Source organism: Equus przewalskii, chromosome 11 (genome assembly GCF_037783145.1).
Source record: "Equus przewalskii isolate Varuska chromosome 11, EquPr2, whole genome shotgun sequence".
In the NCBI taxonomy this organism is placed as follows: domain Eukaryota; kingdom Metazoa; phylum Chordata; class Mammalia; order Perissodactyla; family Equidae; genus Equus; species Equus przewalskii.
The window spans coordinates 22,211,072-22,281,647 of record NC_091841.1 but is presented as its reverse complement, the minus strand read 5'-3'; the positions used below and the strand labels follow the sequence as shown (position 1 = coordinate 22,281,647).

Genomic DNA, 70,576 nt, shown 5'->3' with positions numbered 1-70,576 from the left:
TCATTTTTCTGGACTCCTTCCAGGACCCCAGGAAATAGTAACTGGGTATCTGCAGGGCCCAGAGGAGGGGTGTACTTCTGGCCGAGCACTTGGACTTGAAATGCTCGCTATTTAATTTCCTCCAGAGATGACTTTTTCATCGTAGCTGGTGATTAAAAATCGAAGGCCCAAATGCGCAGAATGCCACTTCCATAAAGATTTTGGTGAAGCCGAAGGGAGCCGGGGGTGGGAAGTGGCCTTTTTAGGGGCTGGAACAAGGAATCTCGGTGATTCTCCTCTCCTGGCTGTGCCTAGGGCTTCGAGATGAGCAGCTAGTTCTCTTAAAAATAGAACATACTGTGGAGGGAATATAATGCAGCCATTAAAACCCACATAACAGTTTGTAACGAGTGGAAATAACTATGGATATTGTGTGAGGAGACGCCCTCAGGCTAGACGTGTAGATTTACCGTGTAATCACAACTGCATCATACATTTTTTTAATTAATTAATTAATTTATTTATTTATTTATTGAGGAAGATTAGCCCTGAGCTAACATCTGCCGCCAATCCTCCTCTTTTTGCTGAGGAAGACTGGCCCTGAGCTAACACCTGTGCCCATCTTCCTCTACTTTATACGTGGGATGCCTGCCACAGCATGGCTTGCCGAGTGGTGCCATGTCCGCACCCAGGATCCTAACCGGCAAACCCTGAGCCTCCGAGAAGTGGAACGTGAGAACTTAACCGCTGCACCACAAGGCCGGCCCCCTACGTCATATATTTTAAGGTGTAATTTATAACTTTGTATTTTAATTTTATAAAACACTAGATATATAATGATGGGGGCTCGGTGAGCCAAGGAGTCAGAAGAAAGATCTCTTGCACTCTCAAGGTCTGGCGATAGTGTTCTTTTATTCAGAGAATAGTGTGGAATAGCATGGGGACAGGACCCACGGGCAGTCAGAGCTGCAATGTGTTGAGGGTTAGGGCTAAATTTCTAAGGCATGGGTACGTGACTTATTTTTGCTAGACAAAGGAAAGGTGACATAAAAAGTTATTAAGTGGTTTTGGTGCAGATGGGGTCTGGTTATTATGTGGTCGTATAACTTTAGACATGTATCGGGTCATATAGAGCGGCATGTGGGCCAGGACGCTTTGGGCTTCTCAACTTGGAGCAGACTTGATCCACATCATATAATGTATAAATAAAATTTTAATTTTAAAAATGTTGGTTACTAATTCTTTACTAAAATGAGTGTTTGTGCTTAAATAGCTCCCCCTTAGTGGGCGCTTGCTGGGTTCTAGGTGAGAGGAACAGCCCTGGCTGTGTCTTATCTTATAGAGTCCTCCCCACAACCTGGTGAGGCGAATCCTCTTCTCTCCATTTCACAGATGAGGAATGAGGCCGAGGAGGGTTAAATGACATGTCTGTGGTCACGTGGCTTGAGGTGAAGTGGCCAGAACAGTACCCGGGTCTCTGAGAATCCGTCCCCCCTGCTCTTTATGCTGTTCTGTAGAATACTCACTTCCCTGTTCTATAGACACACACTTCGTATGTGGAATGCAGAAGGCCAGGTGGGAAGACTAGAAAAAACAATGCCTAAATGGGAGTATTGATTGTCTCAGGGGTGGAGAAGTTGCTTATGGGCAATTTAAAAAATTTTTTAGATGTTTGTGCATTTTCAGAAATGTTAACACATGACTGTGTAGGGGAGATAAAAACAACTTTTTCTTTACCCTCTTAGGTTCAGTGCCTGGGGCCTGCGAATCAAGCTGATAAAAGAGAGATTAAGAGGAGGAGGGGTTTATTTTGCATACATACAGGAACTTCACAGGAAAGAAGTGAAAACCCAAAGAAAGGGTTAGACCCGGGAGCTTATATACCATTTTAACAAAGGTGATAACTTGTGGAAAAGTACGTGGACAAAGGGGAGAGGGTTGGGCTTCTAGGGAAGGGAAATTGGGGGAAAGTAAATATACCGGGGAAGCTAATGGAAGAGAAGGGTTATTCAGCAAAGTTTGTTATGCAGCCTCAAGTTTGTGCCTTCTCCACTGGTACAGTGATTTCCAGGGATGGAGTCATCCGCCTCTTGCTGGTGTGAGAAAGGGAAGCATCTTTACAAGTGGGAATGTATGGTACCTCTATGAAGGGAACTGTCTGCCCTGCTTTTAGATAGAAAATAGGAGGGAAGAGAGTTAATTGTGTTTAGCTCAAAACGCTCCTTATGCCAAAGTGGCCTATTTTGGGTGGCACACTCCGATCTCTTTTAACTGTCTGTTACATTTATATCAGGAAAAATGTGATTTCTTTTCTTGTTTTAAAAGTACTCACTTTAAGGACACAGTTTAAAGGAGAAAGACCTGTGCGTTTACATGTCCACTGGGGACTTACCTATTGGATAGGAAACCATTGTCCCACCTAAGATGTGACAAGGGAAGGACCGAAAAGCCACTCAGATTAAGCAGCCATTAAAATCGACAGGCCAGGAGGTGGTAGAGAAGCCCAGGAAGGTCCTGGGATGTGACATAAGGCAGAACCCGGTGAGGCCACCTGGGGAAACAGAGTCACACGGAGCAGGAGCAGAGGGGGCCAGGCTCAGGGCACAGCCATCTGTGAGGGACACAGATGAGGCTGCGGGCGGCTTCGCTCTGCTTCGGCCTCCTGCAGCCGATGTCTCGCTCACGCCGTTATAACACCCGCAGGAGCCAAGGGCAAAAAGCAGTCAATTCATTTTAAGAAGAAAAACAAAGAAAATCAAACTAAACTAATGATTTTCCATCACAAAGCTCTGTTTCATTAGAAAATTTTTAAAAAGACTAGAAAAGAAAAGGATCCTCTTCCCACAGTGATGAAACTACAGCGGTTGGTTTTACAAAGAAAACAGAACCGAGTTGAACGTGCCGAGATGCTGTGTGAAAAATCGAAATCAAGGGCTTTGAGAACTTGGCGGTAGTAACAACCACAGGGCGTCAGCAGCTAGGACTGGGGAGCGCTTACTGTATGCCAACCACTGAGCCAGGAGTGTCCACGGCCGTCACCAGGCTGTCACGATAATTTGATGGGGACGATGGTGAGAATGGGGTCACCGTTGGTAGCTGGCATCTGGAGTGTGCAAGCTCCGGGCTAAGTGCTTTTCATGCCACAGCTCACTGAGAATCACAACCACCCAGGGAGACGAGGAAATTGAGACACAGAGAAGGGAAGTAAACAGCTTAGCGGGGCGAGGTGGGTGCTACGATTAGCTCCATTTCACCAAATAAGAAATTAGAAGCTAAGGCAGGCTAAGTAACTGACTCAGGGTCACAGGTTTCTGCGCAGTAAACGTCGGTGGAATGAGTCAATCAGTAGGTTGCTGGGTATACGTCGTATTTAGTAGCGTTTCTTTAGAGGCATTGCTTTGCAATGCTTGTCTGGGCATCAGGGTTGGTCTTAATTGGAACCCCTTCTAGACACTGCCGCGTGGTGAATTTACCACCGCTCTTTGCCAAGGCCGGGTCTTAATGGCAGCTTGGGCTGAAATTTACTTAAAAAGGAAAGGTGGCATGAGGGCAAGCAGATAGCTTTCGGTGACGTCGCTTGAAACCAGGCCAGCATTTCAAGAACAGGCAGCGCTGGGCTCCCATGGGGGGCCTGGCCTGGAGGTGGGGTCGGGGATTGGAAGCAATGGGCTTTGAAACTGTGCTGAGCTCGCAACAGGTGGAACAGGCTGGAGGAAACAGAGGACCCACAGGGCCTGGAGGCGGCAAGAAGTGTTCATGGGGAAGGAGCGGCTCCCTGGGGCCTTACCTGGTGGGTGGACCCAGGGAGGTCACAGCACGGGAGCTTAGTGACCAGAAGGAAGGCGGTGTTTCTGCAGTCTGGCGCGGGTGTGTCCCTGACATGAGTTTCTCACCTCTGCCTGTGCGGGAGTGTGGGAGCTATAGATGGGGAGGTTTTTTGTTTCTCTGTTTTGTTTTTTAGTTCAGACTTTCTCTCAGTCACCTTTGAACCTGGTAGACCACTCTTTTTGAGCTCTGGATCCACAGGCGACGGCCTTTCAAGGGCAATTTTAATTAACTGACTATGTCTCCTTTACCTGGTGGGCAAGAAGAGAACCGGTCTGTTTTTGATTTTTTGGTTTGTTTTTTTAGGTATGCTTTTATTTTGGTGAGGAAGATTGGCCCTGAGCTAACATCTGTTGCCAATCTTCCTCTTTTTTTGTTTCTCTCCAAAGCCCCAGTACATAGTTGTATATCCTGGTTGTAACTCATTGTAGTTTTTCTATGTGGGATGCTGCCACAGCACGGCTTGATGAGCGGTGTGCAGGTCCGTGCCCAGGATCCGAACTGGCGGACCCCAGGTGGCTGATGCAGAGCATGCAAACTTAACCACTCGGCCACGGGGCCTGGCCCCAGAACTGGTCTGTTTTGATGGTTAAAAACAAAACATGGAGTGGTCAAAGATGATGCTTTCTCGTTCCACTGAAGATATGAGGCAGCAGTGCCAAGAAGGGAACAGGATAAAAATTAATAAGAAAAATCTGGGTGACGGCACAATAAGGGTTGAAAATAAGATGAATTTGGGGGGAAGGTTGTCCACATGATGCATCCGACCAAAAGACCAAAAGGGCTGTCCTTCTGTTGGGTGGTGGGGCACCCGTTTGCTTTTGACCTTCTTGGTGGCCAAAGCAAAGAGGTCAACCCAGCGGCCTGAGGACCCACTCACTGTCTTGAAAGACACTCTCATTGTCAACGTGAGCAAGCCCCAGCAGGTTTCACGGAGGGTTCTTGTGAAATCCCTCAGTGCCGCAAGGTCGGCCCCAAAGCACAGTTCAGTGAAAGCAATTCTTCAGGGGCCAAAGCGAATTAATGCCTGCGAAAAAGGCATTCGTTATTGTCACAGCAAGGATTTATGTCACAGACACAACATTGGGCCTTTCTAAGCCTGGTTTCTAGAGTCAGAGACGCTGTCGAGAGCTGGGGCTCCTGCTGAGGGTTTTCCCTCAGTCCTTTCACAAATCCAGTCGTCAGAAAGGAAGCGGTGCGTGGAACGTGTTCAGAGCACCGCCTGGTGCCTAGTGGGCATCTCAGGTCGGTCTGTTGCTGCCGCTGTGGGGTTACAGAGAGCGTGCATGGCTGAAGCCCTCTCCCGAACTTGCTACACAACATCCAGAAAGCTCTTTGCTAAGAACGGGCCCGTTTTCAGAGCTTTGGAGGCGGGGATGGGGTTGCTAGCAGGTGGATTACTGAGAGATTTGCTGCAGGGCAGACATGGAACTCAAGGTGTCCTCAGGTGTGTGTGTTTGAGGTTCAAGGAAAGGGTGCGTCTCTGAAAGCAGCGTGTAGAAAAGGGAACTCGGTGACTAAGGGGCGGTGACCCTACAGCCCGACTTCTTCCGTGACGCTCGCCTGGCTGAGGGCAGAGCTGCGTTCCAACGTGTTTATAGCCCAAGGTGACATTGGCAGTCACCTTCCAGTCACCCTCCTGATGGGGAAATGGGTACCATTTAAGCCTGGCGGGTGTTTGAGGGCTGTCACAGTGTCTTTTGAGAGAAACACAGTTCTTAGCTGGGTCATTTGTTCTAAATGACGCCAAACACTTCATATTCTTGAAAATTTGGCTGCCACCTCAAGAAATCAGGAAATGCTATAGCAGGTGGCACCTCAGGGCTCACCTGATGTCCTCATCTTACAAAAGGGGAAACTGAGGCCCCAACGGGGATAGAGAATTACAGTAGATGTGACAACTAGCCTGGAGGCTGGCTGCCAGTCCAGCTCACTTACTGAGACATTAATCACTAAGTGAAATATTGCAAATAACCTCGATGTGCATTGATAGGGGATGGGTTAAATAAATAATGGTACGTCCATAAGACAAGATGTATGAGTGGAAATATTTGAAAGCAGACCATTAAAAAAAATGAGGTAAATGGACTTTTATCGATGTGGAAGGATGTCCATGACATATTGATGAGTGAAAGAAGCAGTTGGCAAACAGCATTTTTATGTGGCTATGTCTACGTGTGTGTGTGTGTGTATTTATAACATACATATATATCTGTTGTTGCACAATAAATGTTGGAGGAGATTCTCTCCAAGTGGTAGGATTTTAGATTAGTTTTATTTTCTTCTATAAGTTTTGTGCAGCGTTTAGCCTTTTTCTTTCAATGAATATGGATTGGTTATAATAAAAAGCTATGTTGGTTTTGAGAACTGTTATTTTCTCATTAAAAATAGTTTAAAGGGACCAGCCCAGTGGCATAGTGGGTAAGTTTACACGCTCCACTCTGGCAGCCCAGGGTTGGCATGTTCGTATCCTGAGTGTGGACCTGGACACCACTCACCAAGCCATGCTGTGGCAGCATCCCACATATAAAATAGAGGGAGACTGGCATAGATGTTAGCTCAGGGCCAATCTTCCTCAAGCAAAACGAGGAAGATTGGCAACAGAAGTTAGCTCAGGGCCAATCTTCTTCACAAAAAAAAAAAAAAAAGGTTTAAAAAATTATCAAAGAAACCCGTGTTCATGGTAGAAAACTTGGAAAACTATTTTTTAAAACTAGAAAGAAAAAAGAAAATCCCATCCAGTCCTACCATCTAGCATCTCACGGACAACTGTTTGGTTCCTTTGCTGTCCGTCCTCCTGGGATTTATAGAAAGAATCTCTTCTGAAAACTGCTCACCATTCTGTCTGATCTACATGCCAGAATTTACTAAATGATTTTCCCGGGTGTTGGACGGCTGGTTCTATGATGCATGTGGTAAAGGACGTCCTCGGGCCTTTGGTTCGTCAGCACTGTGCTCCTCGCCGTTCCAGCATGGGTCTCCTGATCAGAAGCACAGGCCTTGACGCAGCCTCGGTGCAGATCTCCCAGCTGCTTTAGGAAACTGTCTATCCATTTACATTCCAGTTCCAAGTATGGGAGAGTGCCTCTTTGACCCCAATCTCTTCGATGCGGCAATTGTCTTTTAAAAATGTTTACTAAATTAACTAATCATCTCTGAGCTGTTAGCGATATGTCAGGCTGAAAATCAGGAGGCCGGTGCAGAGAGCCAGGGTGCTGTGGGTGTCGTCTGAAGTCGGCTTCGCAATGTCTTGCGTCCCTTCCCGCTCAATCGAACAAACATCGAGGGGACGTGAAGGGAGGTTTGGCACAAAGACGTCCCCAAGTATTGGGTGAAAGACCAAGTATCCTAACTTAGAGGTACAGGCAATTGTCCCTAAGCCCAAATGGCGTTAGGGGGTGTGCGTGTGTGTGTCTGTGTCCATGCACGGTGGGGAGGGGAGTTTAACCGATTTTAAAGTTCACCTAACAAACTGATGAGAAATACCAAGAAATTTTTGAAAAGTAGGCGTGGTGAAAGAAAACCTGCTCTTCCAGATATTAAGTTCTGTATAAAACTGAAAGATAATATAGGCCAATGTTTGTCTGATTTAAGGTTGAAGGAAAGACTTGCTAAATACAAAATAATGAAGGAAGCCACAAAAGGAAAATAGAAGTAGATTTTAAAATTCTGTAAATAAAAAGCCCCATGAGCAAAAATTTAAGCTATTGGATACTCAGAGCACGTATTTGTAACCTATAGGAGAAAAGATGACTATCTCTAGTATTTATTCCTTAGTTTAACATTTATTGAGTGCTTACAATGGTTGAGGCACTGTTATAAATGCTGGGGATTCATAAATATATTAAATACCTTTATATTTCCATAAGTAAAAGATAAGACCCTGATGGAAAAGTAGGATAAAATATAAGCAATTGACACAAGAAAAGACAGAAATGGCCAATAAGCATATTAAAAAAAACCCCAATCTCTCTAATAATCTTGAGCGTGCAAGTTAATTCAACGATGAGAAATCATTTTTCTCTTTAAAATAGTTCAAACATTTTAGAACAGTTCAACTGAGTTTTGACCGATCGAAGGGTAAATTGGTTAAAACATTTTTGAAATAAGTTGCTAATAGTTTTTTTAATTATTAAAAATATGTGTAATTTGATCTAGAAATTCTAGCTCGAGGACTTTGTTGTAAGCAATGAAACAGAGGTGCAACTAAGCTTTACTGACACGGATGTGTATTACAGCTTCATTACACACACACACACACACACACGCAAATGGACTCAAGGTGCTCAACATTTGAGTAATAGCTTAATAATTAAGGTGTATTTATACATGGAATTTTTTTTTTATATGAAGCTTTGTTTTGCTTTTTTTTGGTGTGGAAGATTGGCTCTGAGCTAACCTCTGTTGCCAGTCTTCCTCTTTTTTCTCCTCCCCAAAGCCCCCGTACATAGTTGCGTATCCTAGTTGTAGGTCATTCTAGCTCTGCTATGTGGGATGGCACCTCAGCATGGCTTGACGAGCGGTGCAAGGTCCCCGCCCAGGATCCAAACCGGAGAACCCTTGGGCCACTGAAGCAGAGCATGTGAACTTAACCACTCAGCCATGGGGCCAGCCCCTATACATGGAATATTATGTAGACATTAAAAACTTTGTTGTTTAGGAATATTTAATGACATGTTACTAGGTGAGAAACAGTAGGACACAAAACTCTGTGAAATTTGAAATTATACGTGTTTAAAAGCATGCAGTGTTCCTGTATAGGTACATATTTAAAGGACTAGACAGAGCCAGCCCTGATGGCCTGGTGGTTAAACTTCAGCGCTCTCACCGCTTCAGCAACCTGGGTTTGTTTCCTGGTCGCGGAACCACACCACCCGTCTGTCAGTTGCCATGCTGTGTGGTGGCTCGCACGGAGAACTAGAAGGACTTACAACCAGGATACACAGCCATGCACTGGAGCTTTCGGGAGGAGAAGAAAAAAAAAGAGGAAGATTGGCAACAGATGTTTGCTCATGGCCAATCTTCCCTGCAAAAAATAAATAAATAAATAAAAAGCAAAGGACTGAACAGATGTGAAAAAATTTCAGAAAGATGTACAGCACGTTGTTGACTTTGGGGAGGAGCCTCATTTCTGTTTTGCAAGCAGTATTTTATTTTTTAATTTCTGCTATGGGGAAGCAATGCTTTTGTAAATAAGGAGATATTGTAGGAAGTTAACATAAGATAAAAAGTACAAAAAAATCTAATATGGGGCCAGCCTGGTGGTGCAGCGGTTAAGTGTGTGTGTTTCGCTTCGGCAGCCCAGGGTTTGTCAGTTTGGATCCCGGGTGCGGACATGGCACCACTTGGCAAGCCATGCTGTGGGAGGCATCCCACATATAAAGTAGAGGAAGATGGGCACAGATGTTAGCTCAGGGCCAGTCTTCCTCAGCAAAAAGAGAAGGATTGGCAGCAGATGTAAGCTAAGGGCTAATCTTCCTCAAAAACAGAAAAGTAACATCATTAAACACACACAACTGCCCAATAAAACACTAGTGTTATGATGATTAGGCTTTTGAACTCTATTTTTACTTTTGTCCATATTTTCTAGATTTTCTATAGCAAATAAGTGTAGCTTTTATAGCCAAGAAGTAAACCACAACCATTATTATAAAATGCCTAAAATGTCTAGGTGACCCTTCTAGGTCATTTTCGTGTGCCCAGGATGTCCAAAAACTCAGGAAACAGTTTAAACACATCTTAAACCATTGTTAGTTCCATTTCCAATCTTTCTTCAACTTCTAGGCACTTTTTCACATGAAATACCTCTAAATTTGAAGCAATGTGTCCAATCGTTAAGCTGAACAAAAGCGTAATAAATCATCTCTATTTCACACGTGTTTCCAGCCTTTTTGGACACCGTAATATATTTCGTGCACTGGAAGATGCAGAAAAACATCCCAAGCATGGTATGGGAAAATTGAACATGCTGTTCAAAATTCAGCTTAGCTGGTGGGAATATAAACACGGCACAACCATTTTGGAAAAGGGTTTAACAGTTTCTTACGCAGTTGAACGTGCACCTGCCATGCAACGTGATAATCCCCCTTCTAGGTATTCACCCAAGAGAAACGAGAGTGTGTGTCCACACACAGCTAGGCCACGAGTGTTCATAGCAGCGCTGCTCATTGTGGCCCCAAATGGGACATCACCCAAATAGCCATCAACGGAGAAACACACAAACTGTGGACAATCCATATTTTGCAGCAATAAAAAAGAACATGCAACTGATAACGTGACAACACGATGAAGCTCAGAACACGGCACTGAGGGAAGGAGGCAGAAACGAGGGTGCATGCTGTACAATTCCATTTTTGTAGAATTCTGGAAATGACAAAACTAAGCCACAGTGACCGAAGCCGCTCAGTGCTTGCCTGGGGCTGGCGTCGGGGGCATGACAGCACGGGCCACCAGGGAGCATTCTGGGGTGGTGGAGGTCTTCTGGGTCTTGCTTGTGGTGATGGTTACAAGGGTATAGGCATTGGTCAAAACTCATTCAACTGTGCACTTAAAATGGGTCTGTTTGGTTGTGTGTAAATTATACCTCAGCAAAGTTGATTTTTTTTAAGTGAGTTTATTTTATGCAGGACCAGCTATATAATTAAGAATTAAGCTGGCAGCGGAGCATTAAACCACGCTGAGGGCACTTTCGGGTGTGGGGCCCTGCACAGGTCCTACACCCATGAAGCTGGCCCCGATTCTATTTCCTGACTTTTCAGATACCTTCAGATACTGTGTGTGTGTGTGTGTTACACTACATGTGTGGGATCTCACCACTAACACTGTTCTTAAATTCACTTTTTAACTAATATTATGCTGAGATCATCTCTCCAAGCCAATAAATCTAGTCCAACATCCCAACATCACTCTTCACAGAGCATTCCACTGTGGGGTATGCCATAAATGATTGAGCAGTCTCCTTTTTTTTTTTTTTTTTTTTAGTGAGGAAGATTGGCCCTAACTAACACCTATTGCCAATCTTCCTCTTTTTGCTTGAGGAAGATGGTCCCTGAGCTAACATCCATGCCCATCTTCCTCTACTTTGTATGTGGGACACTGGCACAGTGTGGCTTGATGAGCGGTATGTAGGTCTGCACCCAAATTCCGAACCTGCGAACCCAAGGCCACCAAAGCCGAGCGCTCAAGCTTAACCACTATACCACCGGGCTGGCCCCAAGCAGTCTCCTTTTGACAGCGCTTTAGGATGTTTTCCATTTTTTCACAAGTATCAACACACAGCCCCCGCACGGTCTGGGACTCTGTACCACAGAAATTTCTAGGCCTTTTCCCAGCAGCCCGCCCTCCCCCAGGCACCAGCTCTGACTGTGCGTAAAGGTTGCTTGCCCTTCTCATTTTCCTTCCTGCCTGCTTTTCTTCTTGAGCACTAAACAGAGTGGGTCGGTCTCTATAATCTACTTTCTTTAGCTCAGAGGTTCCTGCCATCACTGCCCCTCCAGGGGCCCCAGGGACCTGGCCCCTTGCACCTGAGTCGTGCCTTGTTGCTCCAGAGGCCTTGAAGGAAGCCCACGGGCCAGAAGGGGAGGCTGCACCGGGGTTCCTCGGGGTCAAGGAGTCCACATCCCTGTCCCAGGTGGGCTTGTCACTAACGGTTCCCCGCGTCCCCCTCAGCCCTGTGCTCTGTGGAGGGTTCCGGGCCTCAGGATGTCCAGAATCTACCAAGAGACAGCCTTACGTCCACAGAGGAAAGGGACACCACCACACCTCAAAAGAAGGGAAGTTTCCACTTATATTTTTGCCACATACAGCTTGACGTTGGTCCCCCACGCCCGGAACAGTCGCCTGGGCTGCCTGCGCTGGCTGCAGAGTGGACCCAGCTGAACTGATCTGTGCAGCCTGAGGGACTCGGGGTCACCCTCTGTCACTCAGGCAGACACTTATTGGGCATCTGTCACGCGTCAGGCCACACAGCACCGTCCACAGCTGTTCAGGTTGTTTGAAGTGGAAGTGAGTGATGGCCCTGGACCAGCTTCGAGGCCTCAGGAAAGTCCCCTGCTCCCCTCGGCTTCCACTTTTGCTATATAATGCCATCTTGGAGCTGGATGACTCGAAGGGTCTTTAAGATTTCTTCCAGGCCCCCTCCAGAATAGGAGCTGCTTTCCTCAGCTCGGAAGGACTTCCATCTGTCCTGCTGGGGAGTCCGCCCTGAGCGCCCCAGAGCACAGCAAATAACTCTCCTGCAAGGAGAACACGGGCCAAGGGGGAGGCGGTGGGCTTCCCGTGGGAGCGATGGCGGCTGACCCAGGAAACCTGCTCTTTTTTCTTGGCTGCATAAGACGTTAGCGAGAGCCTCGAGCACGCTGGAGAAGGGAACTCAGACGCCATCTGACCGCAGGTCCCTCGGAAGAGAGCACTGTAGTCCATCAGTGGTTCTGCCAGGGGAGGGGATACCTCCACTGTCGACGGTCAGCACGGCCGGGCACTCAAGGCCATATGGACAGATCGTGTTTGGGGGCAACCACTGCACGGGGGAGGAGCGTCCAGGGTCAACGGAGCTCCACTTTGATTCACAGGGGGCGACTGAGCGACTTAAAGAGAGAATGGGGGATAACAAGGGGGAGTGGCGGGGCTGGAGCAGAGGCAGGAAGGTGAAAAATTACCAAAAGCTGGTAAGAGGTTGGTTAGTGTCAGCATGGTTAGGCCATCTGTGTCTGCTAACCGGCACGGCGTTTGTCAAAGGCGGGCTTCTGCCCTCCCGCGGAGACAGAGGCCCCATCCTTCCCATGACTATATTTGAAGGAATGGCCCTCGGGGCCCTGAGAGAGACAGCCCTGGGTGTAAGAAACATGTATACATCTCAAAGGGATAGAGAAAGGACTTACAGTGGCAAGTTTTTGTTTTTTAATTTATTTTATTTTTTTTTGCTGAGGTAGATTGCCCTGAGCTAACATCTAGGCCAATCTTCCTATTTTTTGTATGTGGGACACCTCCACAGTGAGGCTGGTTAGTGGAGGAGGTCGGCACCCGGGATCCGACCCTGTGAACCTGGGCCGCCAAAATGGAGCACGTAGAACGTTAACTACTCAGCTACTGGGACAGGCCCTAGGATGGCAAGTTTTTAAAGTAAATGTTCTATGGAGGTCAGGGGGCTGTCCTCAGGTGTTGGCTGGAACAAACGGTAAATTCATTTGGCCGCGTTGCGCTTTTCCAGACAGGAGCTCGAGGGGGCTGGGTCATCCCAGGGTGTGGCCTTAGGCTGCTAGAAGTCACATTAGAGCCTGGTATAGGGGTTTGCACTGAATAGTTCATGGGAAGCGTTTTTGGAGTTCTTGGCACAGGATTTGCCTCCTCCCTCTTTGCACTGGGCTGGTGGTCTTCAGATGGGAAGGGCCCGGGTGGTCTTAAGGGACTCGATTCCCAGGGATCCTCGCCGTCCTTCTGGACCCCTCCCCATCCACACCTTCCCTAATAGCTCTTTCACTGGACCAAAACGATGCAGGCCTAACCCATCCCCCATCCTACTGGGTGCCAACAAAGGGACCATTCGAAGTGTAGGCGCTGGTGACGAGGAAGTTAGTGACTCTGAGATAACAAATCCTTTTGCAAGTCAGCTGGTTTCCAGCTTTTGCTTGCCACAGAATCTTAAAAATTAAAAAGCAATTTGATGCTAGGTGACTTTGTGATGTCTGGCTCATCACTTGGTCACAGTTGAAAGATTGAGTGGCGTCACTGTAAAAAAAATTCCTTCTAGTCCCATCCAGTCAGCGCTCACGTCTATAAAAATGAAAAATAGGATGCTAATGCCTGACTCATTTTAGCAGGAAATAATATCCTTTCCTTCTGGGGTAGGGACGACATCTTTCCTATGGGAATTTCATCTCCTGCTCTTAAGAAAAAGAAGGAAGGTCAAAGCGTTTTTCTTGTATTTGCTGTTATTTCAAGTGCCTTTAACTGAAAATAATCCTTATGCCTTAAGTGGCATATTTTGGGGCGGGCTTCAACATCTGTGTTCATAGCAGCGTTGTTCACAGTAACTGAAATATGGAAGCGGTCCATTGACAGACGCGAATGGTAAGAAAATGCAGTCTATTCACACAATGGAATATTATGCACTCTTAAAAAGGAGGGAGATTCTGCCACATGCTACGACATGGCTAGACTCCAAGGACATGATGCTAAGTGAAATAAGCCAGTCCCAAAAAGACAAATACTGTACAATTCCACTTACATGAGATACTTAGGGTAGTCAAAATCCTAGAGACAGAAAGTAGAATGGTGGCCTCCAGGGGCTAGGGGGAGGGGGGAATGGGAAGTTAGTATTTAATGGGGACAGAGTTTCCGTTTTACAAGATGAAAAGAGCTATGGAGAAGGATGGTGGTGATGGTTGCACAGCATTATGAACATATTTAATACCACGGACCTGGACACTTAAAAATGGCTAAGACAGTAAATTTTGTATCGTGTGCGTTTTACCACAATAAAAAAATTGAAAAAGAAAAAGGATGATGGTGGATGTCAAAATTCTCTTCCACTATGTTCATTTAAAAGGGTGATGTAACAGTTTTCTTTTAAAATGTCAGTATTTAAAATATGACATTGAATACAAATTCTGAATCACATCCTGCTTCATCAGGCTTTTGAGAAAACACTTTAGAAACAACTTAAAAGTGGGAGAGGGCCTATGGTGCAGTTTTCTCGAAACCATTGCTCTAGGCCTGGGTAAATGGGCTCCAGCCCTCGGGCTCAGTCTGGCTCAGGGCTTGGTTTTGTGTGGCCTGCAGACTGAGAATGGTTTTTGCATTTTTAAATGGTTGAAAAAAAGCCAAAAGAAGGATATTTCATGACATACAAAAATTATATGAAATTCAACTTTTAGCACCATAAATAGAATTTGATTGGAACACATCCATGCTCATTCATTTCATATTGTCTACGGCTGCTTTCACAGCACTGCTGCAGAATGGGGTAGTTGCAATAGAGACCATCTGGCCAGCAAATTCTGAAATATTTACTATCTGACCATTTACAGGAAAGGTTTGCTGACCGCTGCCCTAGGCCACAGACTCAGGGAAGCCACATTCTGGCTCCAGCTCTGCTCCTAATCACAAACAAAGCATTTCACCTCTCCGGTTTCAGACTTTTTATCTGAAAAAAGTGTGCTGCTTGGACAAAGTGTCTCAGTTCTCAAGCATCTGTAAAAATTTGGGAAGGCTGGGAAAGCAATTCATACTCAAGTGTGAATGGTTGATACCTTCCAGGAGTACTCGCCTTTGAAAATGACCCCTGAAGAGGCAACTCCTTAACCAAAGAGATCACGTGCTAACAGCAGGATTTCAGGCATCGGCCATGGGTGGATGGTGGTGATGCTGCTGAAGGGGCCCCGTCCCAGCATCATTCAATGCTCAGAGGGTCGCCTCTTCTTGCTCCATCCCCAACCGATTGCAGCCAGTTGTTGAGGTTCCAGGCCTGGGGTTGTCAAAGTTTCCAGTTTGTCAAATGAAACCAGAAATCTGGAAGTCTATGTGAAATCTGATTTTCAAATGTTGGCCGTTCATTTCAAAAAAATTAAAAGCATCGAGCTGGCCTCCAAAAGCACATCGACAGGTCTAATTTGGCCCCGGAGCTGCCAGTTTGAGACCTTTGAGAGGGAAACACCTAAACTTTGGACTCAGGAGTCTGGACTGGCGTCTCAGCTCTGTCAGCGACAGTGCGGCCTGTGGGCATAGCCCCGAGGCCTCTGAGCATAAGTTCTCTCATCTCCACAGTGGGATCGTGGTCCCGGACTTCGCAGGCAGGTCATGAGGCTCACTATCCCTTCCAGGGAGGGCTTCACACGTGTATGCGGAACGGTCCCCTTGGACGTCCTTCCTTTCCTGACCTCAAGACTTGGCAGTGTTCTGGATGACAAGAGAAGGGAAGTTGGGGCTGGTGACCTGGTGGGTTTGAGGTTCTGCCCACCGCTCTGTGTCTCGTTGCTTCTGGAAGCGAGAAGACACCAGACTTACGTGGGTAAGGTGCTGACTGGCAACCTCATTCTGCCCTTGTAGGCGCCGCCAGGGGCCCATCCTGCGGCCCCCCACCCACCCAAGGAAACCTCTCAGACCGGAGACGCGCGAGATCCCACTGATTGAGATCCTGGGGAGGGGGCGGCTGCTGAGATGGCGCGATAACCTTGTCACGTGACGCCCCAGACTGCTTTCTGGGTTTCGTGTGGGCGTTTTCGCCTTAGAGGAAAATTAGATGTCCTTGAATCGATGTGAGAGCTGGGTCCACCGCCCCTTCGCTTCGGTGGGCGGCGTGACCAGCATGAGGCCATCCCAAGGAAAGCCTGCAGCCCCCATCACGGGCCAGTCACGGGAGCCCGGGGTGTGTGCTGGCAGATCGCAGGCCTCGGACCCCACGCTCTGGGTTTGAATTCCGTTCTGCCACTGGTCCTTTGTGGTTCCCCAAGCTCCTATTTTTCCATCCGTAGAGAGGAGATCATGACCGTAGGTACCACGTGGAGCTGTTAGCATTCAGTGGGATCATGTGTGTAAAGTGCCTGGCACAGAGCAGCATGCAACACGAGGGCCGGTGGAGTGGGAGCAGGATAAATATTTGCCAATGGGATGGAAACAAATGAGTGACTGAGGAGGAACATTCATTCTAGACCTCAGATGGAGCGAGAATGGTTTCTCTCTGCCTTTGGAACATGTTAGGATGCCCACCACCAGGCCCCAAAGCCTTGCTTTTTAATGCAGTTTCATCTTTTCATCTTGCTTAATTAAAAAGGAATATCCTGAGGGACTATGGTGTACAGAGGTGCCACTCTCATCTCTCGTAGGCTCTGTGCCTCATGGAGGGGGTCTCTTAATCAGTCCCCTCAAGGGGGGCTTGGCTCCTAGAGCAGGGGGCTCATTGACAAGCCAAGAACAACCCCAGGATGCGTCTGGGACCTTCAGAAATCCTGAGCAGGTCCTACTGGGGGCGTGATTGGGGGAGGGCAGATGTGCTGCAGCAGGGGGGTGGGGGGAGGAGCAAAGCTGAGTGCCTTCGTTGTTTTAAATTGGGGCAGAAATGAGGGATGATGGTGACAACCATTTACAATTTTAAAAAAGCCCTTTTTGGGACACAGATGTTCAGGTGGCAGCAGAATCTATTTATAGGAGCACACGTTAAAGGAACAAGCAAGCGTACTCCTCAAACACAGAGACAATTAGCCAAAGACCTTCCGCTGCTGCGTAAAAGCTGTAGAATCTGGTTCTCCCGGGCCACGTATGGCGGTTGTACCTGACTCAAAAGCCACTCGGGGCCTCTTCATTCCATCCTTTCCCAGCAACAGGAAAAACCATGCCCTGAGGTGGCAAGGGGGACCTCAGGACCAATTTCAAAGATTTTCCTGAGAGCTTCCCAGAGCAAGGGGGCCAGGGGTTTCCACGTTGCCTTACCTGTATTCCATGAGTGAGACCCACCTTCTGCTCATGGCAACCGGCCCTTTGTGTTTCTACTTCCCGGTCACCCTGATAGAACAATGCTTTATCAAGTAGCAAAGTAACAGCACAAGCACACCTGCTAGGAAGGTGGGTGGCAGGCAGTGGTAGCTTGAGCGCTCCTGTATCCGCTCATGTGGGTGATTCAGTCAGCATCAAGGGGATGTTTAGAGGCGTCTGCGTGAGAGGAGCAAAAGGACAAGGGGCCTGACAGGTATTCGGACAAAAAGTGAGGACTGCTCCTTTCTCCTTCCCTCCCTGCATCCCTCCCTCCCTGCATCCCTCCCTCTCTGTATACATCCCTCCCTCTCTGCATCCCTCCCTCCCCATATCCCTCCCTCCCTGCATCTCTCCCTCCCTGTATCCCTCCCTCCCTGCATCTTTCCTCCCTGTATCCATCCCTTCCTGCATCCCTCCCTCCCCATATCCCTCCCTCCCTGCATCTCTCCCTCCCTGCATCCCTCCCTCCCTGCATCCCTCCCTCCCTGTATCCCCCCCTCCCTGCTTCCTTTCCTCCCTGTATCCATCCCTCCCTGCATCCCTCCCTCCCTGCATCCCTCCCTCTCTGTATCCATCCCTCCCTCTCTGCATCCCTCCCTCCCCGTATCCTTCTCTCCCCCCACATCCCTCCCTCCCCGTATCCCTCCCTCCCTGCATCCCTCCCTCCCTGTATCCCTCCCTCCCTGCATCTTTCCTCCCTGTATCTATCCCTTCCTGCATCCCTCCCTCCCTGCATCTTTCCTCCCTGTATCTATCCCTTCCTGCATCCCTCCCTCCCTGTATCCCTCCCCGCATCCCTCCCTCCCGGCATCCCTCCCTCCCCACGTCCCTCCCTCCCTGTATCCATCCTTCCCCTACAAACATTTATGGAGCATCTACTACATGCCAGACTCTGTTCTGGGTCCTGGGGATACAACATTGAACAAAGTAGGCAAAAAGCCCTTTCCACAGGAGCTGACCTTTCAGTCTGCCTCTCCTTTCTATGTGGTCCTCTACTTGGGATGTGTAAATCTTGTCATTCCCAGCGGGTGACGAGATCCTTCATCTAGCGTTCAACAATATTTGTTGGCACTGGGAGCAATGAGGAAATAAGGAGTTAGCACCATGCCTTGCCCATCTTTGCATGCCTAGAGAAGAGCAAAGAAAATGACCCATAGTAGACACTCAGAAAATATTAGTTATATTGTTTTTCTTAAGGATATTCTATTAGACATTGGTGGGGGTTGGGGTGGGAAGTGGAACAGAAAGAAAAAAAACAAGCTCAGGCCTTGCCCTTGAAGACTTATAATCTGAATGGATAAAAAACGAAAAAGACAAGAAGAAAAAATAATATATAGAATCGAACAATTAAGTAAACAGATGGCAGATGGCAGAGCTAGGTTTCTCGCTGTTGGAGGGGGAGGTTGCAGACAGACAAGAGAAGGCTAGAATGAGCTGCGTGCTACTGGATTAGAGTAGGAGGCCCGAGTATGAGCTCATGTTCACCCTAATATAGATACGAAGTATTTCTGGATTTGTGTATATGGACAAGTTAGCACGTACACATCTATTTCCCTGCTCTGTCAGCTGAGGGGGCCTAGAAACAACCACGCTCCAGTAGCAACCAGCACATCCCGTACTCAGATCTTGGTTTCTAAGATTATTCTCCAACAAGAGGACCCAGGGCTCCTTGGAGACATGGCTGATTCCAGGGCTGGAGCTGGGGATACCCCAGAGGAGCCTGGAGCATCCTGGAGTGGCAGAAAGTGAGGAAGCGCTCCGTAAACAAAGCCAGACACACCCACAACGATGGGCCATGTGAGGTGGTCACCAGAGCCAACGGGAAGAGCTCCCAATGGCCGAAGCTGGACAACCTGAGCAACAAAATAAAGTAGAGTTGGATTATAATCCAAGGTTGAAACCCACAAGCCCCTATTGATATAAATAAATGATTGAATAAATAGAGGAAAATAGATAAATCTCCCACGCAGAAAAATTCCAAATAGTTTAGGTAAATACTCTGTCCTCAAGGAGGGGGAGCATAGCTCCCCATTTCTTAAGTGTGGGTTGTACATGGAAACTTCCTTTCAAAGAGTACAGGTTGGAAAGAGAAGGAAAAGAGTAACTTGATAGTGGAGAAACGTGACAAATACTGCCTCAGCCAGGTGACCAAGGTCAGCATCAGCGGTGGGCAGTCATGTTGAGGGATGGACCATTGACAGGATGTCATGAGACCGGCCCTTTACCTCTGTGGTTTTCTTCCCGAAACCCATAACCCCAGCCTACGTACAAGAAAAACATCAGACAAAGCATCAATGAGGATCATTTTACAGAATCCCGGACAAGTACTTCTCAAAGTTGTCATTGTTATCGAAAACAGCAAAAGTTTGAGAAACACTGAAGGCCTAAACGAGTGTAAAGAGACATACTGATTACACGTCGTAAGAGGTATCCTAGATGGGATCCTGGAACAGAAAAGGGACACGAGGTAAAAATGAAAGAGATCTGAATAGCATATGGACTTCTGCTAACAATAATATATCAATATCGGCTCATTAATTGTGATAAATTTGCCACGCTAATGTAAGGTGTTAATAACAGGGGACACTGAGAGTGGGGTGTAGGAGAAGTCTGTATGATCTATGTAATTTTTCTATAAATCTAAACTATTCTAAAATAAAAAGTTAATTTTCAAAAATGAAATGTACCACAAGAAAGATGGGGAAGAGGGGCCGGCCTGGTGGTGCAGCGGTTAAGTGCGCACGTTCTGCTTCTCGGCAGCCCGGGGTTCGTCGGTTTGGATCCCGGGTGTGGACATGGCACTGCTTGGCACTCCATGCTGTGGTAGGTGTCCCACATATAAAGTAGAGGAAGATGGGCATGGATGTTAGCTCAGGGCCAGTCTTCCTCAGCAAAAAGAGGAGGATTGGCAGCAGTTAGCTCAGGGCTAATCTTCCTCAAACAAAAAAAAAAAAAGAAAGATGAGGGAGAAAGCCTGGCTTGCAGTTCAAGCAGGGAGCAGGACGAGTGCGGGTACCGGGAGGCATCAGAAGGGACACTGAAGACCACGTTGGCTCAGGCTGTTCCATCGTCCAGATGTGAACGGCTGTGGGGCTGGGTCCTGCCACCTCATTTCTCACACACTGATAATGTTCTCTTTTCTTTGCCAACTCTGAGCTGTTCCTGCTGTGTGCCTGCTCCCGGGCCACCTGCTAGCCCCAGGGTCATCACCTCTGGACTCCAAGGGACCCCAGGAGCGTCGGGATTCGGAGAAGCGAGCTCTACCTGGACACACATCCACCCCAGTCCTGCCCATAAGTGTCTCTGCCCAGCTCGTGAGCTTCCTGAGGGCGGAGACCTCGTCCTCTCTGGGTGCCAGGGCTCCATACGGTCCTGGCCCCAGGGTGCCTGTTAAACTGACATGAAATGAATGTCCCTGAGCTCGTACCCATAGGACAGGACTCTAAATATCATCGGATCACATCATGAGAAAGCGATGGCCTTTTCTACTCCGTGCCAGTCTTTCTCATGACATCAAGGAGAACATCTTGGGCTGGCGCCAGGATGTCTTGACGCCTCCCCGCCCTCGCCCATCCGCACCCAGAGCCAAGAACAGGCGTTCTAGGGCCCAGACCTAGCAGACCAGTGTACCAGCAAGAGTAAGAGCATTGCTTCATTTTAGAATCACCTTCAATTCTGAGCAAGCGGTGCTGGTTTCCCGCTTCTAACAGCAATGTAAAGTTTCTTTTAAATGTGTTTCAAATTTTAAAACAATTTCAGACTTAGAGAAAAGTTGCAAAAGTCATACAAAGAATTCCTGGATATCCTTTATCCAGATTCCCCAGTATTAACATTTTACTACTTTCTCTCTCTCTCTCTTTTTCTCCCCACTACCTACCTACACACACACACACACGCACACGCACACGCACACATGCACAGAGATTATTTTTTTCTGAACCATCTAAAAACAGGTTTTCTTGGGGCCAGCCCGGTGATGGAGTGGTCAGGTTGCCCACTCTACTTTGGTGGCCTGGGGTTTGCAGGTTCGGCTCCCTCATGTGGACCTGCACACAGCTCATCAAGCCACGCCGTGGTGGCCTCTCACATACAAAATAGAGGAAGATGGGCACGGATGTTAGCTCAGGGCCAATCTTCCTCACCCAAAAAAAAAAAATCAATACTTCAGTGTATATTTCCTAAAAGCAGGAACATTTTCTTACATAACTGCAGTACGCTTGTCAAAATCAGGGATTTGACACAGACACAGTACTGTTACCTAATCTGGAGACCTCATCCTGATTTCACCCTCCATCCCAGTAAAACCCCAGCTCACACTTTGCATTCGGTTGCCATGTCTCTTTAGCTCCTTTAACTGGAAACAGTTCTCGAGTCTTGGTATTTTGCCATCTTAGCATTTTTGAAAAGCGCGTGCCAGATATTTTGTAAAATGGCTGAAAAGTCCTTTAAAAATAAAGTTTTGAAAAAACGTGAATCCATTTAAAGAAAAAGTCTTAAGTAAGCAAGAGAACAAAATGTCCACAGAAAAAGCAAAACCACGAAGACTTATGTGGAAAAGTGAGGTTTGAGAGGTGTTGGCTGAAATCAACTGCATTCTGTCCCCCGGTCCTCCTCCCACTGGGTGGTCAGGCTGGGACGCCGGGTTAAGGATGCAGAGAAAGCGATGGGGCAAGGGCTGTTCCAGCCTCCGGTGGGAGCTCACCCTCAGGGGGAAGGGAGGCGGGTGCTGGTGAGCAGCTAGCAGAAAGGCACGCTTTGGGCGGTCATGGAAAGAACGGGCCATAAGGAATGGAGAAGAAAGCTCACAAAGCAGCCCGAAGCCTCGAGGATGGCCTGGAGAAGAGGCGAGTTTCCTGGAACTGGAAGGGAGGGAGGGGGGTCTCAGCACCTTTACTTGACAAAGCTCCAGAGTCAGTGGGATGGCCATCAGCCCCACACTCCGGGGCATTGCATTCCGCACAGCCTGAGGTGCAGGATGACCTGGCGACCTCTGGCCCTGTGCTAACTATCCCCAGGGTAGGTGGCCTGAGGACAGAAGGCCACGAGAGCCTTGCCTGACCCTACAGCCCACAAGGGATGGGTTGTTCTTGCCGGAGGGTGAGTGTGGGCAGGAGCTGGTGGTCCTGCAGGGGCCAGACCTAGGCCTTGGGGCTGCTGCACGCCTGTAACTCGTGCCGAGTCTCCTGCTGCTGCAGGATGCGCTCACCCACTCGCCAGGTTCCCGAGAGGGTGGGAGGAGGGAGGGCGAGAGCAGGAAATGGAGCAAACTGCGGGAAGTCGGGGCACTGCCACAGGAGGGGCCACAGGCTTGGGGGAGAAGAAAGAGGGTGACCGTCACGGTCACGGGACAAAGGGGGTCACCGTGTCTCAGCCCTGCAGAAGAGTCAGGGGGTTGCTGGTCTCCAGTCATTTCAGCCTCCCACCCTCAGATGAAAGCAGCTCCACTCCCTTGATGCCAGTCTGGGGAGTCTGAGCCAGGGTCCCGGGAGAGATGGCCGCGCCCCGGAGGGAAGGCTGCGGGAGGGAAGCGGAACCCCGGTTCATGATGGTGGCTTCCATCATCAATGACAGAAGAGCAGAGAGTGGAGAGCGGAGTGCGGCCTGGAGGCCCATGGGGGATAGGTGTTTCTGAGCGTGCGGACGCGGATCATTTAGGAGGGGGAGACAGGTGTGGGCCTGGCCCCAGGTCAGCAATGGCAGCGAGGGTCGGAGACCCCACAGGCAGAGGGGGTACTTGTAATGGGTCTCTCAGAAGGAAACTGAAACTCAGGCAGAGCCCATAGCCCTGGGGTGTGACCCCCTCCTTCCTTCTGCACTTGGGGTGTGGCCGGGCTGAAACGGCCAGAAAGGGGCAACTGCCTTCAGCCAGGATGGGGCTGGGGTCCTGGGATGGGGCAATCCTTGCCCACGAAAGGATGCGTCCGGATCCTCCCTCGGCCTCCAACCCACCCCCTCGGGCTCTGCAGCCTTTATCTTCCCATTTTCTTTCTTTTTCTCCTTCTTCCCTGCAGTGCGGGACCCCTGCCGACTGGCTGTGAATCCCGCTCCCCTGAGTCCTTGCTGGGTGACCTTGGACAAGTTCCGTGACTTCTCTGGGCTTCATTTTTCTTCCTTGGAAGACAATGGAAATTAGGGTACCTTACTGCCCTTGGGAGGGTTTGAGGATTAAGTGAGGCCACAGTGTCCGGCTCAGAGGAAGGGACGATAAACAGGCAGCTTCGCTGGGCCTCGCAGTCTGTTCCACCGCTCCGGGCCCGCGTCGCCGCCTTCTTATTGTCCTCTCTGTCTCCTTGCGCACTCTCTCTCTCTCCTCCCTGCCTTTGTCTCTCTCTTCTTTGTCTTCCTCTGTTGCTATTTCTGTCCTTCCTCGTCGGCGGTGGTGAGGGGTGAGCCTCTTTTCATGTCAGGATGCCAGAACCCCGTCAAACTGGTAAACAGCTGAAGGATGTGGTGGGAGATGAACTTTCCACTGAGGCTATTTTGAACTCATCCCTTCCTTGCTGGGTCTTCCCTGCTCCTCCCCACTTTCGAGACTTCATCCCATCTTCTTGAAGCCAGGATGGAGGCCTGGGCCGCGGCCAAGCGGGGTCCACGCAGAGCGGCCACCCGGGACTCCAGCACCCTCTGCCCATCTCCAGAACTGTCAAGAGGGTCTCAGGGAGGGGCGGAAGTGAAACTGCAGGTGGGGAGATGGGGAGGGATGGGGAGCTGAGTGGCAGCTTGGCAGATGTGCCCCAGAGGTGAGGTTTCCAGAGGGAAGGGCTGGGTACCAGCAGACGATGCCCAGCCAGGGCAGGACAGCCAAGCCTGTGCCTCCGGAAATGGCCTCAGAGCCTTGAAGCCACATTGATGTGGCCCAGAAAGCAGACAGGAGACAGGGACCCTGGGGGGATCATCCTGCCAGCCTCCTCCTGGCCTCATCCCTCAGGCTTTCCTAGACGTCTGCAGGATGCAAACGAATTGTGGGGCCTGAAGAGCAGTGTGATGCTCTGGCTGGGCATTCAGATCACTGAGCACAGAAAGGAGCCTTGAGCAGGGGACCTCACACCTCAGGAGCCTCTGCGGAGAGGTAGTGGGGACCCGGCCACACCGTGACGAGCTCACAGCCCTGGGAAAGCTCTGGATCTTCCCGAGCCTCTGTTTCCTCAACCGTAAGATGGAGAAACTACCATCATCCCATGGGGCTGTTGGGAGCATCAGTGAGTCAGTCCCTGTAATACACGCAGAATGGTACCCGACGCAAGTAAGTATGCGGGAGTGGAAGCTGTGGTTAGGAATGTCGCTGTCGTGTTCTCATCGTGGCTGGAGGCTGCCGTGCTGGAGGATCGTTGCCCACATAAGCCATCGCGCTCCAGATCCTGGAATCCTCCATCCGCAAGTCCTGGCCCCCAGTGCTCTATGGCCGCCTCCCAACTGGCCTCCCGCAAACCCACCTCCACTCACAGCAGTGACCTTTCCAGATCATCCATCTCACTAGGTCACTCCCCTGCCTTGGAAACTACTCGTGACTCCCCAGTGCCTCCAGGACAATGACCAAACCCCTGGGCAAGGTACCCAGACCCTCTGAGATGTCCACCAATGGTCTTTCCCTCTTGCGCTCTCCCGGCCCCGGGCATCAGCCACAGTGCACCACACTTGCATATGTTGCCGCTGGAAATGGCCTTCACTCTCTTTTCTGTCCCTCAAACTCCTACACATCCTTCAGTGGCCGACTCATTTGTTCCCTCTTTTGTCATGCTTTCCCCAAGAAACTCCAGCAGAGTTAGCGGCTTCTTCCCCTCTGTCCACACAGCCCTCTGTAGCAGTGTGTTGGGGCCCCATTTGAGGCAGAGGTTGTGTGCTTGGGTAGCACATGGAACAAACTTAATAAGCTCAAATATGGCCAATATTACTTTTTGTGTGTGTGTGTGAGGAAGATTGGCCCTGAGCTAACATCTGTTATCAATCTTCCTCTTTTTTTTTTCCTCCCCAAAGCCCCAGCACAAAACTGTTTTAGGTCATTCTAGTTTTTCTATGTGGGATACTGCCACAGCATGGCCTGATGAGCGGTGTGTAGGTCCACGCCCAGAATCCGAACCAGCGAATGCCGGGCGCCAAAGCGGAGCACACGAACCCAACCACTCAGCCACGGGGCCGGCTCCAAACGTCACTTTCGAAAATCCCTTAGGGAAGTTCTCTGGCGAGCCTTGAGGAGCGAAGAGAAGCAAGGTGCCCGGGAGTGGGGATGGAAGGCCCTTTTTCGTATGAGGAGACGCGGGGGGAGCAAAACGTATTCACGTTTGCTCGTGTCTGCATCAGAGAAACAGCAGTGTTCGCCTGGGGGAGAGAATAGGGACGGGACAGGCAGGGGGCGGGGGGTAACGAGCTTTTCATGAGCTGCGTTCACGTGTTGTTTGCAGTCTTGAACCAAGTGAATGTATTTACTATTTAAAAGAAAGAAAAAGAGAGGAAGGGAAGGAGGGAAAGACAGAGAAGGCGAGCTCCCTCTGGAAGCCCGTATTTGACTCTGTCCTGAGCTGCCTGCAGCCTGGATGTTTCTCCCTCCAGCCTTCGATGACCCAGATGAAGCGATGGGCTGGGTTTCAGGCCCAGCACTACGAAAAATGTGAATTTTAATCATTAAGATCCCCTCCAGGGAGGCAACATGCCCACCTACGCAGGGAACGGTTCTTGGGACCTGAGGGAACAGAGGGTCCCGGCTGCCAAACCTCTCCTCCCTCCCTAGTTTTTGTTCACTGAGGGGAACGGTGGGCTCAGTTGTTCTTTTTCTTTCTCTTTCGCTGCTGAGAAACTTCACTTCAGTTCATGTGGGTTAAATAGGCCCAGGATGCACCCCAATCAGGCAGTGTGGTAGTTTCACATTGGGGCTATGGAGTTAGGTAGAAAATTTGTGCCAGGCTGTGTGACCTCTGGCTAGTCACTTAACCTCTCTGGGCCTCAGTTTCCTTATTTATAAATTAGGGAGGATGATACCTTCTTAGAGAGCTCTTATGCGGATTATATGAAATAACATATGCCTGGCACATAGTGAACGCCACCCACCATTGTCGTCACCACCGCCAGCCTGCTCCCCAACCATGGTGAAATACTGCAGTTACTGGTCTCTGTGTCTCCCCCAGAGACTTTAAACTGCCCAAGGGAAGGGCCGGGTTTCATGCCTCTCTGTGCCCCAGGGCCACCATCGAGCCTGGCTGCACACAGTGCCCAGGCAATGAGTTCTTCTCCATCCCTGAGCCGAGCACCCAGCACCCAGCAGGTGCCTGTGCTGTGGGTGGACAGACAGGCTGGTGTCTCCAGATCTCAGGGCTGAGCTGGGGCTCTGGCCGTGTCCAGCAGTGTGGCTCCAGTGGGCACAGGGACAGGAACGGGTTTCCCTTGGAAGCACTGTGTTGAACACTCAGACTCTGAAGCTAGACGGCGCATATTGAAATCCCAGCGCTGTCCATTTTTAGCTGTGTGACTTGGGCGTTTTCCTTAATCTCTCTGGGCCTCAGTTTTCCCACCTATGAAACAGAGTTGGTGTGGGCATCGACTGTCCTCAGCCTCTTCTCTTCTCAGGCTGGACCCCCCCCTTTACCTCTTGAGCCATCAGTTTCTTACTGTCTTTGCTCATGCCTTTCCATCAATGTGCAATGCCCTTCCCGCTCCACTCCCATAGCCAACTCCTACTCATCCTTTACGACCCATCTCAGGCATGCCCTCCCCAGGAGGCCTTCTCTGCTCAGACAAGGGGCTTGTGGTTCTGGACACCAGCCCTCAGAAAGTCCCCTGGGGGAGGGGCCAGGGATGCGGGAAGTGGCTCTGGAGAGAAAGGAGGAACAGCTCAGAGGATGTCACCATCTCCCTGTCCGAGCCCCAGGGGGAGGGGGGCGGATTGTGACTCGGCTGTTAACTCTCTGAGTGACCTTGAACCAGTCCTTTCCCCTCCAGGCCTCAGCGCCCTCATCTGTAAAATGAAAGTGGGACGGACAAGACGTTCTCCACGCCTCCCCCAGCCCCAAGACCCCATGAACTGCTGTTTTCTCTGTTCCTCTCCTTTCTCCTTTTAAGGAGATCTCTCACCTCTATGGGTCAATCTACCAATGAGACGGGACATTTATGGCCAAGCCTCTAACCCTTGCTACCACCTATGTGATGCCTATACTGCCTTGTGCACTTTACAGACAAACTTTACGTCAAAGGCTCAGAGACGTTGAGCAGCTTGCGGGAGGCCGCACAGCCGGGATGCGGTAGAGCCGGGATTCGAATCTAGGCTGTCTGACTAAAAAGGCTTTCACAAACTGCCCTGGGAGTCTGTCCCCACCTACTCCAGCGCTGGCTCCTCCCCTAGGAATCCCCCATGGGCTGGGAGGGTTCAGAGGGCCCCGAGGAGGGGGCCCCATCATAGCGGCAACCACATCCTGTGACGGTTGCCCCTGGGGAGTGCCAGCTTTTTCTGGGACAGGTGAACAGAAAGCAGGCCCTGCTCAGCCCCGCGGGGCAGGACCCACAGCTGAAAGGAAACCTGACTCCCAGGCCAGGAGACCTGGCATGGCCGGGCACTGGCCACTGCGGCTGGACAACGTGCCAGCCTGTGGATGAGTCCCGTCCACATCCGCCAGCCTCATCTCCTACTCCTCCTGGGCCTGGGGTCAATTCTTTTGCTGGGCAGCTCTGAGCGTAAGATCGCCTGGAATCACCCTGCCCCGGAAGCTTCTGGAGGCCCAGGTCAGACTCAGTCAGTGCAGAACCCTGGCCCGTGTGCGCTCAGCTCACTGCATCCGTCTTGGCATCCACCTCCTCCAGGAGGGCAGGCCTGCATCTTCTTGTCTCTGCATCCCCAGCATTTTCCCAGTGCCAGACCACGGTAGGTTTTCCAGTTTCCCCAAACCTTTCCACCTCGATGGATAGATGCACCGCCCGCCCCCTCAACACACACACAGACACTCACGCACATACACAGACACTCACGCACATGCACACACGCGCAGCCTGGGCTCTGCGGGTTCAAGGACTCATCACTCCACGCCTGGTTTCATTCAGCAATTAGTTTAATCCCCGGATGCTGAGAACAGGACACCGGAAGCTGGCCCTGAGCCCTGGGCCTCTCTCCGGAGGCGGCCTGGACAGGTTTCCGCCTCCAGGTGCAACATGGCATCTTCACGTGCTTGGCTGGGAGGCTCCCACGGACCCAAGCAGGCGGATGGGGACTCGGGGCCTAGTGGAGACTCTGGGCCCCTCCTGCAGACATGGCTGTGCTTCTGCCGCGACAGGGACTGGACCCCATTCTGGGTCTGTGAGGGGCCTCGATGGGACACTCTTTGCAAACCGTAGGAAGCTCAGAATAAGGATCTGCGGTCCAGGGGCAGGCTCTGCAGAACAGGGCTGTGCCCCTGGTGGGCTCCGAGGGTCTCTAGAGGTGAGGCTGGCCTCGGGCCCCAGGCCCTTGGTGGTGGGGAGGGGCAGCGTCCCTCCCACTGTCGGCTGGCTGTGCCTGGGGAGGCTGGACTCCCTGCCCAGGTGTGGTTACCAACCTGAGCAGAGCCGGGGTCGGCTGGTGGGCCACTCTCAGCCCCAGCATCCCCGTCAGAGCGAAAGCAGCGTCAGCCTCTGCAGGCGGGGCCTCCCGGGCAGCACTGGCAGCACAGGGCATTTCTGCCCCTCGTGGTACCTCTGGGCCCTGAGCTCTCTGAGTCTCAGGGAATCAAAGCACCAGACGCCCAAGGGAGGGTCAGAAGGGCTGCGGGGGTCATCCAGTCTGACTCCTCCTTGCAGCCTGCTGAGAAGTGGCCCAGACTCGGCTTGTTCGTCCCTAAGACAGGGAGCTCACTCCTTCTCCGAGGCAGCCCCCTCCACCTCGGGGCTGCTGTGCGGGGCAGGGGTCAGAGGCTGGGCCAGGAGGTTCTGTCTGACGGATGGAGGCTGAGGTCGTACAGCGTGTGGAGCTTCCTCTGTCCGGGGGAGGCCTCTCAGCCCCTGGGGGGCGTCTGGGAGGATGGGGTGGGAGAAGGGAGTGGGAGAGGCGCAGTCCAGTGGGAGGGAGCTCCCCGCTGCCTCGCTGGGCCCCGTCTAGGCTGCTCCGATGTCATCGTAGTCTTCGCTGGTGGATTCAGACTGGGGACTGGGGGGCGCTGTGCGGCCGGGAGGCTCAGGTCAGTGACAGGCCCAGTCATCGCCCCTGCTGCCCCAGGGGACCGACTGAGTGGGTCTGGGGCCCCCCACCCCGTGATGCTGTGTGAAACCATCTTATCACCTGGCTCACTACCATCTCCCTGGCTAGGATGCCAGCCCGGAGGGCAGAGCCCCCTCTGTCTAATTCAGGGCTGCCATCCCCAGGCTGCTGCCACGGAACGCGATGGACAAGCGAGGGCTGGGGGCCCCTCTGCTACCACAATCTCCCCCAAGGGGCCATCTGGCTGCTCTGCTTGAATGCCTCCACTAATGGGGAGCTCACTTCCTCTCTAAGCATCCTCTTTGAATCCCTCTCCATCCCATCTACATCCATTTTCCCTGCCTTCTCATATTCTTATTTGCTAAAATACAAAATCTCTTTATCTCTCTTCTTTTCCCCTTGGTGACGTATCCAGTGGATCCAGAGCTCCCCCACGCATCCACTTCCCAGTCCCTCTCTGTTCCCCACCCCCAGACCCCATCCCCAGCCACTGGCACCTGGATACTCCAACTGCTCCTTGGGAGGGGGCTGGGGCGGCGGCTGGAAGTTCTGGTACCACTCCCCAGAGGAGGTGCTGGAGCTGTCATCCGCCGAGCGCCCTGCTGAAACCCCAGAGCTGATCACCCTCTGCCAGGAGACAGCCGGTTCACCCACCGCTAGAGCTGGGAGGCCCTCACGACCCAGCAGAGTTAAGTCCCTAGCTTGACCAATGAGGAAATGAAGGCCCAGAGAGGGGAGGAGACTCATTAAAGGTCACACAGCAAATGGCTGAGACTAGAATCCTGAACTCAGCCCGGTTCAGGGCTCCCAGCTTTATGCTTCCTCCAGCCAGACTGGCCACAGGATGGGAACTTTGGGGACACATAGAATCCTCCTGGGCCCAACTTACCCGAAAAAGTAGTCTGGGAGCCCGCCAGCTCCAAGTTGGGGGGCGGCTCCAGGAAGGGGGTCTTCTCTGCAGAAAACGCCTGAGGGTTCCACAGAGGCAGCCTGCCGCTGGGGTTATTGCAGTAGCCCTCCCCCGAGGATGTGCTGGACCCACTCTTGGTCCTCGGGTGGTGCTGAGGGCCCAGGGAGGGGGCGTCGGCGATGCAGTGTCCAGAGTTGGCAGGGGGGACCTGGGAGGCATGCATCTCTTCAAGTCCTGGGCCAAGAAAGGGAGAACAGTGAGGTCGGAGGAAGCAATGAAGCAAGAGGGCTTTCAGTTAGACTCGAGAAAGAATTTACTGCCAACAGGAACTGTCAAAGCCAGGAGGGGGGTTGCTGTCGGTGCTTTTCAAGGTGAGCTGGGCGGTGAAGTCTGGAGGCAGGGCTGGCACCCCCCTCACCCCCAGCCCGACTCACCTTCCTCCAAGGGGGGCATCTGGAACCTGCTCTGCTGGATCTCCTCATCTGTGGGCCGGTGCCGCTGGGAGTCTAGATGGGGAGGGGTGAAAGGTCAACCTCCTTGTCCTGGGAGCCTGGAGGAGGGGCTGGCATGCCTCGGGGCTCGGGAGGGTGCCCCTGAGGTGAGGCTGAACAGGGCAGGAGGACAGCCCCAGGGAGACTGGGGGCTTAGACTGTCCCATCAGATCCAGGCCCCCGTCCTGGTCCATGCAGGCCCTGAACTGCAATCTGAAACCAGCATGGGGACAGGCTGCTTCTGGCCAGAGAGCCTAGTGTCCTGCCCCCACGGCCCCCAGCTGCCCCTCCTGCTTCTTAAGGAAATATGGAGCATCCTGGCTTCTCTCCTGGGCAGAAAAAGGGCTGACACTGCCCCTTCGAGGAGCCTTCCCAGAGCAGAAGCCAGAGGGTCTGAATCGGCGTCCCAGGCTGTGTGGGACCCTCATTTCAGAATCAGAGAGATGTCGATTCATAGGGTCTTAGGAGCTTGAGTGTCTGAAATCTTGGAGGCAGGGCTGTCGACCCTGGTGCCACTGACTCTGAGTCTCAATGTCGTAGGATGTTGGACTCTCTGTCCTGCATCTTCCACGCCTAGGCTCAGAATCCCAGGTTCTAAGGACCCCTCATCCTAGAGGCTCCCACATGCTGGTCCGTGGACCAGAAGAAGTGGAGTCATCAGTGTCCCACCCAGAGGCCCTGATTCAGCAGGCAGGGCAGAGATGGCTAGCTGGCCCTGACATGCACTCTCCCCTCCCATCGTAGAAGACCCTCCGGCCTTTATCGGAACACAGGGCTACCCAGGACAGAGGCTTTGTCTCCCTGGTTCTCCGGCAGCTGGTGGGCATAAGTTCTGGTTGGCAGAACGGGAGTGGGAGCTGGGTGAGCACCTCCCGCATCCTGCCTTGGAGAGTAGAGCACATGCCCCTTTCCTTTCCTTCCCTTCCCTTCCCTTCCCTTCCCGCCAACTAGGATATGCACGTGGGAGTGAGCCGTTCGATGAGGGCAGCATCTCAGGCACTGCAGAGCAGCAAGGAAGAAGGAGCCTGGGCCCCCTCCGGCTTCTCAGGACACTGTCATTTGGGGGTCTCTGTCACACGCAGCCAAATTCTAACTTATATGGTGGGTCCCACGTGGGACTCAGGAATTTTGGAGAAGCTCCCAGGGGATTCCACGATAGGTGTGGGATTTTGCACTCTCACCCACCCCCACCCCCCGGCATTGCATGGGCCCTGCCTTAAGCACTGTCTTTCCTCCTCCCATCCCCAGCGGGCAGAGAAGAGCTGGAAAAGCGGGCTAAGAAGGGCAAGCAGGGCTCACAGTAGAGAGGCGGGGGGGATGGTGAGGTTGATGGGGCAGCAGGGGACACAGAAGGGGCGTGAGTATGCGGGAAGCCATCTGTGTCTCCCGCCTGGACTCCCTTGTGTCTTACACAGACCCAGCCATCTTTAGGTGGATGTCGAGAACTGGTCTTAAAACACTAAGCGGCCAGAGATGAACATGGGAGAGAAGGAGGTCGGTGTGGAATTGCCTCGAGACATCGAGATGTCTCCAGGGTGGCAAAGCACGTTGAAAACTTCAGTGAGGACCATTTACAGTCAATCTAGCGGGTAATAACGAGGGGACTTCCACCTCCTCTCCCAGGTCCGGGCAGGGGGGCCCTTGGGAGCCCGGGCCCAGGCACTCACTGTAGAAGGTAGTCAGGGCCACGGGAGGCTGGGCGCTGAAGTCATAGGGTTCATAGTCTGAGTCCAAGCTGGAGTCCGAGTCCTCGGGGGGCGGGTTCTGGACCTGGACGGGCAGATTGGGAACTGGGGAGAGAACAGAGTGGGGCACGTGGCAAAGAGGTGGGCAGAGAGGCGCAGAGAGAGACGGCAGAGTGCATGGATGGCGGGGACCGCAGACAGTGGCAGGAAGAGCGCCAGGCAGCCCATCCTGTACAAGGCCATCTGGCCTGGGTTTTCCAAGCTCCCCCGACCCATCTCCAACATGGGGAATTAAATAACATTTATTTATTTAACATACACTCACACAGTGTGTGTTAAACTACATGCCAGGCACTAGTCTAACGTTTATAAATATTATCTCATTTAATTTTCCTAACAGATCTATGAAGAGGTACGTTGTTATACCCACTTTACAGCTGAGGAAACTGAGGCACAAAGAGGTTTTCACCTTGCCCAGAGGAGCAGGCCATGTGGCTCTGAACCTCTAGGCCATCAACTCAGTGAGTGAATGCTCTGTGCCTAACTTGCACCAGGTTCTGCATTCATATTCTCTTCTCAGCTAGATGGATACGGTGCGCAGAGAATATTTGTAATATTTGGCTGCTCTGTATTGGTTTTTGTGTCATTGAACGCTTTCAAATAAAGGTGATTTAATATATTCATCGTGCACCATGATTAAACCTGAACTCCTTTACAAGACTTTCAAGAGGTGTAAATCCGTATGTCATAAAAGATGATGGACTGATCCAATTTTTTTTCTTTCAGAAAATACGAAATAAAATTATGTTCCAGGAAAGTCTTGAAGGGGCTCGGCAGGGGGTCCGAGGAGCACATCGTTGAAAGAGCAGATGGTGCCACAAACCTACTGGCTAATTAGCAGAGTGGGGCTTCCCAGTGACAGCCAAGATCCACAGTGCCCTGGGCCTGTATGGGTCCAGAACTCGAAGGCCTAGAGGCCTAGAATGATGCACTGGAAGGTCATCAAGGCCCAGACTGAGACCTGACATGCTCAAGGTCCCACAGCCAGGAGTGGTTGTGGAGTGGCCAATCTCATCTCCAGCGGGGGCCGTCCTTTGACTTAAACAAGCCCCATCACCTCGAGAAAATATCACCTGCGTGTCCTCCCCAGCCCTCCCCACCCCCGGGATGGGTGATGTCCTACCTTCTTTGGTGGAGATGGTGACGGGGACATCTTGATAACTATTGATCCCGGCTGGGGTGGTGGTGGGTAGATGCTCATGGTTCGCCATAACGGGGAGGGCTGAGGGAGGAGACGCAGAGATTCTACAAGGCATTTTTTGCCCTCTCCTGGTCTACCTGGTACTTTTCCCATTGAGACATCTCCCTCCTCAACCCCCTTCCCAAACATACACACAATAGACTGGTCCTCCCATGGACCACTTCTGCTGGGCATGCTGGGAAAATCCTTCCCATCGGGAGGTACTCCCCAGAGCCAGGGCTGGCTGGCCACAGCTGGATTACTGCCATGCTTGCTCGGGTCCCCCTGGGAGAGCCACACCTCAGGGCCTGCTTTTTCCCATCCCTGGACCTTCCCCGTGGCTCCCAGAACTCTGCACCTACCATATTTTCCTTTAACTTTCAAGAAGATGAAGGCTATGGTGATGAATGAGCCAAGAAGGAGAACTCCCAGAACGATGCAGAGGATGAGGAGCATTAGCTCCCGAGATTCCCAGTCCTCTGTGTTCACCATCACAGAAGATTCTGGAAGCAAGAACCCCAAATCAGGGAGAACGAGGAATGGACATAGACTTCTCCTTGCCCTTGTTCTCTCCTCTCCATCCTCTCTGCAGCTGACTCACTTCCCTTTTGGACCTTTCCTCCCCGTCCCTTCCTTTGCCTGGTATACAGTAGATGTTTAAGAAATGCATATTGAATGATTAATTGACTGAATGAAACTTTCTCCGGGCCACCAGCCCACAGGGATCTCTCTCTGCTCAACAATTATTGAGCGCCCACTGTGTGCCAGACACTAGGCCCTGGGGAAACAAACACAACAACAGCATCACACATCTTGAGGGTCTCTGTCTAGTGCGGAGATGGAGTCAACTCAATCCAATATGGTGATATGCCTGCTGTGATGGAGGTAGGGACAGGGACCTGGGGGGCATGAGGCCCTACGAGGGGCGCCTAATTCTCTATGAAGACCAAGGCTGGCTTCCCAGAGAAGGTGACTCTGTGCCACCCCTGGCAGCGAACAGACCTTCAGGAGAGCTAGCTCTCCTTTCTGGGCCCCAGACGCATCCTTCCTACCAGACGTGCACTCTGAGGGCAGGGGTGAGGGCTGCGATTCCGCACCTCCCAGCTCTGCAGCTCTGGTGTGACTTCCTGCCTGCCCCTGCCTCTCAGGCCTCACCCCTGCTTAAAAGAACCCACTGCAGGAGAATGGAAAGAGGCTGCGATGGGGCAAGAGCTTGGAGCCCTCAACCTTAGAGACACAGGAAACACCTCCCGATCAGGGCATAAGGCCTGGATGTGCAGACCACAGGGCTGGATGAAGGGTAGCTTCACCACCACCAGGCGCTGGGGGATGAGGTCGAACTGACCCCCCGGCTGGGGGCAGTGTCTGCTCCCCCTGGGAGATCGGGGCCAGAGTGGGAACTGGCTTTAGCAGAAGGAAGCCGTGCAATGGGGAGGCTGGGCTCTGGGGGCTAAGGGGGGACCCATGAATCCAGGCCGGCCCCTGTGGGTGTCCCGGGGCTGCTAAGAGGCTCTACGTCTGGACTAAATGATCCAGTACACTAGTAAGCACTGTCTGGGCATCAGTTATTCTTTTTTTTTTTTTTTTGAGGAAGATTAGCCCTGAGCTAACTGCTGCCGATCTTCCTCTTTTTGCTGAAGAAGACTGGCCCTGAGCTAACATCCGTACCCATCTTCCTCTACTTTATATGTGGGATGCCTACCACAGCATGGCTTGCCAAGTGGTGCCATGTCTGCACCTGGGATCCGAACTGGTGAACCCCAGGCCACAGAAGCGGAACATGCACGCTTAACTGCTGCGCCACCGGGCCGGCCCCCGGGCACCAGTTATTCTTACAAAATATTTTATAAAAATTAATTCACTGGAGGGGCTGGCCCCATGGCCAAGTGGTTAAGTTCGCGCGCTCCGCTGCAGGCGGCCCAGTGTTTCGTCAGTTCGAATCCTGGGCGCGGACATGGCACTGCTCATCGGACCACGCTGAGGCAGCGTCCCACATGCCACAACTAGAAGAACCCACAACGAAGAATACACAACTATGTACCGGGGGGCTTTGGGGAGAAAAAGGAAAAAATAAAATCTTTAAAAAAAAAAAAATTAATTCACTGGAGACACACAGCAACACCAGGAGAGAGTTTTTATCTTTTATAGTCAAGGGATTGAGGCTCAGAGAGGTTAAGAATAGCCCAACATTACACAGCTGGGGAGGGGCACAGCTGGGACCGGAGCCCCAGGAGTCTGCACTGAAGCTGGCCGACCTACACCCAGCCGGCCGAAAGACCGAGCATGGATCTGGAGTTCCAAGCCTTGGGTGCGAATTCTGGCCAACCCCCGCGGGCCGCCACTTCACCCTCTAGCCAGAACTCCTTCCCCTATGTGAAGGTTGTAACAAGACCTCCCCCATGGGGCTACGGGAGGATTACAGGGTGGGAAATAATGACTGGGAAGCTCTGAGCCAGTGTCTGAACATTATAAACCCACGGGCTGTTACCCTCGGCATCCCCACCACCTGGCTGGAGTCCGACCAGCTCTAGCTCTTGCCAGCTCTATCCTCCTGCCCTACAGGAGACCACAGGAGAGTGAGGAGCGGACTCCTGTCCACGAAGTGTCAGGATTCAGGGAGCTGTGGAGATGACATGGCAAGAGGGGAGGCAGGAGGCACGCAAAGTGCCCAGAGAGGGCGGGGGAAGTAAGTGAGTCGGCTGGAGGAGGGAGATGGGGGACATACCAACAGGTCCCTTTCAGGCACACATGCACACACGCACGTACACGCACACACACGGACATACGCATGCACACAGGCACGCACGCACCTGCCCCTCTGAGAAACCGCACCCCCAGTGACACTCACCTACAGTGAGCGGCTGAACACTCGTAGGGGCCTCAGAAGAAGACAGATTGAGCAAACTCCGGGAACCTGTCAGAAAGCAGTGCTCACTCACTTGGCACGTATGACCAAGCACCTACTGTGTGCCTGGCCTCGTGCCAGAAACTGAACAAGACAGACAAGTGACCTGGAACTGGGGGGAGGAGGGTGTTCCCATGGGGGCCCACAGCTAAGGCAATCTGCCCTCCCAGCGCCAAAATAAGGAGGAGTTCATGGATTAAATGCTGGGAAGGGTACTTTGGTTGGAATAAGGGGCTGGTAAAAGCATTGTCCCTTCCTTCTGTACAATCTGCCGCAGACCATGAATCCCTTTTCCATTCAGTCTTGGGTTTGCTCTTCACAGCAGCCTCAGGGGGTGGGAAGCCGATATTATCACCATTAATCATAACCATTTGACAGGTAGGGGATGGAGCTTACAAAGTCCCTCAGTGGAAAGTATCTGATTTCCCAGCCACCCCGTGAAGCGGCTAGAGTCAGCATCTGCATATTGTCCAGACTGAAGCCCGGCGCCGGCAAACGGCAGAGCCGGAATTCACAGCCACGTGTCTGAACCTCACAGAGATGCCAGCACCACGTTAATTCTAAGGCGCTGGCTTTCTCCCATTCGAGCACCGCTGAAATCGGGGCAACGGCATCCATCATTATAATGGATGACATGTCAAGAGTTAATTTTGGCAACACTTTTGTCCTTGATATGGGAATAATGGTGGATACAGCAATGCCATCTTAGATTTGGTGAAATACGGTAGAACCCAGTTCACAGAATGGATGTAAGGCTTCGCTGAAATGACACACCGAGGGCTTGACAATGCCTGGCACACTATCAGGGCTCCGGACCCCGTCACTGGTATTATTAGTGTCTCTTAACGTTATTTTTGCTGTGATGATTGGCCCTGGGATGGCAAGTTGGTTTCATCTCCTGAGCCCCTTCCAGTCAACAGAGACCTACTGCTTAGCATATAATAATGCCTTAATAAATATTTGATTCGTGCCTCTGGGGCTGAGTCGGGGATCTGTGGAGAAGGATGTCCTGACTTATTAGCATAGTAGGGGCAATGGGCTCTCGAATGCCAGTATTTGCCATTCCCGATCTAGTCCAAGCTGTGGTCCTTGGGCTGCAAGTTCTTAGGCTATGGATTCAGGTGGAATTCCTGGTCCAAATTGCAGGGGGTGGGGCGCGGCACGGGGATACCTGAGCAGAGGACCCTGGCTGCCTGCGACTGCCTGCAGAGGTTGGAGTTGTTGAACCGCCAGAAACAGTCGGAGAGGGTGGGCTCCGTGCCCTCGCACGAGTAGTACATCCTGCCCGACAGCGAGTGAGGCAGCCCCTTGGGCACTCTGGCCGCCGCGGTCCCACAGCCCAAGGCCCGGCAGAGCACTGTGGCCTCCTCTGAGTACCACTCACTGTCACACACTGTGTTCCAGACCCCGTGGAAGTGGACCTCCACCTGCCCCTCGCAGGAGTCAGTGCCCCCGGTCAGGCGCCAGGACTGGTGCTCTGCGGGGGAGGGGGGCGGTGCAGAGTCAGGTCAGGATCCTTTGGGCCCAAATCCCCACCGGCCCAGACCCACAAAGGCAAACGCCCCACAGCCAATAGGTCTCCAGCTCTTGTGTACTCTCCCTCTCGCATCTGCATCCCCCTCTCATCTGCCCCGTCTGCTCTGGCCGACTCTGCTGCCGTACTCTACATCCTTGCTACTCAAAGTGTGGTCCGCGGACCAGCAAAATCAGTGTCACCCGGGAACTTGTCAGAAATTCAGAAGCTTGAGCCCTGTCCCAGAGGCACTGAATCAGAATTATATTTAACAAGTCTCCCCCCCGCCCCGATTCCCGTGCACATGAAAGAGAAGAACTGGCTGGACTGGAGCTTCCTGCCTTCCCTGGCCTTTGAACAGCCTCCTCAGGGGCCTCCTGCCTCCATCTCCTTACTGCTCTGAACCAGGTGACCAACCCCCACTGAGGAAGAGCCTCATCTCCAATGTCACCTACTCCGGAGGGTGGGCAGCTTATCCCTCCGGCTGGGGATTGCCTGCTGCCTCTCTACTCCACCCAGCTTCCTGTCTTAGGGCATTGATTGCTCTCTGCCTGGATCTTGTCTGTCTGGGTCTCGTCTTCCCTCCTGGACGACGCCCTTGCATGGGCAGGGACCATCACTCCAGCACTGCCTCCAGGCCTGGTGCCCAGTAGGCCTACAGTGAACGTTGCTGGAGGATGGGCTCCAGCAGGGTAGCCCACTGACCTGAGCACACCACGCCAGCATCCTCCTTGTGGCCACAGTAGCCGTGTCCTGGCTGCCCCGGGCAGTCCTGCAGGTAACTCTCGGCCCCGGAGCAGTTCACCTGGTCCCGGTGGATGGGTCCTTGGCCAGGGGCAAAGTGCAGGCCAGGCAGGGCCTGGATAGCCCAGCCGCAGCTTAGTTGCCGGCACACCACGTGGGCATCCTCCAGGTCCCACGTGTCGTCGCACACCGAACCCCATTGGCCATCCTCCAGCATCTCCACGCGGCCCGCACACGGGCTGCCACCGTCCACTAACCGCAGCTCAGGGTTCTCTGGGGGTGAGAGAGGAAGGGGTTTGTGGGTAAGGGGAAGAGGGCGAGGAAGGGAGGGGGGAGAGGGTGGTCAGGTCTGGGCAGGGTAGTCGTGGGCAGGGCTGTGAACCCAGTGGGAGGGGCTGGTAACCCAATGGGCAGGACTGGGGAACCCTGTTCGGGCTGGGTACCTGCTGGACAGAGGAGGTGGACTGTTCAGAGCTAGACCCTGAAGCAGGGCTGGATGCCTTATGGGCGGGGCTGTGGAGCCGGTGGGAGGGGTTAGTGACTTGGAGGGTGGGACTGGGGCATCCTCTGGGGCCGCAGACTAGGTAGGCGAGGCTGCAGACTAGTGGGTGGAGCTAGACACTTTGTGGGCGGGGCTTAAAGAGTAGGCCTTGGGGCTGGGTTGCAACGCCAAGGGACCCTGGGAACCCGGCCTGTTACGTACATGGAGAGTAGGGGCAGACATAGAGGTGCAAAGCTAGAGGGGGGCGAGACCAATAAAGTAAGGGCTAGAGACCCGGGTAAGGGGTCGGGCTGGGGACCAAGTGGGCGAACTGAAGATCAACTAGGGGGAAGGATCTGGAGGCCAGGTCTGAGAAAATGCTCAGCTCTGGAAATGATAAGATACTGAGGTCCCGGAGTGTGGGAACCAGCTGTGTTTGTGTTGGGGGTGGGGCGGAGGGGAAGTCCGGAAGGTGAAGTTTGGGTCCAGTGTCCAGGGCTGGGGACAGAAGGGAGAGGCAGTGGCTGAAAGACCGAGATGGGGGCGGGGCGGAGGGAGGTGGTGGCAGGCAGGGCGGGCGCCTGGCGGTCCCCTCGTACCTGAGCAGGTGACCTGGGCCGGCCTCGCGTCGCTGCTGCACGCTCCCTCCACCACCTCGCAAAGCCTCCACTCGGTGCCGTTGCACAGGACGGCGGGCGCCGGGGCCTGCGTGGCGTTCGGGGCCCCGCTGGCGTTGCCCGCGGCGGGACCTGGCGGCAGCTCCGGGGGGAGCGTTGCGGGCTGCACGGTCGCGCCCGGGCGGCCGCAGCCCAGCGCGCGGCACACGGCCTCGGCGGCGCGCCGGTCCCAGGGCGCCCCGCACACGGGCTCCCAGGCCGTCCCGAGCCTCACCTCCACCGTCCCGCTGCAGCGGCTGCTCCCGTTCGCCAGGCGGACCCGGAGCAGCGCCCCTGGAAGCGCGAGACTGAGCTGAGCCCTCGGTGGATGCGGCCTCTGAACGCCCCAGGGATGAGGATGGGGGTGGGGGCGGGTAGCTGCCAGGGGCTCCACCACTGACGTGCTGCGTGACCTGGGACCAAACCCTACCGCCCTACCCGGCTCTGGGCCTCAGACTTCCAGTCTGAAAGATGGGGCTGGGCTACTGCATCCCCGAGCCCCCTATGAGGCCTGACTCTCTGGTTCTCCTTAGCGTTAGGAGAAGGTGGGGCTGAGGGTGACTAGAGATTAGGATGGGTTAGTTCTCGGGGGACAGAGAACCACCTGTCTAGTCCCCACACACCCTCCTCTCTTGCCCTTGTCTCCAGGGCACCGTTGCGTGATAGAAGGACTGAGTTCTGGGTTCAGAGCCCCTCCTTGGGGAATCTTGCCTATTTTTGCCCAGGATTGCATCCCCGGTGCTGGCCCACGTCTTTGCACAGAGCAGGTCCTTAACACCTATCAGTTGAGTTCATTAAGGACCCACCTGGTGGAACCCTGCCACCTCGACCAAGAGTTCCTTGGCTTGTTCTCAACAAATCTCCATAAAAGGCTCACTAAATATCTGGTCCACGTGTATGTGACTTTTTATCAGTGGCCTCTCAAAGACAGAGGTTCTAAGATCTCAAAGTGAGTTTAGTGGTGGGGGTTCAGGCATTGGGTCAGCAAGGAGAAGTGTTGTCTGAAGTTAGGGAGCCTCCCTGGTACCCTAAAAGTCCGTTTCCCTTTCCGATCACTGCGGGCCACCACCTGCTTGGTCTCAGAAAGCTGACCGCAGACCCCAGAAAGATTATTTGCTCACCTGGCTCCAAGGTCTGGCTCTGTGCACTGCTGGTGTTGGGCAGGCCAGATGGAGTTGGAGACGGGTCACCTGCAATTGACCAGCAACAGCCGAGGTGGGTGAGTGAGCTGAGGCATGGAGGGCACAGAGGTCCCTTGAAGGGCAGGGGGCACTGTCTGGAGCCTGCTGTGGCTATATGGGGCTTTTGGAAAGACACCGTGCTGGACCTTGGGTGCATAGGGAAATTCTCAAGCTTTGGAGTTGCAGAATCCCCCACTTCATCTATTAATTGTACACCCATCCTCAGAAATCAGAGTAGAGCCGGAAGAATGACTGTGGGCTTTGGGACCAGGCCAACTTACTGGCTGAGTGATTGTGGATGGATTCCTAACCTCTCTGCACCAGAGCACTGATGGCAATAACACTTAGGAAAGTATGGTGGGGAGAACGGAGACAATACCTGCAAAATACCTGACACACAGAAGAAGCTCAAAAATGGGAAAAACAGTTTTATTAAGAACATTTGTTTGAGAAATTCATACCAGACTTTAGGGTACTTGGCGCATCCTGGGCTGGGAGCCATTGGACTAAAAAATGCTTTTAGACACTGAGAAAATAACATTTGCCTAAGGACGATTATATGCCAGGTCGTTGCGTGTATTATTCCGTTGACTTCCAACCACATAGTGAGGTCGGTATTAGCATCCTTTTTTTTTACGAATTAGGAAAGGGAGACTCAAAGAATAGAAATGAAATGTGGGGTCAGCCTCGTGGCTGAGGGGTTAAGTTCACGTGCTCTGCTTTGGTGGCCTGAGGTTCACTGGTTCAGATCCCAGACGTGGACCCACACACCGCTCATCAAGCCATGCCCACATAGAAGAACTAGAATGACTTACAACTAGGATATCCAATTATGTACTGGGGCTTTGGGGAGAAAAAAAAAAAACAGGAAGATCGGCAACAGATGTTAGCTCAGGGCCAATCTTCCTTACCAAAAAGCATTAAAAAGAAAATCGATTGCCTATACCAGATAGTGTCCATTTGTCCCTCCAGAGCTTCTGTCCACTTAGCCTTGGGAGGCCTACCTGTTTGGACTAAATCAGCATCTTCCTGGGCCCTTTGGCTTCTGTTCAGCTCAGCCAATGGGGAGCCCCAGCAGAGACAGGAGGGAGGGAGGAGAGTGAAGCTGTGGGGTTTATTCTCTCTGCTTCCTCTCAGTGAGATCCCATGGGCAGGACACGTCCCTCATCTGAAGGTCATCGCTCCTCTCATGGGCGAGGACATTCTGGTTTGCAGAAGCACAAAGGGAGGCTGTGCAGGGACTCCCAAAGGAGCTCCTCTACGTTTCTGGGTCTCTCCTGCGCTTAGACTGGGGCCCTTGACATCTAGGCAGAAGGGTGAGTGCCCACAAGGTAGGGAAGAGGCATGAGGCTCCTCCATCTCTTTCTTCTCTGCTGTAGCCGCATCAGAGGCCCTGGGTACCAGAGGCAACTACACGATGGAGAGGGATGTTGACCTAACTCTAATCTTACGTAAGAAGTGAATCTTCATTGTTAAGCCATGTAGATTTGGGGATGGACTCGTTGCCGCAGCCTGGCCTGGCCTGGCCCGACAGATCCAGGGGCTGCAGACTCGGGCATGGCTGCTGCACATTCTCAGCCTAGTCTGAGAACCTTCTACGGACTCACACCCAGATGAGCACACACGCGTGTGCGCACACCCCTGCAGACACAGCTCTCCCGCAGGCATCTTTCTGGGCCACTCCATCACTCAGACAGAAAGTAATCAGGCCTTTAATTGTCTGTCCTCACCAACTCCCTGGTGGGCCGCCCAGCCTGACCCCCTGAAGGGGAAATGACTCAGGATTCAGAGCACAAACTCCACGGCTAATGTAATATTCAGAGCAAGAATTCAGATGCCCACGCATTAGGATTTCAGCATCCCGGTTCCCACAGCAACGGTCCCCATGCTCCAGTCTAGTGTTCGATATTTCTGTGTGTGCTGGGAGGTTTGGGGGGATTGCAATGCTGGCTGCAGTACATGTGTGTGATTGTGGTGTGTGAGTCTGTGGTTGTGACCATGTGTGTACCATTGTGTTCGAATATGTCTACATGTATGTGTGAGTGTGTGAGACCACGTGTGTGTATGTGGATGGCTCTGTCTCAGTCTGCATCGTCTCTTTCTGGGTCTCGGAAACCCCTTTCTCGTGCACAAAGGCACACATGTTTTCTGCTAGACCAGATAGCCTTGGGAGGGCACGGTCCAAGGCTGAATCAGCCCTGTGTCCCATAGGGTGCCCAACGCAGTGTTTGTTGATTGAATGCAGGATCGGTGGTTCTCAGAAATCCTTCCTGCCTTTGCCCGGCCCTGGGCTTCAAACGTTTCTTTAAATTTGATTCACTTTTTTGCTGCAATAAATTTATCTGAAAAGGAGCGTTTACCCTTTCCTGTGAATTTGTTTTACAGCAGTAGGTTGCTTGAATATAAAAATACTCATTGCAGTTTTTTGAACAGCAAACAATTGGAAACAGAGTGAATGCCCATCTACTGGAAAAACTGCTGAATAAATATGGTCCATTTACAGCATAGCATTTCATGCAGTCTTTATAAAGAATGAGATAGACGGGCTGGCCCTGTGGCCGAGTGGTTAAGTCTCTGCTTCAGCGGCCTGGGTTTCACCAGTTCAGATCCTGGGCACAGACCCACACACCGCACATCAAGTCGTGCTGTGCTGGCATCCCACATAGCAGAACCAGAATGACCTACAACTAAGATACACAACTGTGTACTGGGGCTTTGGGGAGAGAGAAAAAAAGGAAGATTGGCAACATATGTTAGCTCAGGGCCAATCTTCCTCACCAAAAAAAAAAAAAAAAAAAAGAATGAGATAGACTCCTAGCAGTTGGAGGGATTTCCACACTGGGTTGAGTAAGTAAGCAAGACGCAGAGAAGAAAATCTAATATGATACAACTTTTGTAAAACAATGGCCAAAATAAAACCCTCCTATGAACTATTAGGATTATATGAGCATGAGGAAAAATATGGAAGAACTTACACCAGATTATTAAAATGGGTACATTAAAAAGGTGGCTTCTGGGGAAGAACAGAGCAGGGCCAGCTTCATGGGCATGTGACCTGTGTAGTCACAGAGCCCCAGGCTTAGAAGGGCCTCAGACTTGGTTTAATGCTCTGCTGTTTCCTCTTGAAATTCTTAATCATTTTTTTTTTTAGATTTTTTTATTTTTCCTTTTTCTCCCCAAAGCCCCCTGGTACATAGTTGTGCATTGTTAGCTGTGGGTCCTTCTAGTCGTGGCATGTGGAATGCCACCTCAGCATGGCTTGATGAGCAGTGTCATGTCTGTGCCCAGCATCCGAACTGGTGGAAACCCTGGGCCGCCAAAGTGGAGCGCAAACTTAACCACTCGGCCATGGGGCTGGCCCCGAAATTCTTAATCATTTTTGAACAAAGGGCCCTGCATTTTCCTATTGCACTGGACCCTACAAATTATGTGGCCGGTCCTGGGACCGAGTCATGCCAGTGGGAGAAGAGAAGAGGGAGAGAGAGAAAGCAGGCAATGAGAGAAAAAGATAAAAGGCTGTACTTAAAAAAATCACACATGATATGATTCCATTTACAAAAAATTAGGTACATAGGTAGACATGCAAAAAAATTAGAAAGTATAAAAACATAAATGGGCTTTTTGTGTTGCTTGCCTAAAATAGAAGGCAATAGTTGGGGCCGGCCCCATGGCTGAGTGTTTAAAAACGTTCGCACACTCTGCTTTGTCGGCCAGGCGTTTCACCAATTCGGATCCTGGGTGCGGACCTGGCACCGCTCATCAGGCCATGCTGAGGCGGCGTCCCACATAGCAGAGCCAGAAGGACCTACAACTGGAATATACAGCTATGTACTGGGGGGATTTGGGGAGAAGAAGGAAAAAAAGGAAAAGGAAGATTGGCAACAGATGTTAGCTCAGCTGCCAATCTTTAAAAAAAAAAAGAAAAAGAAGGCAACAGTAAAAATAAGTATACTAAGGGGCCAGTCCGGTGGCATAGTGGTTAGGTTCATGCATTCCACTTCGGGGGCCCAGGGTTCACAGGTTCGGATCCTGGGTGCAGACCTACACACTGCTCATTAAGCCATGCTGTGGTAGCATCCCACATATAAAATAGAGGAAGATTGGCACAGATGTTAGCTCAGGGCCAATCTTCCTCACACGTACATAAAAAAATGAGTATATTAAAAATAAATAATTGTTAGAAATGTTAAAAGACACATCATCATCAAATAGAGACTGTCTCTTTGATAGGATCAGAAACAAGAACAGAGCATTGAAAATAAAATAATTACTTTTCTTTTCTTTTCTTTTCTTTTTTGAGGAAGATTAGCCCTGAGCTAACATCTGCTGCCAATCCTCCTCTTTTTGCTGAGGAAGACTGGCCCTGAGCTAACATCCGTGCCCATCTTCCTCTACTTTATATGTGGGACGCCTACCACAGCATGGCTTGTCAAGTGGTGCCATGTCCGCACCCGGGATCCGAACTGGCAGACCCTGGGCTGTCAAAGCAGAACGAGTGCACTTAATTGCTGTGCCACTGGGCTGGCCCCATTAAATACTTTTCTTACCATGTGGTTCAGTGGTATTTAATGCTAAGTTCACTTGAAATTATCCTGTATGCCCCACAAAATCATCCTGAGTTGTGCCCCACGTTCTGGAAAGTTGTGGACCAAGAAGGATAAGGGATGGAGGGCAGGCTTTCCGAGTGGGAGAAGAAAGAGGTTGGGAGAGCTACCCTGGCCCGGGAAGGGGCACCTTTTTCAGGCCAGTCCCAAGCAGAAAGGCCCCACCGGGGACAAGGCCTCGAGAGAGGTAGCCAAGGAAGATGCCAAGGGAGGATGCAATGAAGGAGATGAGGACGGGAAACGTGAAAGCACAGAGAGCCATCTTGCCTTGATCCTGAGAAATAGGACATGGGTTCTCTTCTTGTGTCACCACAGCCCATGGGATTCCCCATGGCTTCCAAGAGGTGGGGGACACGGGGAGGGAGAAGGCATAGACATTGAAGGTAGAGGAGGTGTTTTCCCAGCCGAGGCCCCAGCTGGCCAGCCCAGCGTCAGAGGAGGACCAGCGGAAAGAACTTCAGGTCCCTTCAGGGCCTCAATGGAACGCCACCAGGGCACGCCCGGGCACACCCATATGGGGTGAGATAAACGCCAGCGTCAGCTGAGAGCACCTACGGCCCCCAGCTCCATCAGAAGTGCTGAGAAACACGTAAGTGCATAGTAAATGCTTACTGAGTGGAGGATGGATGAAGAGATGCTATAGAGAGGGGGAAGGCTGGGCGGAGATGGGGACCACAGAAACATGGAGGGAGGAACCCCCATAAAAGCCCTGTGTCGAGAGCGTGGCACGCGTCCCCTGCTGGAAGCACTTTTTTTCTTTTTAACGTCCACATAAAATGTTTGTGAGTACAAATGTCAATAGGCTTCAAAACAACAACAACAACACACCAAACCCTTTTGATCCACTTCTTGCACTTCTGGGAGCGCATCCTACAGAAACAATCCAGAATAGCATGCTCCACAGCGATTAGAGCCCAAGCGTGGGAGGTGGAAAGTTCTAGATTCTTTTTCCAGTTGAGCCCCTTCCTAGCTGTGTGACTTGGGTGGATCCTTTAGCCTCTCTGAGCCTTGAGTGCCCCCTCTGTAAAACGGGAACAATAAGGACCCCCGTTGCAGCCTTGTCGTGAGGGGACATGCCCAAGGCCACTGATGTCACGGAGGACTCCGAGCTGCCACGGTGTTTGAGATGAAAACCTTCCGGCCACCTCATTCTAATAGTGAAACAAACCCCAAACCGGAGACAACTGAATTGTCTCAAGGCCATTGGAGGGTTAGTTAGGAAAACACAGCACGTTAAAAATATTTGCAAAAAAATATTTATGAAGAATTTTCAGCGACGTGGGGGAAAGCTTAGGAAGCGATGTTAAGTGATGGAAGCAGAATACGAAATTCTCTCTCTCCTCCTGCCCTCGCCCCCACTCTGGCCTGGTTTTAAGCTTCTGAACGTCTTCTAAGACCCAGAGAGAGCCCACGTTCAACCCCCCCCCCATTCTATGCTCTCCTAGCACCCTGGGCTTTAGCACTTTGGCCCCAGCCACATGCAGTTATGAGCTGTTTAATAGCCATCGGTCCCACCACATTCTAAGCATCACCCGTGTACCCCAAGGCCCATGGACTCCCAGTGCAGTGCTCTCCCCAGTTAGCCCAGCTGCTGCTCTGGGGCACTGCTAGAGTGGGGGTGGGGTGTGCCCCTCTCCAGGACGAGCACCAGACCCCTGGCTCTGCAGTGCCCCCAAACTTTGGGGGAGACATGGGCCCTGCTGGCCTGGAGACCACTGTGAATCTTGTTTATGCAAACCAGCCTTCCGTGTCCCGAGCAAGGTGACAAATGCTGCGAGCACCCTGCCTGGCCTGCCTTCCGAGGCCCTCGCTCAGGGCTCAGATATTCAAGGGGGGCGGCGCTGGATCAGGGAGCTGTCCAGAAACATCCACTGGCCCCTGGCTCCAAGTTTCACTGGGGGCGGGGGGGCAGCTGGACTGCCGGTCTCAGTTTGCAAGTGGCCATTTGGGGGACAGCCAGACGGGCACCCAGTGTTCTATTTCCAAGCCACGCTGATGGGATCAGTCATCCATCTTGGGCATCCTGGGTCCAAAATATGGGAAGATAAGGAAAGGACATTGGGGTTCTTCCCATTGCTCTGATGGGGCAAGGCAAGGCCCCAAGACACACCAAGGACCTGCCACAACCTCCTGGCCCAGCTCAGCGATGTAGCTGTCATTTATTCAGTCCTTTTTTAATACTTTAGATGAAGTAACCAATTTAATTCTCACAGCAAGCCCACAAAGTCGGGAAACTGAGGTACAAAGACATTTAGTCATTTGCCCAAGACGACACGGCTAGAAAATGGCAGAGCTGGGATTTGAACCCACGCTGTCTGGTTTCAAAGCCTGCTCTCTTAACTACGCTCCTCCACCAGGTTGGAATCCAGCACCCTGGCTTCTGCTTCAGGGGCCAGGCCAAGGGCAAGGTGCAGGGGGCCCTGACAACCCAGGTGGTCTTCCTAACTTCTTTGAAGTCTGCAGTGCTCAACCAGCCATGGACTCAGAAATGAGAGCCCACCAGCAATGGTGATACAACTCGGCACTCAGGCCCAGGACCAGTTTCCAGAAGGACCGCACTCCACGGATGAGCAGCAGTGAGGACAGCATCCTTCCGCAGGGCAGGGCGCCTGGAATGGCATTTGTCCCACGGCCTCCTCAGTATGAACTAGATGAGGTCTGGCCGCCTAACCATGAGCTGCGCTCGCCCCTTTCCCACCAGCTCGCCAACACCGGGGGCTCCAATGCTGTCTGAAGCCCCTTGTTTCCATTCTGAGGCCAGAGGAGAAACGAGCCAATTGGAAAAGGAGGGTTAAAGATGACGAATAGAACCAAAGAGTCCAGGGGGAAGAGCCCTGAGGGAGGGTGGTGGGACTATAGTGAATATTTTCCTTGAAAAAATTCCTTGGCGGCTGGCCCTGTGGTCAAGTTCAGCTGCTCTATTCGGACAGCCCAAGTTCAGATTCCAGGTGTGGACCTACACCACTCATTGGTGGCTGCACTGCGGCGACTGACATAAAAATAGAGGAAGATTGGCACAGATGTTAGCTCAGGGTGAATCTTCCACAGCAAAAAGAAAAAAAAAAGGAAACCCTTGATATTGTTACTGGGGAGCAATCAACAAACCAACTGGCAAAAAAAAAAAAAGAAACTCTCATTCTATTAAAATTGGAAAGAAGCATAGTGCTGGCTCACACAGTAACTCATAACTTGATTCAGAGGAGGAAGCTGTGTTCTGTCTTTGAGGGGACTTGGAGCGGTGTGACACCCAAGTGGGCTGAGTTTACTTGGTCTCAGAGACTGAGGCTGTCCTCTGGGCTCAGTTGGACGGCGTGGTCCTCGCTCACAGAGGTGACGGGCATCGGGTGACCATGGTGAACAGACCACACTGTGCCCACTGGGGGAAACCTCGAAACCCAAGGGAAAGCCAGCAACTCAGTGTGTTAGTCTCATTTCACTTATTTGACAAGCTTTCTGTTTATTTGCATGCTCTCCACCGCACGTAGGAAGGCCCTGAGGACGCAAAGAAAACTCAGGGCACGTGCTGTGAACTGAGCGTCTGTGTTCCTCTCAATTCACACAGGGAAGCCCTGTCCCCACTGGGATGGTGTTAGGAGGGGGGGGCCTCTAGGAGGTAATCAGGATCAGAGGAGGTCCTTAGGGTGAGGCCGTTCCGATAGGAAAAGAGAGCCAGAGACCAGCTATGTCTCTCTGACGTATGAGGACACAGCAAGAAGGCTACCGTCTGCAAACGCGGGAGAGGGCCCTCCCGGGACACTGACTCCACCGGCACCTCGATCTGGGACTTTCCAGGCTCCAGAACTGCGAGAAACAAATGTTTATCGATTAAGCCGCCCAGTATTTGGCTGCACGTGATTGACAGAGAGAAGTGATGGCCAAGGCTTCAAGATCTCAGCCCCAAAGGACTCCAGTCCCTCAGGTCAGAGAAATCCGTCACCGTGTCACACAATGGAGGATGTTCACCTGCATGACATCCTTCCCGCATGCCCGGATCCAATTCCCCTGTCTCCACCACTGAATCCAAGGGAAGCGAGGGACAACGGCAGTTCACGATCTCCACTGAAAAGAAACTCAAAGATCAGATCACGAAACACCACCGGCTTTGGGGCACGTTCGATTTCTGGAACTCCCCTTCTGTCTCTCATGCTCAATGAAGTGAGGGCGTGTGAGCGACATTATCCTGAAAGCTGAGAATTGAGTCTGTTGCCGGCCTGCCTTCAATTCCATGAACATTTGCTGAATGTGCACCCCGTGCTGGGGACTGGAGCAGGTACGAAAGAGAGAAGTGTCGGCCGGATGATCCTGGGAGGCAAGAGTCCAGAACCTTCCCCAGGGAGGGGAACCAAGCCATCTGCTCAACAGTCGCTGTTCTTGGGGAATTCTTTTTTCACGATTTAGAATAGGGACTTTGGGGACAGACGGAACAGTGATCCGAATCTATCTCTGCCAATCACCAGTTGTGTGACCTTGGGAAAGTCACTGAGCCCTGCTGGACTTCGGTGTTAGCCTGGCATTGGGCATAATACACGGGTCACATCAGATTGCTTTGAAGGGTGCATGGATAATAAATGTAAAATGCCTAGGACATGGTATATGGCATCTGTCATTATTATCCCCCGTGCTGAGGCTTTCGACTGCTTTCTCTTGTCTTGTCCTGAGTGGACATGGGAGGGCAGCTGGCCATCAACTATACGTCCTGTCCCAGGCATAGAGATGGCTCTGAGGGCCCTCAGCCTTCTTCTCAGCAAAGGCACAATTCTGGTTCCCCAAAAGCTGTGTTCTTTTCCCCTCCCTCCCCGTCTTCCTTCCGAACCTTATCAGAGCTGCCCCACGCTCACACCTTGCTGCTGCCTTCCCTGGCTCTCTAAAGCTGGCGTCCAGGGTTCCCAGAGATGAGAGGCGGAGTGCAGTTGCCACGGTAACAGCAGCGCCTCTAAAAGCAAAGGTTCCTGTCGTCCTGGCTCCAAGGCTTGTGCAGCCTCCCCCTGCCAGGCTATAGATTCTTTGCAGCTACCAGATGGCAAGATGAGACACCAGCAAGCAGAGAGGGTCTTGAGCTGCTCCATAAAAATCCCAAGAGATAACAGAAGGATGTGACTCCACGAGAGCCCAGCCAGAGACACTGGCCTTTCACAGGCCCCATCTGCTTGTTCCCCCATAAGAATTCAGACCACTGAATACAAAAGGTGGGGGGCCGGCTCCGTGGCTGAGTGGTAAAGTTCGCGCGCTCCACTGCGGTGGCCCAAGGTTTGGATCCTGGGCGCGGACATGGCACCACTCATCAGGCCACGTTGAGCCGGCGTCCCACGTCCCACAACTGGAAGGACCTGCAACTAAGATATACAACTGTGTATGGGGGGCGAGGGGGGATGTTGGGTAGATAAAGCAGAAAAAAAAAAAAGGTTGGCAACAGTTGTTAGCTCAGGTGCCAATCTTTAAAAAAAATAAAAAAAAAGGTGGATGTCCAGGTCCCTCTAGATTTCCAATTCAGTTGGTCTTGCATGGGGCCCTTGAATCTGATTTGAGTGGGACCATCTAAGAGGTCTTGGGCAGCAGAAATAGCACTGGACTGGAACCGAACAAGCCTGGGTTTGGAAACCAGCTTCCTCCTTACTATGGGGACCTTGGGCAAATCTCTTCATATGCCCGACTTGCCTCCCTCACCTCACATGTATAAAAACCTCACAGAACTAAAGTGAGACCACAAGAAAAACCATCACCTGGCCCACAGTCAGTACCCAAGAACATCGGGCAGAATCAACGAGTACGAACACATATATGTGATAGGCATGTGTGCATGTGTGTATAGTCGGTGGAAAAAGCAATTCTAAACCCAAATGTACAAGATGATCTTATCCTTATAAATATAATGCATAGAAAAATGGCCAGTGATGCCTTATAAAGTTGAAGATGCTCATACCTGGATCCCCAAACCATACCTTTCCATATATATCCTAGAAAAAAATTCTCCGGCATGTTCATATGCAGACATATATTGCAATGTTTATAATAGAAGAAAATTAGAAGCAATCTAACAGCCTGCCAGCAGGCGATAATTAAAGGTACTGTGTTATATTCACAGACCAGATTATTTAGTTAAAAGAATGAACAAGATCTATATCTGTCCACTGGATAGATGTTGAAAACATAATATATGGAGGGAGAAAAGTACAACAATATGATATGTCCAACGTGATACAACTTATATACAATAGAGCATAGGTACCAATACCATCTGTTGGGTCTTGATACATTTTGTGTAATAAAAACATAAACAGGTGGAAGAGAAGGGTACACATGCCACCCTTGGAGCATGAGTGCTCTGAGGAGGGAGGAACAAGGAAACATTTCAACAGCATCTGTATGGTTTTCTTTCTTATTCATATAGATCCGAGCAAATGTGGCAAAACTGTCAATATTTCTTAAATCTGGGTGGTGGGGCTGCCTAGAGGTTGTTAAAATACTCTCAATACATTTCTGTGTGTTTACAGTGTTTCTCTCTGACAAACTGTCTAGAAGATTCCATAACAAGGTAGTAACAGCAATTATCCTGGAAGGTAGCATTACTGGTAAGATTTTTTCTGTTTTTCTGTATTTTCTAAATTCTGTAACAGTTGTACTTTATATAATGGTAGTGATGAAAATAAAAATGACAGTTTTTTAAACGAGAACATACATGAAAAACATTGTAAATTGCTGGAATCACCTCAGTGCCCCCTGCCAATGATTCTCATGTGCTTCCACGAGTTTTTAAGTTTTAAATTCTTTAATCTCCTTCACAATGCTCAGAGGAAGGTATTTTCATTATTCCCACTTTGCAGATGGGGAAATATAGGACCCGAGAGGGAAAGGAACTTTCCAGAACAGTAGGGCAAGCAGGGATTTGAACCCAGATAGAGGGCTTCCTGGGGCCCCTTAATTACCACCTGAGGAACACCTTGGGGCCCTTAGTAAAGCTCAACAAATCCTAGTTCGCGTTATTATTATTAATGGACGTCTCTGTTGCTCACCTCACCTCCATCGACATTTCCGGGGCCGTGCCCATGGCCAGGCTCGCTCTGGGCTAGGCCACGGGAAGGTGGAGGCGGGGGAGCCCCAGGCCTGCCTTCAGCCCAGCGTCCACCCAGGTGCCAAGGGCTGACCTGAATCCCGTCTCTCTGTGCTAGGTGCAGAGAGAAGCATGAACAGTGGGCCTGAGGAAGCCGGAGGCGGGAGCGTCCAGGAAGTTACCCCAGGGGAGGTGACCTTGGGGCCCGGCCTTGACGGTCAGGAGCATTTCCCCGGGGCGGGGGGAGGGGGGGGCCGCAGGTCCCCGTTTACGCAGGACTTCCTCTGTGCAGAGTTCTTCATATTCATACACATTGTCGTACAGAACACTCATCACAACCCTGTGAGGAGATGCTGAGATGAAACCCGTTTTACTGACAGAGAGGCTCAGAGAAATTAGGTTACCAGCCTAAGGGCACAGAGCTTGGAGCTGACAGAGCCCGAATTCAAATCCAAGTTTGCTCTTCAGACTCACTCTTTCCACCGGATTAGGCGGCTGCACGAGTGAGAGGAAGCAGAAGGGCATTCTGGGTGGGGGGCACGGCGTGAGCAAAGGCCTGGAGGCAGAACAGGACCCGATGTGTTAAGCTAGAGACCTAAATATGTGAAATTCAAGAATAAAATCCCCCAGTGTGTGGCCCTCTGTGCAAAGGGCAGGGCTGGGTTTCTGGGTTTCAGAGGAGGCCGAAACTCTGCTGGGCTGCGCAGGATTTTCCGGGGGGCCTGTCCCCACCCACCGGCTCTTGGGAGGGACTCTGGTTCAAGTCTCCAAGAGCTGCTGGAGCAGCAGTTTCTGGGTGAATGAAGCCTGAGTGTGGGCAAGGGATGAAATTCCCCCTGACCCCTGGGGGCGATGCTGACACCTTTCTGAGGTGGCCTAAAGCCCCCTTCTGAGAAGGGCCCCCTTGATGTCAGGCATCCAGAAGCCGTTGGAAGTCATCACATACCTCTTAGGAAGGTAACACAGCCCTTCCCCCTTCCCAAGCAGGTGAAGCTTCAGGCTGGGATGAGAACATCTCCTGGGGGCAGCGGGGACAGCCCTGACGCACCCAGGCACATCCCTGTGCCCATCGGCTCCACGATCTGAGGGTCCCCTCTCCACCCACCACCCACCTCATCCATTTAAACAAATCCAGGCCCCAGTCCAGGTTCAAAGGGGAATCTGGGAAGGCACTGGGGATGCTCAGCCTGACTCTCCATGGCCACCTGGTGTCACTAACAGCTGGAGGTTGGCAGTGGCCCATGGCCACATGGCCAACTGGACAAACTGGACCCATGGGTTCAAGTTCAGGAAATAAATTTGGGTCCCCTTGAAAAGAAGTGGCATCTGAATGCCTATGCTCTGCCCTGCTTTATACACACAGCACGCATTCTCTTACTGATCTCCCGCAGTGCCCAGGAAGTCTCAGTTTTCCAGATGAGAAAACTGAGGCTCAGAGGGAGGAGATGACTTGCCCAAAGTCACAGTGACTTAGAGGCGGAGCCAGAATAGGATTTCGGGTGACTTCAGCTTTCTCTAAGTGCAAGCCCACATTCTTAGCCATCAGGCCTTATGGTTGCCCCATATGCTCCAGCATAGGCCACATCTAGGGTGCTTCTGAGGTGGCTCAAAGTCCTCTTATGTTCCTGCTCATCTTGACCCTTAGTCAAGGTGGTGTCATTCATTCATTCCTCACTCTCAGCCGGGCCCCACACCCTAGTGTAGGATGCAGATGTGATTATGATCAGGTGTAAGTGCTAACCCTGGGGTCAGAACAAAGCACCCTGAGGAATAGAGGTGGGAAGGAATAACCGACTCCAAAGAGCAAGGGACAATTGGGACGGGTTTTAGAGGATGAGTAGGAGTTCTCTGGGATGAGAAAGTGATGGAGAGACGATAGCCCAGCCTTCGCCAAACAACCCGGGAGACCTAACTTGCACCTTCTCAGGAGGTGAGTGGGCTGGGAGGACAGATCATGCAGGGCAGTGACCTACCACTCTCTGTACATCCCCTTTCTCCCTGCCAGGGGCTGGCATCACAGAGCTTCCCCAGCCTTCTTTGCAAAGATGCTTCAGCTCTGACTTAACGCTGGGAAGACATTGGTGCTTTTTCAGCCCCTGAACCCCCAGGATGGCTAAGATCTCTGGCCAGTGCCTCTCCCCACGGTGCCAAGTCTTTAGGCCTTCAAACTGGGGCTGAGTGTTTGGTCAATGTCATAGGATGATGGGCCCTTGAGAAGTTCTGCAGAGGTCTGAGGGGGTCATTCCAGGCTCTGGAAACCAGTACCCACTGCTCTGGGATGAGAGTATGGCTCAACCAACTGACCTTGCACCTGCTCACTCCTAGCCCCATCCCACCCTCTCAATCCACTTGTCAGGCTGGTGACTTTGTTTCTAAACTCCAGAGTCCTGGGGAGCAGAGAAGCCAAGAAGCCACCTCCCTAGGGCTGGGGACAGCACGGCACAGCTGGAAGCCTGTGGGCTGTGACATCAGATTGATGTGGGTTCGAATCTCATCTCTTCCTCTTAGTGCCAGGATCTGGATTTCTTAACCTCTCTGAGCCTCTGTGACTTTGTCCACAGAAACGGTGATGTTAATACCCACCTCTTGGGGATCTTGGGAGATTGCAAAGGAAAATGAGCACCACAGGACCTGCCTCTCAATAGTCATTCTGGCAACACCCTTGCACAATTCCTTACTGTGGTTCTGAAGCCCCAGATACCCCCAAACTGAAAGTGTTTTCAAACTTGGTTGGTGGCAAGACCTGAACTGATATGAGGCTGTTCACGGTCTTTGTTTATTCCATGTGGTATCAAAAAATCATATGTTTTGCTGCAGAAATGTTCAAGACTTTGATTCCAGGGGCTGACCAGGCCCCTGCTGAGACATTACACAATACACAATATATGCGCCAAGTCACCTGTCTAAAATCCGACCATTCCAGTTTCTGAATTACACCCAGCCCCACAGACTCCAGAAAGAGATTAAGGGCCTGAAATGGTTTTCTGTATTTGCCATGAAGAAGTAGGTATGTGGGCCAGTTCTCAAAATTTGAGGCCAGAAACACTGCCTTTCATCTTCCTCTCTCCTCACCGTCCCTAATGGAAACCCTCCTCAGAAAAGAATCTCTTCTAGAAATCAAAAAGGAAAAGACAAGCAGTAGAATTATGGACGAAAGGCCAGAACAGGCCCCTCGCAGAGCAGGAAACACACGGGACCCATAACGTATGAAAAGCATCCAGCCTCACAGTGATTAGAGAAAAGCAAAGAAAGGCCACAGGGAGATACTGTTCTACCCCCACTACGTTGCCGACAATCAAGAAGTGCGGGAATGCTGAGTGTTGGTGCCAATGGGGATCGACAGGGGCTCTGAGCATTGCTGGGGGGAACGAAGTTGACCCAAAAAGTTTAGAAAATATTTCCAGAGTCATGACCCAGAAATTCCACTCCTGAATCACGCACACGCACACACACACACATTGGTGTGGGTTGAACTGTGTGCCACCAAAAACGATATGCTGGACTCCTAGCCTCCCACTGTCTCAGAATGTGACCTGATTTGGAGAGAGGGTCTTTACAGAGGTAGTTGGGTTAAAAGGAAGTCATTAGAGTGGGCCCTGATCCAATAGGACTGGTGTCCTCGTAAAAAGGGGCAATTTGGACGCAAACATGTGCACACAGGAGAAAGCGGTGTTAACAGGAAGGCAGAGATGGGGAGGATGTTTCTACCAGCCAAGGAACACCAAAGATTGCCAGCAAACCCCCAGAAGGGAGAGAGGCACGGAACAAATGCTTCCTCACAGCCCTCAGAAGGAACCAACTCCACTGACAGCTTGATGTAGAACTTCGCCTCCAGAACTGTGAGATGATAAATTTCTGTTGAGCGTGCAACCGTTTGTGGTACTTTGCTATGGCAGCCGGAGGAAAGGAAGTCACACTCATATTTGCAACAAAGGGTGCCTCCAGGAGGCAAGAGCTGGGGTGAGCCCACGGGAGCTTCTAGAGAATTCTGGGAGGGAGGAAGGGAACCCGCAAGATGGTGGATACGCGCTTCCTTCACGTCCAGATTGCCAGAGTCTAACTTCGTGGGACCGAGTTTTGAGGCTGTGTTGACGTGACTAGAACAAAGACAGCACCCCCACCAGATGCAGGGGACTAAAAATTATCTAGAAGGGTCTTCATGGAGGGCTTTAGAGTCCATCTAGAGGGTAGAATTGAGGAGCTGACAATTGGGTCCTACTCATTTCCCCTCAGAGAGGTTCGAGAACTTGCCCAAGATTGCACAGGAAGTGCTGGAGCCTGGAAGCGAACGCTGATCCCTCGGACCCCCAAGTCCACGTTCTCCCAGCTGCCCTGACAAATATTCACCAAAACCAACACAATGCCCGGCCACACACCCACCTTCGTGCCAATGAGACTAGACCCCCGTGGTACCCCAGAGACGCACAAACTCCCTCCTTCAAGAATGAAAGGCCGTGTTGTGTGAGGGTGCCGGGCGAGATGGCTTTTAATGTGGTCGTTCTAACGTTTTTACGATAAGGATGACTAATGTTTACATCGTGTCTGAATTTTCAGCTGGAATCGGGTGGGAGGAACAAAGAGAGATGTAGAATTGAGACCGGCCACGACTATGACCTTGGGTAAGCCCCTGCCCCTTTTTAGGGTCTCAGTTTCTCCATGGTAAAGGGGGTGGGTTGGGCCAGTTGGGGTCTGACCGCCAGAGAGGAAGGGGGGGCCTCCGTTGCCTCTGACTGCCTCTGCTTGTAGGATGCTGGCTAGACAATGCCTCCCTCCCTCACGGCACAGCCCCCCACTGGGCCCACTGCCCCCCCAACTCATCCTCCCACCAGTTAACACACTGTTTCCCAAACCTGACAATTTAAGATTCCAGATTAGACAGCATTGAATCACTCGGGAAGCAAATCAGTCCTTTTCCAATTCTCCCGTCCTTGGGATTCCAAGTCTCATTGTGGCCTTGCTCAGCCTTGAACACCTAGCACTTTTTATCCAGGGGAGAACTGACTCCAGCTTGGGTGGCTGGCTGGTTAGCGACACCTCTGTCCTCAGCGTCCTATTCGTTTACATGGATATGTGCTATTTATTGAAGTAACATTGGTTTGAGATATACAATAGTGATAGAAGATTTCTAGGTTAAAATAAACTTATTTAGGTTTAAATCTGGAGTTGATGGCAAAAAATATTTGTTAAAAAGTCATATGTGCATAAAGGGCAAATCAGATCACATCCTTTTATACTTAAAACTCTCCGATGATTTCTCATTTCCCTTGGGTTAATTCCAAGCCCTTATGTGATCTGTGTTTCCTGACAACTGCCAACCTCTCCAGCTCCAGCTCCTCCACATTCCCCCTCTCTCGGTAATCTCCTCCAGCAGGTCAACCACATTCCTGCCTCAGGGCCTTTGCACCTGCTGTTCCCTGGCCTGGAATGTTCTTTTCCCTGATCTCAGCATTCCCAGATCATCTTGGCATTTAGATCTCGGCTCAGATGCTCTCAGAGGCCCTGCCTGGGTCCCCATCCTGGTCACTCTGGGTCTTCTTTGCTTTATTGCCCTCGTTGCACATATTCCTTTCTGATATTTTAAAAATGTACTTACTCATTTGTCTATTTTCCCCATGAGAATCTAAACTCTTTGAAATCTGGGGCTTGGTCTCATATCCTCAGTGGCTGAAAACAGTGCCCAACATGCAGGAGGAGCTCAACAGATGAACGGCAAGAACTGTCACGGCAGAGGGAAAACGGGCCCTGCAGCAGAGAGGAGCTGAACCAAGCTCCAACATCTGAGACGAAGCAAGATGGCGGCCCTCAGAGGCTCAGCCCGAGGGAGCTCCCGCCTCGGCCTCATCAGCCCCAGCATTCCAGGCACTGAGCCAACTGGCTCTCACCCACTGAGCCGGCAGAGAAAGCCAAGTCAGCAAGCACAGGCGTAGGAGGAACGATGGAGTTCTAACATCCTCATTAGAGCCGGTCAATATAACTGATTGAGTCCAGAATCAGCAATAATGTTACAACTAGTGGGTAAAGCTTCAAAGGGGACCAAAATATTTACAAATTCTCAAAGAATCTCCCCCGAGATAAATATTGATTCAAAAGAGAAAGAGTGACTTTACCCCGCAAAAATCACCTTAGCCGAGCAATCAAGGTTAGACCACCAGTAATGGGGAGGCTGACCCCACCGGCCTTTTGTTTCTCAAAGATTGGCACCTGAGCTAACATCTGTTGCCAATCTTCTTTTTTTGTCTTCTTCTCCCCAAAGCCCCCCAGGACATAGTTGTACGTCCTTCTAGTTCCTCTATGTGGGACGCCACTCCAGCATGTCCTGAGAAGCGGTGCCACGTCCACGCCCAGGATCCGAACTGGAGACACCCTGGACCGCCGAAGCGGAGCGTGGGAACTTAACCACTCGACTACAGGGCACTCGACCACGGGGCCAGCCCCTAAGTGGAATTTTCTTTTGCCTTAAAGGACGTTATTGAAACTGGCAAAATCAGGAAAAGGCCTGTAGATTACCTAATGGTATTGTGTCGGTGTTAATTACCTGATTTTGATAAGCCTACTGTGGTTCTGTAAGAGAATGACCTTCGTTGTTTTGAAAAAGACACAATGAAGTATTTAGAGGAAAGAGACATTATGTCTACAACCCACTTGCAAACAATTCAGGAAAAAAGTAATAGAAAAACAGAGAAAATGATACAGCAATTGGGGTAACCTGTTAGCATTGGGGAAGCTGAGTGAGGAGCATATGGGACTTGCAACTTCTCAGTAAGTCTGAAATGATGTTGAAATAAAATGTTGAAAAAAGAAAAAAAGCAGAGAAAAGGAAGGCAGCAGCTGAGGACCCGGGAGCTGCAGAGACGGTGCAGGCAGCGTGGCTGCTGGAAGCCAGCTCCTTCTCTCACTAAGCTGACATTTCAGAGACCAATCAGGGTCACCTGTGGTCACCTCAGGTCACATCAGACCACAGCCCTCCGCTGCCATCTCCCCATTGCTGCGGGGAGCTGAGGACACACCTGGCTTGCACAGGGGCCCCTCCACGCCCTTTTGGGTCGTGCAAAAAGACACCCCGGGCACAGTCTGCAGATGCGGCTTCTCACCCCTCTTTGTGACCTTGGGCATCCCCCTCCCCACTCTGCACCTCAGTTTCTTCCTCTGAAAAGTAGGAGCAGATGACCAGCAGCTCTCTGCGGTTTCTTCCAGTATTTATCAGATAAATACTGTCATGATATTTTTAGAATCTTCTCTGGGGAGTGCAACACATTTCTCCAAGGAGCTTAATTCATTTGGCCAGTGTGTCTAGTTTAGTTTAGCCACAGGAAGGAGAGAAAACAAGTCTTACAGAGCAGAGTGGTGCCTGGACCTCCTCCCCATCCAAGGAATGCCCCCCCCCCCACCCCCACCTCTGTCCCTGGCCAAGCTCAGTTTCCAGGTACCGTTCCCAGAACAGGAACATCTCAGCAAAAGAGTATACTGAAGCGTAGATAAAATCCTCCGCCCAAACTGCATTCAGAAAGAGGCAGCTGGTGGGGGTGAGTTGGACCAGGAGATGACTCTGGTCTCAGTTTTGCCAGCAACTGGCTGCTCGGCTCAAGCTCTCTGAGCATCAGTTTGCCCTTCTGTAAAATGGACAGAGCCATGCCTGGCTCTCTGCGGGGCTGTGAGGACACAGGGACTTCACCTCTTCCTCCTCCCGGGCTCAGGGCTCAGTAGGTGACTTCCAAGTTGGGAGCAGAGTGCTCAGATGGGATCCCCAAGACACCTTGAGAAGCGCCCAGCTCTGAGGCTCCTCCTGTCTCACACAGCCTGTGTCCCCACACTGCCCTGGTCCCCGGCCCCATGCACAGACTCCATTGGCATCTGCTGGCATTGCCCAAAGAGCCCAGCCTGGCTCAAGGTCATGGAGGAGGGGTGGGGGGTGGCATGGGAATTCATAGGTTGGACCTTCTACCCTGCCCTGCCAGTGCACAGTGGAGACCCAGGGGCACCCTCCTCGCAGGGCAAAGCAAAGAGATCAATTTCCCAAGATGGGGCTTCAGTCCAGCATCTCCGAAGGGCACCACAGCTTCCTCTTCAGCCCATCAGCCCTGCCTCCCTGCCCAGGATGGCCTCCCGGAGGCTCTCTCAGCTGCCATTTTGAGGCTGAAGGCAGTCGGGCCACAGGAGTCCACAAAATGGCGGGCGGAAACCTAGGTTTCTTTTCTTCTCCCTCTGCTGTCCCCGTGAGCTCCTGCCCCGGCCCCAAACCCAGCAGTAGTTGTGGCCAAGGAGCTGTTTAGCACCCTAAGAAGGCCTGTATCTCCCCGAGTACTTCACAGACAACATCTCATGGCGCCTCATCCCAACCCTGGGCTCTGGAGGTTACCATTGACCCTGCTTTATGGCTGGGGAAACTGAGGCTCCGAGTGCATGCTTGGGCAGAAAGTGGCTTCCGACCCCGGAGCACCTTTGAGATTTTTTCCCCCAGGTTCCACGACAGCCCTGCTGATGATGGGCGAGGTGAAAAGTTCCCAGAGAATGGGGAGACCTTTCCTGCAGAAATCTTGAGGTGGGTGGGGTCCCCACTCTGCCCATTTTCAATGGATTTGGACTCCTAAGACCAAAGTAGAGCTCTATGAGCTGTGTGTCTATTAGCTGGTCAATCTAGGAAAAGTCACTTTGCCTCTCCGAGCCTCAGTGGCTCAATCAGGAAAATGGGGGTCATAATTTGCACTTCATAGGGCTGCGATGAGGAAAAGGCAGGTTCATGAGTTCACGTGGTGCTGCCCGGGAGGCCATTCTCCTTGTGATTGCCCAGCTAACATTTGAAAATGACGTTTTGTGTGCACACCTTCTTCAGGCCAGTCGCTGTGCTTGGCATTTTCCTATAAGCTCCTCGAATCCTCCTGATGCCACAGTCTGGATGAGTCAGGAAAAGAAAACAGCCTGGACCTACCTCAGCTCCTTTGGGAATTGTGGCCCCACCCACCCAACATGCCCTGGGTGGGCGGGCGTGGAATGGCTGGTCAGCACTTCCCGGCAGCCAGCCCCTCTGGGGCTTGCACCTTGCCTGTCTCATCTCCAGACTTCTGCTCAGATGGGTCCTTTTGCCTGAAATGCCTTTTTTTTCCCTTTGCTTTTTATTTGGAAATTATAGACGACGAGAAATTGCAAAAATAGCACAGGGAAGTCCCGTGCACCCAGCTTCCCCTGATGGTGACTTCTTATGTAACCAGAGTAAATGACCAAAACCGGGAAGTTGATATGGGCACATCACCAGTAGACTATCTTCCCAGTTTTGCATACACTCATTTTTTTTTTTAAATGTCTTGGTGCCTAGGACGTTTCTGCTGTCCTTCTCTGTAGGCAAAGCCTCTCGTCCTCCACGTCCAGCCCCTCTGAGACAGCGACGCCCCCTCTTCAAGAAACTCAAGCTCACTCTCCTTTGACTCCCAGCTCCAGAGGGAGTGCAGCCCAGGGATGGGGAATATGGGTTTTGGAGACCTACACATACGGATTCAAACTCAGCATCGGCCACCAGCCTCGGACAAAATACAGAGCTTCAGTTGCCCCACCTGTAAAATGGGGTCAATTGCCCTAATGTCGGAGTGGGACAGGATGAGCATAGCTGATGCTCGGCAAATGGCGAGTCCCCTGCGATGGATGGTGGCTGTGGTTGTCATCAGATTGCATCTGTTGTCACGCCCATCCCAGGCTGACTCGTAGGGTTTCACCACCTTCTTCACCTTTATGTCTCATATCTCTGTGCACGGGGCCTGGCATACAGCAGGTGCTGAATAAATGTGACTAGATGGAGCCCCCTGCCAGGCCAGCTTTCCCGTGGCTCATGGGGCCTCTTTAACTGCACCCTCGTTGACTCCTAGCCTGGGTGGGCAGGGTAAGTGCAGGGCCAACCCCATGAAGACTGGGCCACATTGAATGCCCTCTGTCTCTGAGAAGTCTCCCAGCGGCCCCAGGACCCAGAGGCCCCTCAGAGCCGTCCCTGGAGGCGGTGGTGAGGCTGCAAGCCCAGAGGGTGTAACATCTGGAGATGCCCCATGTGTGAATGGAGCCCCGAGGGCAGCCAGCCAGGAGACGAGCCAGGCCACTTTTTTTCTGGTAGAAAGAGCACTGAGCTGCCAGTCAGGAGACCTAAGCTCAAAGCTTGGCACTAACTAGCCGCACACTTTGACAGGTCTCTCAGCCTTGCTAACCCTGGGTTTTCTCATCTATACAATGGGGTCATCATGTGGGTAAACGAGCTCATTGTGCAAACAGCCATATGTTAACCACGAAATCCTGTATTCACACAGACGAGATCTTTGTCCTCGCTGTGCAACATTTATAAGCTAACATTTTGAGCGCTGCTATGTTCGGGCATTTTCAGATGCGTTGTCTAATTAATTTCCAGAACTTGGTGAGCTGGGTGTTTTTATCTCTAGCATGCAGGCACAGAGAAGCTAAGAAACAAGCCCTGGGTCACACAGAGCCGGGATTGGAACCCAAGTCCGCCTGACGCCAGGGTCCATGATTCCACACAGCAGGACACAAGCTGGGTTACCATGCTGTGTGCATCCTAGGGCTATTTTCTAACAGCTGGCTCTCGGCTCCTCCCAGCCAGCTGTCCCACGCCACAACCAGTCAAGTCTCGAGGAACATACCGAGATGACAAAGCCTGGCTCTTTAGTGTTCAATTCGCCCATTTTTCCCGTGAAGAAATGACGGCCAGAGAAAGGAAAGACGCTGCCCAAGATCACCCAGCAAGCTAGAGCCAGAGCGAGTCCTGAAAATCCTTCCCCACCTCGCCTCTCCTCGGGGTTCCTTCTCCTGCCCGCAATGCAGGGGCTCCGTTCCCACAGCTGAAGCGGGGGACATGAGTTTGGGCACCATCCCCGACTTGAAGGCTCAGGAAAATCCAGGGGCTGCTCAGGGGGCCTGGGGATAGCCTGATACACAGCCCTCAGGTCCAGGTCGTCCCCACAGAAGGGGAGCAGGTGGCTTCCCCAAGCTGTGTCCCGTAAGGAGGGCAGACTGTCCACCCCATTGTCCTCCCTCTGGATCAGTGTTTCCAGAGTGTGGAGCACACACCCAAAGGTTCGAGAAACCACTCAGGTGGTCACTGACATGGCACCAAATTACACGACAAAAATTGTGCCACTCCACTCCCCTTTCAGGCTCCTGGATTACTTGGAGGAGGAATCTCCCAGGGGGCTGGTCCTCACGCACCTACAACCCTCCCGTCTGGGCACAGAGGAAGCAGCAAGCATCGGGCTAGAATGGAATGATATTGTTTTCTTTCCATTAGGTTTATTTTCACCATTATTATCATTACGGTGATTTATAATGGTTTCCCTTTAAGGGAGCAATATAAAGTCTTTTCTAAAAATAATGTATTTACACTTTAAAAAATCAATTAAGAGGGGTCGGCCCGGTGGCGCAGAGGTTAAGTGCACACGTTCCGCTTCGGCAACCTGGGGTTCACAGGTTCGGATCCCGGGTGCGGACATGGCACTGCTTGGCAAGCCATGCTGTGGTAGGCATCCCACGTATAAAGTAGAGGAAGATGGGCACGGATGTTAGCTCAGGGCTAATCTTCCTCAAAAAAAAAAAAAGCTAGAAAGAGGATGCGGTCAGTTGTCAGGTAGATGGCAGCTTTAGCAAACACTGGGAAGGGACAGGAATGAGGGATGCTGGGAAGTTCAACTCTGGGTAACTCGCTTTGCCCCGACCTGGCTGGGGGGGACTGGGGGGTGGACAGGTGCTGAGGGTGGGATGGAGGGTCTGGGGAACCCTGGGCCTTGGGAAACAGACCGCGGTCTGCTCAGCACAGGGCTGAGCACCAGGCGTGGGAGTTAGTTGGTGGTTTCACGGCTGTGGTCCAGGCGGGGTTGGGGTGGGAGGGGTCTTTTCCTCCAAGCCCGTGTCCCAAAGTCTCAGCTGGAGCCACCTGCACATTCCTCCTTGTCTCAAGGAGAAGGCTGATTCTTCAGCCTCAGAATCTGACGGCTAGGGGCCCAATTTAATTCCTGAGCTTTCCTATAAGAAAATGAAGCTAGAGCGAAGCCGGCCTTGATAAGCGCAGGCGAATGAGAGAGGCCGTGGGCATCGTTTCTCACTCCTTCTAGATCCCTCTGTAATCATCTATGTGAATGACAGTCCCAGCGCCCTAGGAGCTGCTTTGTCCCACATGACCACTATGGTGACAGCCATGATAAATGTCCCCTCCAGTCACTGCCCTGTGACCAGGGAGCTAGATTAAGCCAAGAGAAAAATGCAGATGCCTGTCGTATATTACTTATACATCTTATGAGATATAGTCTTGCCAGGCAAGAAGAATGTGAAAAAAAAAGAAAAAAGAGGAAGGGCCAGCCCCGTGGCCATGTGGTTAAGTTCTCACGCTCCACTTAGACGGCCCAGGGTTTCACTGGTTCGGATCCTGGGGGCGGACATGGCACCTCTCATCAGGCCATGCTGAGGCGGTGTCCCACACAGCACAACCAGAGGCACTCACAACTAGAATATACAACTAAGTACTGGGGGTCCTTTGGGGAAAAGAAGAAGGAAAAAAAAGAAGATTGGCAACAGATGTTAGCTCAGGTGCCAATCTAAAAAGAAAAGGAAGAAGAGGAATAGAGTAGTAAACGCGTTTGTTTGATTTAATCTAATCAAGTGGGGAAGCCCCCTGGGTTGGGAGGAGACAGAGGATTATGTTTGCATGACTCGGACCCAGAGGCCGTGGGTCGAGGGACCAGCCCCATCAGAGGCCATGGGCGACCAAAGAGGGCCCTGCATGTGGTCAGCAGCACAACAAAACCATATCTTATATTTTGGCAAAAGAAAAAACAGGCAGACCTCATCTCAGTCCACAGAGATGGAAATCCAACCCGCTCTGGATAACCCAAGTTACTCGCAATGGTACAATTCTTTTCTCCTTGGTACGTGGCTTGTAAGCCCAGGAAGATTAGAATTTAAAAAATAAGAGATGATGAAATAAACAAAAACCCATAGTATTTGTACATTTGCGTTAAGATGGGTCAAGTTCTGTGTCAGTTTATAAAGTTCTGTATTTGTGAGGTTTAAGAACACTTGACCCCTAGAGTTTCTCGTGTTTGTGAGTGAGTAATTGACCTTAGCTGAAATTTTAAGTTGAAAATTTAAGAGAATTTGACAATGTCTTTAAACATTAGTAGACTATTTATGAGAACTTAATGTTCTCTTTGTTTACAACTTAGGTTTTTAGATCTGTAAGCCTTCTTTGAAATCCTTGGGAAGGCTTTGTTTCTTAGAGGTATTTGAAGCATTTATAAGAAAATCAAATTTATTAAATTTCTAAATGCAGTGAAGAATTCTAAGGCAGGGTGATCCAAATGTAATGCAAGCTACATATGTCATTTTAAATTTTCTAGTAGCCATATTTTTAAAAAGTCAAAAGGAATAGGTAAACTTAATTGTAATAATACAATTTATTTAACCCAACTTATCCCAAATATTATCCTTTGACATGTAATTCACATAAAAGTTATTAACGAGATATTTTAAATTCTTTTTTTGAACGCATCTTCAAGATCTGCTGTGTATTTTACCTTTTTTTTTTTTTTTAAAGATTTTATTTTTTTCCTTTTTCTCCCCAAAGCCCCCCAGTACATAGTTGTGTATTTTTCGGTGTGGGTTCTTCTAGTTGTGGCATGTGGGACGCTGCCTCAGCGTGGTCTGATGAGCAGTGCCATGTCCGCGCCCAGGACTCGAACCAACGAAACACTGGGCCGCCTGCAGCGGAGCGCGCGAACTTAACCACTCGGCCACGGGGCCAGCCCCTGTGTATTTTACCTTTCCAACACATCTCAATTTGGACTACCACATTTCTGACACACATTCTAGTAGCTCCTGTGTTGGACGTCAAAGTTCGAAGGGAATTTAATTAACATTTGTAAGTGGTATTTATCATTTAAGGAACTCCCTCCGTTCAACCTGATTCGTTGAAATATTAATCAAAGACCCCTTGAGAGTCATTGTAAAAAATTCCTTGACTTATAAAGAAAATGAGGTGTGTATATTGAACTTACGAGTTAAGAAAAAGATTTTTTAAATTTGTTAATTTAGGAAACTTTTTTTTTTAAGTAACCACAAATAGCTTTATCAGTGCACAGCTGCAGCCCTTAGGACCTTGCCGACCACAGTCCAGATGGAGTTAGAGCCAGCAACCTCGGCGCTGCCCTGGCGGGAAAGGCCTGGTTCTTGGTTACTGCATCGCAGGCAGCCTTTCAGATCAGACAGAGCCCTCGGGGTGGTCTGCCCAAAGCGCCCCGTTCCTCGGACAAGACAACGGACGTCCAGAGCGGGCGAGGAGCGCATGGTGGATTCAAGGTCAGCTCGGACGATGCTCCCGTCTCCCGACCCCAGCCCAGCCTCCCCAGTCAAGGGCTTCTAGTTCCTTCTTTCTGCTTCTTCATCCCCATCAGACAACCAAGGCACAGAACTGCAGAGGAGGTGGACAAACTGGTCGTGGACTCAGACGTCCAGGGAGCACCAGCAGAGAACTGGAAAGCATAGGTCCCCAAGCTTCAGTCTTTGCCCTGGTCCTTCAGTAACACAAACCAAGCCCTGACCAGAGGCCAGCTCAGAGCCCGGGCCAGCAAAGCAGCTGTGTGAGGCCCAGGATGGAAGCCTAGAGCTGGGATGGACAGGGGAGCAGGAGAGGGGAGGCCTGCCCAGCACGGAAGAGCCATGGCCGGGTCTACTGGGCCCAGGAAGGCCCGACTCCACCCGCCTGTGGTCCCGGGGCACCGCCTGGTCACCCCAGCAGGCTTCACACGCAGCCCTCGGCGTGGAGGCCCTGGAGCTTCCTCCTGGCCTCATTCTCCCCGCTCCCTTGTTTCCCCCCCTTGTTTTCCTTTCTTTCCTTTTCTTTTTCTCCTTGGAGGCCCTCATCTCCTTTCCCCATCCTGTTCTGCCCAATGCACCGATTTGGCCCAGGAGAACCCCGCAAACAGATCTGGGTCCCTCTTGCCCTCTCAGGGGGAGCGCCCTGCTGGGGTTTGGGCCGCTGGACCACGGCGGCGAGAAAGAGAGCCGCTCAGGCAGGCCCGGAACAGCCTGGCCCCGCGAGAGGCTGGCTCTGCCTCCACGCCCTTGGCTCCTGGGGGACTTTGGCTCATATTTCTTTCTGCCTGGAACACCCTTCCTGCCAGGCCATATTTCTCAGCGGTCGGACACACACCACCAGGGACCCTCAGGAGGGGTTAAGGAAGCAACATTCACTGCCATTAAATCGCATAGCGAGGAGACATTCTCTGCTCAAAGTGTTTTCAGTCAAGAAGAAAATAACAATGGGGAGCCGGCAGGTCTTTATCACCCCCCTCAGCATCCCGTCCTTGGGAGGGCAGGCCGGGGCTCCCACTCATGGGGCCCTTCCATCCTTTTCCCCTTTTGCTGGCACGTACTAAACACTGGTTTTCACCACTATTTCTTTTCAAGCCTGCGTCTACCTGTTATTTATGGCACAGGATGTCAGTTTTCCATTTGCAAGAGTGACATAAAGTTTCCTTTCAAACTAAACCTGTATTAAGAACAAGTGAGTCAACCAAATATAAATGCAGTTTTGAAAACACGGAGTAGCTAACCGTGCTGGGAGTGGAGTGGGGCGGGGGGGGTGTCAGGGCGCGACGTGAGAACTGAAGTGCAGGGACCCGGGCTCCAGGGCCCTGTCCCTCCACCTTCCTGAGCTCTGTCCAGGCCCTGGGTTCTCCTACCTCCCTTTGGGCACCATCCAAGGTCAGTTCCCCAGCCCCTGGGCTGGCTGAGCGTCGGCTCTAGCCCCGAGGGCACCCAGCATCCAGATTAGCCTCTGGCTCTCATTCCTGCCCAGAGGCCATGGAAGCAGCTCACCAGAAGCCCTGGAAGGGGCAGGAGGACAGGCAGCCTGCCATGCCAGGGGCTGGCCAGCAGAGCTTTCAGCCCCAGACTGAATTCTGAACCTAGGCAGGTGGCGAGGCCTTGTGGAGAACAGAGGGTGGCGGCAATGGGGACAGGGAGAGAAAGAACCTGTCTCTGACCATCTGTCCGTCTCAGCTCAGGCGCAGAAGCTGGCTGAGCTCCAGGTGCTCCTGGAAGAGCCAGAGAGGCAAAGCTGACCCACACGGGGCCGGAGGCACGCGCATCCCTGCTCCGGAGCTAACTGGCTCTCCCTGCACCAGGGTGAGGTCGGAAGGCTCAGAGCACATGCCTCTAGATCCAGGCAGCAAGAAGAGGCGCCCCAGTATAGCTCCCCAATGCTCCCAGTCCTCCTAGCTGGCTCAGATGCCCCTCCTGATGGGGCCTTCCGGGGTCTCCTTCACACCAAACTGAAAGCATTTGGCATCTCCACTGCCAGGTGGACCCAGACTCCCCTGGCCAAGAATTCTGTTTTCAGACCAGCCCCTCCATCCCCCAAATGTGAGGGCCCAACCGCGGCAGAATCTCTTGCATCTCTGGGTGCCCCCCCACCTCCAGCTCCTGCCAGCTTAGACCCTGCCCTCAGCAGGGGCCAACAGCATCTGATGAGCGCAACCCAGTGTCCAGAACTTCTGGCCACCTGATGTCCCAGCCCAGGTCACAAGGGTGCCCTGGCACCCAGGGGGGCTCAGGATGGCGGACAGGTGGCCCTCAAGAGTCTTCCTGTTCATTTGTGCCCTAAACTACTTCAACGGGTTTTTCCCGACCCACCAGTGACCAGCTGTCCTCACTCCCCTTGGCTTCCAGAGTTCTGTTTCAGGTCCAAGCCTGGCAAGCCCAGAACCTCAGCTTTGGGGTTGAAAATACAATCACCCATGGTCCTAATTCTCTGGAAGGTGAGCCATTCCTTCCTGAGAGTTGGCAAGAAATGGGGATGCAGGAGTTCCTGAGCCCATGGGTGGGAGACATCACCATCCTCAGAGCCTGGAAGCCCGTTAGTAAGACACCACGCATCCTGCCCACACCATCTCACCCTCGGGGGTCCTCCTGGCACTGTCCAGGCAGGGCCCCAGCCCCCGAAGATGGTTCCTGTACCCTCCCTGAAACCCAATGGCTGTTGGCACAGCTGGCACCTGCCTGGTACCCGAGTACAGTCTTGGCTAAAAGCCTTCAGAAAGGTGAGCGAGAGAAAAGAACCAGACAGGGGCCCAAGAGAGCACGACCCAGGTCCTCCAGCAGCAGCACAAGAAGCAGGATAAGGGGTTACCTGAGAGGGTTGGCATCAGCCATCCAGCGATCACGAGGAAGAACCACATGTCTGGAGCCATCTCAGACTGCTACGCGTGCCTGCCGGCAGGAAGCAACATCCTAAGGCCAGGAGGTGGGCACGGCCGCAGAGTGCCCCCCGCGCCCGCTCTGCTCTTTGCTGCTCCTGTTTGTATCTTTCCCTCCGCTGCTCTCTCTTGCACGCATGCGACCAACCCCAGCCTGCGAGTGTCTCTCACGCCTCTGTGCTCGACTTGTGGTTTTGGTCTCCAGGAAGTCAGGTTGGTATTATGGGGGCTGCTGGGGAGATCCAAGCTGCCTCTGCCACAAGCCCCCCAGGCCTGGCTTAACCCCAAGGGTCACGGAGCAAGACACACGCGTACACACTCAAGGGTCTCCTAAGAAAAAGGAAAGCGGAAGGGACACATCTCGTTTCTAGATACCTGGCACAAAGTACATACTCAATTAATACATGTTTGCCGAGTGAATGAGTGACCCACGGTCTGTCCTGCTCCGTGGAATCCTGGGAT

General features: G+C 51.8%; 1 protein-coding gene across 11 annotated transcripts; it reads right to left on the bottom strand.

Moving 5' to 3' along the window:
- Positions 1-28,283: 28,283 nt before the first annotated feature.
- CD6 (CD6 molecule) lies at positions 28,284-70,283 on the bottom strand. 11 transcript variants are annotated; one of them, XM_070564042.1, is made up of 13 exons: positions 70,048-70,283; positions 41,169-41,237; positions 39,991-40,341; positions 38,872-39,183; positions 37,825-38,130; positions 36,597-36,662; positions 34,111-34,251; positions 33,692-33,790; positions 32,491-32,613; positions 30,767-30,838; positions 30,312-30,566; positions 29,920-30,024; positions 28,284-29,381 (listed from the first exon to the last, which is right to left on the bottom strand). In XM_070564042.1, exons 1-13 carry the CDS (start codon positions 70,106-70,108, stop codon positions 29,320-29,322), a joined length of 2,022 nt encoding a protein of 673 aa, XP_070420143.1. In that variant the 5' UTR covers positions 70,109-70,283; the 3' UTR covers positions 28,284-29,319. The 11 variants fall into 11 exon arrangements, with proteins under 11 accessions (XP_070420143.1, XP_070420144.1, XP_070420147.1 ...); XM_070564043.1 differs by having other exon boundaries at positions 29,920-30,021; XM_070564046.1 differs by lacking the exon at positions 32,491-32,613.
- Positions 70,284-70,576: the final 293 nt, after the last annotated feature.

Excerpts from the sequence above, each read along its gene's own strand:
- CD6 (XM_070564042.1), bottom strand. The coding sequence starts at position 70,108 with ATGGCTCCAGACATGTGGTTCTTCCTCGTGATCGCTGGATGGCTGATG. Across the intron at positions 39,184-39,990 it reads GGCCCAGGTCACCTGCTCAG|AGAACCCTGAGCTGCGGTTA; the intron begins GTACGAGGGGAC and ends TCTCACCCCCAG. Across the intron at positions 30,025-30,311 it reads CTCCCAGACTACTTTTTCGG|CAGGGCGCTCGGCGGATGAC; the intron begins GTAAGTTGGGCC and ends CTGGGGTTTCAG.